Source organism: Euleptes europaea, chromosome 3 (assembly GCF_029931775.1).
Source record: "Euleptes europaea isolate rEulEur1 chromosome 3, rEulEur1.hap1, whole genome shotgun sequence".
Taxonomy (NCBI): Eukaryota; Metazoa; Chordata; class Lepidosauria; order Squamata; family Sphaerodactylidae; genus Euleptes; species Euleptes europaea.
This window is the reverse complement of record NC_079314.1, coordinates 13,155,746-13,227,590: the sequence shown is the minus strand read 5'-3', so window position 1 is coordinate 13,227,590 and position 71,845 is coordinate 13,155,746. Positions and strand designations below refer to the sequence as shown.

At 46.8% G+C, this 71,845-nt stretch overlaps 1 protein-coding gene across 1 annotated transcript; it reads right to left on the bottom strand.

The window, feature by feature from the left end:
- Positions 1 to 42,454: 42,454 nt before the first annotated feature.
- On the bottom strand, positions 42,455 to 62,507 carry LOC130474479 (sialic acid-binding Ig-like lectin 14). The gene is made up of 9 exons (XM_056846109.1): positions 62,426 to 62,507; positions 60,638 to 61,069; positions 57,307 to 57,609; positions 57,135 to 57,188; positions 53,456 to 53,704; positions 48,414 to 48,722; positions 44,961 to 45,045; positions 44,688 to 44,802; positions 42,455 to 42,676 (listed from the first exon to the last, which is right to left on the bottom strand). The coding sequence occupies exons 1-9, from the start codon at positions 62,505 to 62,507 to the stop codon at positions 42,455 to 42,457; spliced, it is 1,851 nt and encodes a 616-aa protein (XP_056702087.1).
- Positions 62,508 to 71,845: the final 9,338 nt, after the last annotated feature.

Below are 71,845 nucleotides of genomic sequence, written 5' to 3'. Positions count from 1 at the left end.
AGCAAAACTGTGATTCTGTTAGACAGCCGCTATCGGTGTCTGTGAAGCTGGTCCGTGCCAGATTGACCCATCCTATGAAACACTGGATGAGGGGTCCCCAATGTGGTCACCATGGGCGCCATAGTGACCGCTGACTCCTTTCCTGGTGCTTGCCAAGTAGGGTTGCCAGCTCCAGGTTGGGAAATAGCTGGAGATTTTGGGGGTGGAGCCTGAGGAGAAAGGGGTTTGGGGAGGGGAGGGACTTCAATGCCATAGAGTCCAATTGCCAAAGTGGCCATCTTTCATGATACTCTGAGAATGAGCATATATAATTGAAGAGGAACTGATGAAGACATAAAAACAGAAACGGCCATCTTCTTCTTCAACCTGACATGTGTTGAAAACAAGGAATGATGTTCCTGTAAAAAGACAAAATATAGTACATTAGTATTAGAACTTTTGATTGGATGTGTAATTATGCACCTACATCTTTACTCCTAACTTACCTTTGTTGATATGCATGATTGTAACACTACTGTGTAACACCTTTCTTGGAGAATTGACGTTGATTATATATGGTACTTTTGTATTCTGATTCCCATTATTTATTGGATTATTTCATGTTCCTGATTGTCTGTGTGTATTTGGGTTTAACCTCCAGGTACTAGCTGGAGATCTCCCACTATTACAACTGATCTCCAGCCAATAGAGATGAGTTCACCTGGAGAAAATGGCCGCTTTGGCAATTGGACTCTATGGCATTGGCTCCACCCCAGAAACCTCCCTTCGGTGGCAAAGAGGGACCTGGCAACTCTAGCCAACAACAACTACCCAGCCAGATGCCACACTGAAGGCTGCCCCTCCTAAGGTACAAATGAACAACTCAAAATGCTGTGTTGAATCTATCTATCTATCTATCTATCTATCTATCTATCTATCTATCTATCTATCTATCTATCTATCTAGTCATGAGCCTTTTAATGAAGCTATTCTAATCTAATCATGTCTAATCTAGCGCTCTCGCTTTCCCTTTATCTCTTCTAACTAATTGATAGCTTGGTGGATTGTCATTGCCGGAGACAGAGAATGAGATGGAAGAAGGACTCTGCGAATATAAAATTGCAAAAATAAGCCAGCAGGCCTGTGGTGTCTTCCTGGCAACCCCGACCCTACGGGCTGGCCCGAGTCTGGAAACGGTGATGTGTGGGGAGGGGGAGACGGATGATTAACAAGCGCCGAATGGCCCGGAATGATGGAATCAGCTTGCTGTGAAATTGGTGTCGAAGGTTGAAAAATAAAGGGAGGCCGGCTGATGGGTTGGTGGTAAGTGGGGGGACTGAGAAAGAAGATGCCCACCATCACCAGGCACAGTTTGCATTGAGAAGAAGAAGAAGAAGAAGAAGAAGAAGAAGAAGAAGAAGAAGAAGAAGAAGAAGAAGGAGGAGGAGGAGGAGGAGGAGGAGGAGGAGGAGGAGGAGGAGTTGATTTTTATATGCTGACTTTCTCTACCGCTTAAGGAAGAATCAAACTGGCTTACAATCACCTTCCCTTCCCCTCCCCTCAACAGACACCCTGTGAGGTGTGGTGTGGTGGCAACACCTACAGACTTCCCCACTCCCCCCATGGCCTCTTACCTCCCTCATGGAGACATTCCTTTAAAACTGCTGCAGAAAGCTTCTTTACCAAGAAGGAAGCCTCGTCAGACTCCAGGGGATGGTTTCCTTTTCAGACACCCTCTGCATTCCTCGTGGAGCTAGGATTGAAGGGTGTAAGTGCTGGCATCAGAGGAGGTGCGTGAGTCAGCAGCAGTGGCCCCCACCAGAATTCGTGGGCCTGGCACCTGCCCCACCTCGGGTTGAGAACCAGCATTGCCTAGTGGTTTGGAGTGGCAGACTCCAATCTGGAGAACCGGGTTGGATTCCCCACTCTTCCACACGAAGCCTGTTCTCTCTGAACTCTCTCGGCTCCACCTACCTCGCAAGGTGTCTGTTGTGGGGAGAGGAAGGGAAGGTGATCGTAAGCCGCTTTGAGACTCCTGAAAAGGTAGAGAAAGTGGGCACATAAAAACCAACTCTTCTTCTTGAACACATGAAGCTGCCTTGTACAGAATCAGACCCTTGGTCCATCAAAGTCAGTATTGTCTACTCAGACTGGCAGCAGCTCTCCAAGGTCTCAGGCGGGGTTTTTGCACATCACCTACTTGCCTAGTCCCTTTAACTGGAGGTGCCGTGGATTGAACCTGGGACCTTCTGCATGCCAAGCAGTTGCTCTACCACTGAGCCACGGCCCCTCCCCAGTAAGTACAAGCAGAAGCGGCTTTTGGCAAGGCTCTTTACTCCCAACTGGCTGATCTGGACATCTGTGTAAGGGTTAAATAATAACACCACTGTAAGATTTCAGTTGGCTACTCTATCGGAGCCAGCCAACCCTCCTTCGATGGCTACGGCTCCCCCGAGGGCAATTCAGGGGACTCCACGGAGGGCTAATAAATTTGCCGGTGGCTCGTTTCTGATTTTGTTTGGGCGATGGAGGAGGGCTTCCCAAGCGAGCCATCCGTCAGCCCTTAACGCCTGCGTGAATAAATGATCAAATAAAAAGGGGAGAAAAGAACCGCCATTAGAACTTTAGTCGCCATCGGATAAATCTGTTTCTCCGTCTCCCCCGAGAGCGGTATTCCCTCCGGAGCAGCTAGAAGGAAGACGAATTGGGGCGCTAGAGAACGGGGACAGGAAACCTCCGGGGACTTGCGGCAGCGTTTGCACTGAAGTGTAAAAGTGGCCAAGTGTGGATTAAAAGTTTGGAACAGATCTGTCAACCCTCCAGGTGGGGCCTGGAGATCTCTTGGAATTACAGCTGATCTCCAGATGACAGAGACCAGTTCCCCCGGAGAAAAGGGCAGCTTTGGAGGGTGGATGCTATGGTTTTATAGCCTGCTGAGGTCCCTCCCCTCCCCAAACCCCTCCCTTCCCAGGCTCCACCCCCCAAATCTCCAGGAATATCCCAACCCTTGTTTGGAATCCATGATGCAGAAGCCGTTCACATATCGGGGATGGATAGGGTTGCCAGGTCCCACTTCGCCACCGGCGGGAGGTTTATTGGGCAGAGCCTGAGGAGGTTGAGGGTTTGGGGAGGGGAGGGACTTCAATGCCATAGAGTCCAATTGCCAAAGCGGCCATTTTCTCCAGGTGAACTGAGCTCTATCGGCAGCAGATCAGTTGTAATAGCAGGAGATCTCCAGCTAGTACCTGGAGGTTGGAAACCCTAGGGATTGGGTTGCTAGTCTCCGAAAGGTGGCTGTAGAGATCCTGGAATTACAACTGGCCTTCATGAAGCAGAGAACTGTTCCCCTGGATAAAATTGTTGCTTTGGAAGATGGACTCTATGTAGGGTTGCCAACCTCCAGGTGGCACCTGGAGACTCCCACTATTATAATTGATCTCCAGGCAAGCGAGATCAGTTGCTCTGGAGAAAATGGCTGCTTCGGGGGGTAGATCTTATGACATCATAATCCACTGAGGTTCCTCCCCTCCCCAAAACTCCACCCCCAAAATCTTCAGACATTTCCCAACCCAGTGCTGGCAACCATTGGCCCAGGATCCCATTCACCTCTGAATGAAACATCCTATGAATAGGGTTGCCAACCTCCAGGTACTGGCCGGAGATCTCCCACTATCACAACTGATCTCCAGCCGATAGAGATCAGTTCACCTGGAGAAAATGGCCACCTTGGCAATTGGAGTCTATGGCGTTGAAGCCCCTCCCCTCCCCAAACCCCGCCTTCTTCAGGCTCCACCCCAAAAACCTCCCATCGGTGGCGAAGAGGGACCTGGCAACCCTATTTGTGAACCAAATCCCTGCTTGTTTCTTGTGAGCCATTACAGGCCATGATTTAACCCCTTGGTTGCCAAGGTGGAAAAGGGTTGCCAACTTGCGACCTGGTAACTCCCCCATTAGGGTAAAATGAGCAGCTAAATCAGGAGATGAAGCAACTGCGGGGTCTGCTTCAGGGGTGTCAAACATATGGCCCGCGGGCTGGAACCGGCCCCTTGAGAGCTTTTATCTGGCCTGTGAGCCACCTAAATTCCCCTCCCCATCTCGATCTGGACTGGAGAAGCATGGCCCAGCCCAATCGAGTGACATTTATGTCATCTCCGGCCCTCATAACATATGAGTTTGACAACCCTGGTCTACTTCCATTCTCCCACTCCCCCCCCCCACCAGTACCACCTGCTATGAAGTTAGGGTTGCCAACCGCCAGGGACTAGCTGGAGATCTCCTGCTATTACAACTGATCGCCAGACAGTTCACCTGGAGAAAATGGCCACTTTGGTCAGTGGACTCTATGGCATTGAAACCCCTCCCCTCAACAAACCCAGCCCTCCTCAGGCTCTGCCCCTAAAACCTCCCGTCGGTGACGAAGAGGGACCTGGCAACACTAATGAAGTACATCTGGAGGCCTGTTCAGTGCAGCCATCCCGGAGGGGGCGCAGATGGGCAGGAGAAATGGCAGCTTCTTGGACACGGCAGCAGATTTTAAAGGAAAGTGGGGAAATCTCTGGGTCACAACCTGTCGGCTCTAAGGCAGGGGCCTCTGTCACTCACCAGCATTAAAAAATCAGCATTAAAAAACCAGCAAATCAGCACAACATTTTGCGCTTTCCCCCTCTCCTGGGTTTTTTCAGGCCTTGCTTGGCTACACGCCAAGACTGCATTTTCAATAATCCTCGATATATTTGCCTGGGAGGATATTGAAACATCTTCTAGGAGTGAGGACTGGATGTTTGGTGGCTGGTGCAGGGGGGTGGGTGGGGGCTGCTTTAGTTAAAAAAATAGCCCTTCCTGTTATTTTATTCATCTATTGTCTCAGATCTTTTAATAGCAGGCGGTTTTCAAGAACCATGGCAATCGGATCTAAATAAATCTTCTAGGGTCCTGGTGGTGGTTGAAAGCACTGCCAAGTTGCAGCCGATTTATGGCAACCTCAAAAGTTTTTCAAGGCAAGAGACAAACAGAGGTGGTTTGCCATTGCCTGCCTCTTCTTGGCAGCCCTGGACTTCCTTGGTGGTGATGGCAAGTGCCATCAAGTTGCAGCTGACTTATGGTGACCCTGTAGGGTTTTCAGGGCAAGAGACTTTAAGAGGTGGTTTGCCATTGCCTGCCTCTACATAATGACCCTGGACATCTTCAGTGGCCTCCCATCCAAGTACAAACATGGGCTGACTCTGCTTAGCTTCTGAGATTTGACAAGATCGGGTTAGCCTGGGCCATTCCGGTCAGGGCCAACGGTACTAGCACCACATCACAAACAGGAGGAGGAGGAGGAGAAGAAGAAGAAGACGTAGAAGAAGTAGAAGAGTTGGTTTTTATATGCTGACTTTCTCTACCACTTAAGGAAGAATCAAACTGGCTTACAATCTCCTTCCCTTCCCCTCCCCACAACAGACACCCTGTGAGGTAGGTGAGGCTGAGAGAGCTGTGACTAGCCCAAGGTCACCCAGCTGGCTTCATGTGTAGGAGTGGGGAAACAAATCCAGTTCTCCAGATTAGCATTCGCCGCTCATGTGGAAAAGTGGGGAATCAAACCCGATCCTTCAGATTAAAGTCCACTGCTCCAAACCACTGCTCTTAACCACTACACCACGCTGCTTCTAAAAGGAATGGAATAAGTGTCTGCTGGATTAGACCAGGGGTGCATCTAGTACAACATCTTGCCGCCAGCCAGGGCCAACAAACAGGGAGACAGAGGTAGGGTTACCAACTCCAAGTTGCGGAATTCCTTGAGATTTGGGGGATGGAGCTTGAAGAGGGCATAGCTTGGGGAGGGATCTCAGCCAGGTTGTGATGCCATAAGAGTCCACCTTCTGAAGCTGCCCTTTCCTCCAGGGGAGCTGATCTCTGTAGCCTGGAGATCAGTTGTAATTCTGGAAGATCCCCAGGCCTCACCTGGAAATTGGCAACTGTACATAGAGGTCAAGGCCTTTCCCTAACGTTAGCACTGGGTTTCAGAGATTTACTGCTTCTGGATGTGGAGGCTCTTTTTAGTCATTGTGGCTACTAGCCATGGATGGACCTCCCCCCCATGAATCTGTCTAATCCCTAAATATGTATGTGTGTATGTATGTGTGTGTGCTAAGTGCCATCAAGTCGCTTCCGACTCATGGCGACCCTATGAATCAAAGTCCTCCAAAATGCCCTGTCTTTGACAGCCTTGCTCAGAACTTGCAAATTGAGGGCCCTGGCTTCCTTCATAGAGTCAATCCATCTCTTGTTGGGTCTTCCTCTTTTCCTGCTGCCCTCAACTTTTCCTAGCATGATTGTCTTTTCCAGTGACTCTTGTCTTCTCATAATGTGACAATAGTACAATAGTGTAGTCATTTTAGCTTCTAGGGTCAGTTCAGGCCTGATTTGATCTATAACCCACTGATTTGTTTTTGGGTTTTTTTGGCCGTCCACAGTATCCGTAACACTTTCCTCCAATACCACATTTCAAAGGAATCTACTTTCTTCCTATCAGCTTTCTTCACTGTCCAGCTTTCTTACCCATACGCAGTAATAGGGAATTACGTATATATGTATGTATGTATGTATGTATGTATGTATGTATGTACTGTATGTATGATATGCACCTTTCTCCCAAATGGGGACCAAAAGTGGCATACACCATTCTCCTGTCCTCCATTTTATCCTCCCAACAACCCTGTGAGGTAGGTTAGGCTGAGAGAGTGTGACTGGCCCAAGGTCACTCAGCAAGCTTCCATGCCATGAGTGGAGATTTGAACCCAGGCCTCCCAGGTACTAGTCTGACACTCTAACCACTATTGCTAAGTCCACAGGCAGCGAATCTCCCAACTGAATTACTCATTCCGTAAAGCAGTACCCCCTTTATATAAAAAAGGAGAAATGTATGAGATATAAAGTAACAGAGTTATTTAAAAATTCAAATACAATATATCGCCCATTTGCGTAATCATAAATACTTTGACCCTGGTAATAACTCAGGCAGTCAGTTCATTCCCAGTGTAATGGAGCATCGGGTACCAGCACATTTCTCAGCGTTCAGCTTCTCTGGAATGCTGAAAAACCTGTCAGTTTCACCGTTTCTATCACATCCTGCACTTTGCTCAGCTTTTGCACAGGATTTCCGATATTGTACATCTGTCATTCTAGCAGCAGTCAATATCTTCAACACTATTTCCTGATATGAATGAAGGACCATCACTTTGCCCGCAATTTATTTACTCGACGAGTTAAAAAAGGACTTCTTTTTGTCCGGCCTGAATCTATGGCTCATCAGCAATGCTGATTCTGTGAACTTAGGGAGAACAGGAAGGGTTTGGCACTTGTGGTCCTTTCTTACATGCCCAGGGTAATGCTGATCACCACTTTGGGGTCAGGAAGCAATTTTCCTCCAGGCCAGATTGCCCGGGGATCCTGGAGAGTTTCCCCCCATCTTCTGGGCATGGAGTAGGGGTCACTACGGATGGGGGGTGGGGGTGGGAGGAAGAAGAAGAGTTGGTTTTTATATGCCGACTTTCTCTACCACAAGGAAGAATCAAACCGGCTTGCAATCACCTTCCCTTCCCCTCCCCACAACAGACACCCTGTGAGGTAGGTGGGGCTGAGAGAGCTGTGACTAGCCCAAGATCACCCAGCTGGCTTCATGTGTAGGAGCGGGGAAACCAACACAGTTCACCAGATTAGCCTCCGCCCCTTATGTGGAGGAGTGGGGAATCAAGCTCGGTTCTCCAGATCAGACTCCACCACTCCAAACCACTGCAATTAACCACGACACCACGCTGGAAGGTAGTTGTGAATTCCCTGCATTGTGCAGGGGGTTGGACTAGATGACCCTGGTGGTCCCTTTCAATCTATGATTCTATGATTCATTGGGTGTCCCCAAGTTCTAGTATTTTGGGAGGGGAGAAAATGTTCTAACCACTGGCTTGGATTCAATGATGCACAAGCGGAAAGATAAATGGACTTAGCGAATTTCCACTTGCACAAGATATTTGTCAACACCTAGGACTTAACTCTCTCTATATTATAGCACCCAGAAATTGGTTGCACAAGATCTTGCCCCAGTGCAAACACAAGTGGGAACACAATAAGCCTGACTTAGTGCATGAGGAGGGGCAGTGGCTCAGTTGTAGAGCATCAGCTTGGCATGCAGAAGGTCCCAGGTTCAATCCCCAGCATCTCCAGTTAAAGGGACTAGGCAAGTAGGTGATGTGAAAGACCTCTGCCTGAGACCCTGGAGAGCTGCTGCTGGTCTGAGCAGACAATACTGACTTTGATGGGCTGAGGGTCTGATTCAGTGTAAGGCAGCTTCATGTATTCATGGAGCCAATGTGGTCCATTTCTTGTGCCTCCACAAGAGCTCTAGCCCAAGCAGAAATTTTGCACTGGATCCAACCCACTTTCTCCACCTCATTTGTGATTTTATAAAGCTCTTTCACCCAACCCCTTTTCTTAGCTCACAAGTCCCAATACTCTTCAGCCTTTCCTCACAAAACGGGAGCTCTTGTTTATCTTGGCTGCTCTTTTCTCCACCTTCTCCTGCTCTGCACAATCTTTTTTGAAATTCGGCAACCAGAAATCTAAAATCCGGGGCAAATAGGTGAGGCTTTTGAACCCAGCATATTCAGCCAGGCACTCAGCATCTAGCAATGAGGAGAGAGCTCCAGACTTGGGGTGCCACTACAGATAGGGTTGCCAGGTCCCTCTTCACCACCGGCAGGAGGTTTTGGGGGTGGAGCCTGAGGAGGGCATGGTTTGGGGAGGGGTGGGACTTGTTCTCCGGGGGAACTGATCTCTATCGGCTGGAGATCAGTTGTAATAGCAGGAGATCTCCAGCTAGTACCTGGAGGTTGAGAAAACCAGTACAGGAGCAATGCTGCTAACAATGCCAATATATTACAGCTACATATACACTTTACAGTATGTGGTAATGAAACCACCAACAACACAAACATTCAGTACAACAGTGGACGTACAAAATTTCCACAGCTCATTTGAATTCCATCTGGTAAGTATCAAATAAGTCCTTTGAAGTAATTATCTTAGTCTTTTCTCAAAACAGATGCTGCAAGATGAACAGTCAAGGAGAATACGATCGTTTCGGAGCACAAGGGCTCAGTTCTTCATCAGTTCTTCAAAAGATGCAATGCATGCAATCCTATATCAACATCCATGATATCAGGTTTCAAAGAATAACCTTTTCCAGAATAAAGTGCATAATACTTCCCCAGAGGGGTAAGATGCTGAGTGCCTTCCACTCCTGGTAAGGACTCAAGTCCACTTGACTGTTCATCTAGCTATAATATATTGGCATTGTTAGCAGCATTGCTCCTGTACTGGTTTTCTCATCCTCCTGATAATAGTACAGAGGTGTCTTTTTTCTCCTTCACTTTAGTACCTGGAGGTTGGCAACCCTAACTACAGAGGGCTGTATGCACAGCAGGGCCTCACTGGAAGATCCTGATGGTCAGGCAGGGTCATAGGGGAGCAAAAGGTCCATTCAGGATCCTTTAGACATCTTTTGTGCCTTTGGTGGAAAGGGCTGTCAAGCAGCAGCTGTAGGGCAAGGGTCCCCAAGATGGCGCCCAAGGATACCAGGTGCCTAAGGACACCTTTTCTGCACCCTCTAAGTGTTTTTAGAAAGGGGGAAAGTAGGGCTTTTGCCTGGCTGGATTTCTGATTGGCTGCTGGAGATTTATTTTCTGTTGCCTCTAAAGGTCGTACCAGAATCAATGGGTTGCGATTAATCAAAAGAGTTTCCATCTAGAAATCAGGAAGAATTTTCTAACAGTCAGAGTGGATTCCTCAGTGGAACAGACTTCCTCGAGAGTTGGTGAGCTCTCCTTCCCTGGAGGTTTTTAAGGATAGGCTAGATGGCCATCTGTCAGCAATGCTGATTCTGTGCCCTTAGGGGGGTCATCTTGGCCATCTTCTGGGCATGGAGGTGTGGGGTCACTGGGGGTGTGGGGAAAGCAGTTGTGAATTTCCTGCATTGTGCAGGGGGTTGGACTAGATGACCCTGGTGGTCCCTTCCAACTCTATCATTCTGCGATTCTATGATTTTTTAAAATGTTACTTTATTAGCAGGCATCGTTCCAATGTGACTGACGATCAGCTGCAGCGGCCGTTTTGTGGCGATGCCCACCACAACATATCGGAATACCCAAGGTGCCCGCAGGGTTGTCAAGGCTGGAGAGCCCGCTGCAGGGTTTCCAGGGCAAGAGACAAACAGAGGTGGTTTGCCCTTGCCTGCCTCTGCGTTGCAACCCTGGACTTCCTTGGTGGTCTCCCATACCAAATATTAACCAAGGCTGATTTGATGGTCTATGACTGAAAATAAATTATTGATTGAACCAAAGCCGAAGCTGCTTAGCTTCCAAAAGACAAGAAAATCCAGCCAGCCTGGCCTTTTCAGGTCAGGGCCTTGTACCATTAACAGCATGGAAATTAATGCCAAGCTTGTCCTGCGACTTCAGTGAAAACTTCACCCGCTGAATCTCCGTGAGTCAAGCAGCTGTCAAGACGCAGGAGCAGAGCGCTTTTTTAGGACGTCGGAAGTGCCGAGAGCGCCGAGGGAACTGCACTCTACGGAGGTTCAGAGGCAATCTTCTTTATTAACGTTTCCCATCTGCCACGGCATGGCTGGTGTGCAAATTGGAGCAAGTTGGATCCACGTTGACAGAGGGGCGAGCATGAAACGTCCGCGCCGCCTTGACATCGAGTCAGGCCCCGGGGCGTGCTGCGCGTGTCCGGAACGCGGATCCTCGGGCACCTTCTGACACCCCCGTCGAATGGATTCCCTCATGCTTTTTATTTTATTATATTATTATTATTATTATTTGCAGGGGCAAGGATGCTCCAGGCATTTCCAGAGGCCAGGAAAGGATGGGTATATCTGACTGAAACCAGATTCGGGGCTCTATAAGCTTGTGCCTGGCGCCACCTGCTGGGTCTGACTGGACTTGCATCAATTAAATTCAGAGGAGGCAAATGACCATCCTGGCCCATTGGCTAAAGGGACATCTTTTTTGGGGGGGGGGGGAGAATAAGAAGAGGAGGAGGAGGAGGTTTTTATATGCCAACTTTCTCTACCACTTAAGGCCGAATCAAACTGGCGTACAATCATCTTCCCTTCCTCTCCCACAACAGGCACCCTGTGAGGTAGGCAGGGCTGAGAGAGCTCTAAGAGAGCTGTGGCTAGCCCAAGGTCACCCAGCTGGCTTCATGTGGAGGAGTGGGGAAACCAACCCGGTTCTGCAGATCAGAGTCCACCGCTCCAAACCACTGCTCTTAACCACTACACCACGCTGGACCCAGCACAAAAGCCTGGCTCATTGTCAAATCTCTTCATCATGATGAAGGGCTGTCTCCTCCACTACTGGTCGTTCCGCCAAGTCCTACTCTTTGTGCCCCCCACGTATGGTTGCCAACCTCCAAGAACTAGCTGGATATCCCCTACTATTACAACTGATCTCCTGCCGATAGAGATCAGTTCACCTGAAGAAAATGGCCGCTTTGGCAATTGGACTCTATGGCATTGAAGTCCCTCCCCTCCCCAAACTCCACCCCCTCCTCAGGCTCCACCCCAAAAACTTCCCGCCCATGGTGAAGAGGGACTTGGCAACCCTACCCCACCCACTGAAGTATAATTTTCTGCTGGGCAAAAAAGACGTAGCCTGAGTCTGTCCCTTAAAGAAAGGTTGGAACTACAGCAATTAGGCAGGTGACTCTACTGGCAGGGATGCCAATCTCCAGGCGGTGGCTGGAAATCTTCCACTATTACAACTGATCTCCAGGCAACAGTGATCGGTTTACCTGGAGAAAAGGGCCACCATGGAAGGTGGACTCTATGGCATTATACCCCTTCCCTCCACAAATCCAGCTGTCCTCAAGCTCCACATCCAAAATTTCCAGGTGTTTTGCAACCTGGGGCTGGCAACCCTATTTACTGAGAGCTTGGAGCTAAGCTTGGAGCAGGGTTACCTGCTCATTGGTGTGGATCAAATGGCTCCATAAGGAACAGCTAGGGTTGCCAACCTTCCGGTGGTGGCTGGAGGTCTCCTGGGATTACATCTGATCTACAGGCGACAGAGATTAGTTCAACTGGAGAAAACGGCTGCTTTGGAAGGTGGACTCTATGGCATTATACTCTATCGATATCCCTCCCCTCTCCAAACCCTGCCCTCCTCAGGCTCCACCCCAAAACCTCCAGGTATTTCCCAACCCAGAGCTGGCAACCCTAAGGACAGCCGCGGGGCCCCCAGTTGCTAGGGCTGCGATCTCCAACAGAGAAATTCCTGGAGATTTCAGGGTGATTGTCTGTGGAGGGGGAATTTGGGGAGGGATTTAACCTGGAATTTATGCTATACCATAGAGATCATTCTCTGAAGCTGCCATTTCCCTCACGGGTCAAGCTGCCATTTTCTCTAGACTGCTCTATAGTCTGGAGATCAGTTGTAATTCTGGGAGATCTCCAGGTCCCACCTGGAGGCTGGCAACCCTATGTAAGCCAGCCACCCCCCCCCTTCCCCTCTTCCCCACCCCATCTCTATAGCCCTGATGCTTTGGGACACAATTATCTTCTGAGCATGGTTTTGCAACCACATCAAGACCTCAGAAGACGGTTTACTTATTTATTAGCAATATCTTTTTTTCCAGATGGATTGTTCAAAAAGTGGCTGACATTAGAAATTTTTTTCAAGAAAAGCATGCAATAAAATCAATAGTTTCATTAAAGCCAGCTAAACAGCAAAATGGAAATTTCAAAACATCAGCAAACAACCCGTTGAGCAGCCAAAAAAGAACAGTCCAGAAACGGGAGAGAGTAGATGAAATTTTAAAAAGCAACCACAGAGCCAGGGTTGCCAATTCTGGCCTGGGAAATTCCTGGAGGTTTGTGGTCAGTGCCTAGGGAAGGGAGGGAGCTTGGCAGAGTGGCGAAACTGTCATTTCCTCCAGGAGAACCGGTCACTGTAGCCTGCAGATCAGTTGCAATTCAGGAAGAACTCCAGGCCCCACCTGGAGGCTGGCAACCCTAACAGAAGCACAACTCTGCCCCAGCTGTTTTTCTTGCAGTACAGTGACCCCTGGTGGTACCCTGAGGCATTGAAGAGCATCAGTAAACCATGTCTATTCATGGAAGAACAGCAACAGACACTAAAGCTTTGCTTCCTCTGGAAGATCTGTGGCTGATTTTTAAAAAAATCATTTTCTCTATTAGTGACATGTTGCCATTGAGATGGGGGGCTGTCAATTTGTCTGGAGGTAGTGGGATGCTTAATCCTTTAGCTGTACTTTCCCCCCAACAGGCAGTTTGGAAGGGCTACTTTGACCTGGAAAACAAAATGGGTAGAAAGCATAGAGTGGCCAATTCTGGGTCAGGAACTTCCTTGAGATTTTTTTTTTTAGGGGGGTCGAGCCCGGAATAGGCAAGGATTGGGAAGGGGAGAGACCTCAGCAGGTATAATGCCATATAGGCTACCTTCCAAAGCTGCCGTTTCCTCTAGGCGAAACTGATCTCTTTGGTCTGGAGATAAGTTGTGATTTCGGCAGACCTCTAGGCCCCACCTGGAGGTTGGCGACAGTATGGGCCCGACACTTCCGCTCTGATCAAATGGGTAGCAAGCAATCTCCTCCCCTGCAGCCACATTCCATTAAAGGAGAAAACAGTCAGGGGAGATCCATTAATGGATCTCTCCCGTGGAGCGTGTATTTCTGCCTTCCATTTGGGTCATTTGCATTGCAAATAACCTTCAGACCATTTCTGCCCAGTCCCTTCTCCGATGGCTGATGCCGATGGCTGATGCATGTCGTGGTTGCCCTGCGGTTTCCTGCTCTTGAGTCATCCTCCTCTGCTGAAAGCCTCAACACTCTTGTCAGTAACGGGACTGTGTTGGTTTTGCACACACATTCTCAATGAGGGTGAGCAGCTTTTGCTCTTGAGCCTGGGCCCCACCATGCGCATGGCCCGCAGCGGTGCTGAAACCATTCCTCATGCTGATAAAAAAAAAAAACAGCACTACCTCACACCTTCTCGGTGGCTTAGTTCTAGGGTTGCCTGGTCCCTCTTTGCCACCGTTGGGAGATTTTGGGGGCAGAGCCTGAGGAGGGAAGGGTTTGGGGAGGGGAGGGACTTCACTGCCATAGAGTCCAATTGCCAGAGCAGCCATTTTCTCCAGGTGAACCACTCTCTATCGGCTGGAGATCAGTTGTAATAGCAGGAGATCTCCAGCTAGTACCTGGAGGTTAGAAAAACTGCAACGGAGTCTCCAAATACAAAGATATATACAGTATATACAACTTAAATTTAAGTGCAGTCTCTATGCACCAACTGCCATGCTCTTCAAAGTATATATTTCTCTTTCTTCAATGAGTCCAATAACAGGTACAGTCCCAAAAGAGCCACTTTTTGGGAAAAAAGAGCATGGCAGTTGGTGTATAGAGACTGCACTTAAATTTAAGTTGTATATACTGTATAGATCCGTGTTGGCGAACCTATGGCACACGTGCCGGACTTGGCACACTGAGCCCTCTCTGTGGGCACGCGCAGGTAAGTTGAGCAGCTGTCGCGTCTGCCTTCCCTGGACTCCCTGCCGCCCAGCTGTTCAAAAGCATGCCAAATGCAAACTTTTACCTTTCTATAAAAAGTTGTTTGTATCATTGAAAGCTCTTATTGTGTTTTTCTTTTAAGGCAAAAGATGTTAATGTATGTGTTGTTTTTTCTAAACTAAAACCTCAGTATTCAGGTTAAATTGCCGTGTTGGCACTTTGCGATAAATAAGTGGGTTTTGGGTTGCAGTTTGGGCACTCAGTCTCTAAAAGGTTCGCCATCACTGGTATAGATCTTCGGGAGTTCTTATGTGTAATTCACTCTGTTCTGTTGTTGTCATTCATGTGTAAGCACCAATAAGAATTGTTTGCTACTTTTGTATTTGGAGACTCCGTTGCAGTTTTTCTAACCATTTGGTATTGGCACAGAGGTGCCTATTTTGGATAGTACCTGGAGGTTGGCAACCCTATTCAGAAGACCCCATGGAGATGATCTCTAAGCATCTGCAGGGCTTGTTAGATCGTATGGCTAAATTGGTTCTTGTAGGTTATCCGGGCTGTGTATGGCTAAAGTTTGGACCAACATTGATTAGAGCGCATCTCTGGAAACCCTTCCTCTCTTTGTATTTGTATTTGTATCCATTAATGTATTTCTGTAAATGTGTGCAGGTTTAACAAAGGGTTTTACTTAACCACTGGTGAAGGCCCCATAGGTGGAAACGCGTTTGGTATGTGGTTACAGTTATCAACCTCCGGAAATGCCAGTGTGCTATTTTAATGCTTTTAAATAATTTTAACTTTTATATAGCGCTTCTAATAAATTATACTTTCAGTATTTATACAAAGACTTATATATATTTTCTTTTCACCCAACCTTGGGTACCCAGCTTTTGTTTTGAGGTTGGGTTTTATTCCCCTCCTTTTTTTGTCTTCCACCCTTCCTCTCCCTCAGTTTTGTTGTCCACACTTTTCCTGACGGCATCTGGAATGACAACTGCTGTTCCTGTTTGTTCACCTGGATGTGGGAGCAGGAGCTGAAGGTTTAGAGGAAAGGAGTCCCTGAATTTTGTAGTGAATCCCACACCATAAGAGAGCATGGTAGATACAGCAGTTGTGGGTTCCAACTATTTGACCATGGATTGTGGGTTCTGACCATTTGATTATTTTGACTGTGTGTTCACACGAGCTCTGGAAGTGCTATGGTTCATCGGCATAGACAGGTTTGCCTGTCTCCCCCACCCCACCCCACCCCGGGGCCAGAGCCGAATTGTTTGGATTTTCTTTTCTTTTTTTAATATAAATTTTTATTATTTTTTGTTAAAGTAAAAAACAACAAAAAAAATTATATAGAACATAAATCATAAAAAAACAAAAATGCAAAGATACAAACAGAGCACTTATACAACCATTATAATTACAGTGTATAGTATAAGTTTTAAAATATATAGTGCTCTAATATCCCCCACCCACCATAACAGTGTACCCCATCACCACTGGACTTCCGGAGAAGTGTTTTGACAGTATTTAACATGGCTATTATTGTTTTTGTTTTAAGAAAAAAAAAGATTATCTTTAATTCATTAACTATATTTGTAAAATTCATTTTCGCCAGTTTTATCCCAGAATGTGGCGGCCTTTGACTATGTTTCTTTAAAATTCTTCCATATCTTTACCATGTAAAGAATCTGTAAGTTTAGCCATCCCCAAATACATCCACAATTTCGCTCTCCAATCCTTAATTGTTTGGATTTTCTAACCATAAACTCAGTTGCAGTGTCTGGCTGGTGTAGGGCTCCTGCCCTCTTAGTTGTTTTCTTTTTCTTTTCCTGTTGCTGTAGGCTTAGTTTTGTGTGTTTTTGCTGCAACTTCCATTGTTATTTGATTTTGTTGTTTGCTGTTTTATAGTATTTTGAAATGAAGCCTGCTTGCCCTTTGTTTAACTATAGATTGGTAAATAAACAGCTTAAAAAAAAAAAGACCCCATTTCTCCCTAATGGGGACCCAAACCAGCGTACAGCACATTCTCCCCTTCTCTATCCTCACGACAGCCCTGTGAGGATGGCAAACCTAGAGGTGGGGGGCATGCAGGTTGTAGCAGGTGGAAAGGAAGGCGTCGGGGTAGTGTTGCCAGCTCCAGGTTGGGAAACACCTGGAGATTTTAGGGGCAGAGTTTGAGGAGGGCGGGGTTTGGAGAGGGGAAGGACTTCAGTGCCATAGAGTAAGGGTTGCCAGGTCCCTCTTTGCCACCGGCAGGAGGTTTTGGGATGGAGCCTGAGGAGGGCAGGGTTTGGGGAGAAGAGGAACTGCAATGTCATAGAGTCCAATTGCCAAAGCGGCCATTTTCTCCAGGGGAACTGATCTCTATCGGCTGGAGATCAGTTGTAATAGCAGGAGATCTCCAGCTAGTACCCGGAGGTTGGCAACCTTATTTAATTCTGATATAAAATCCAAATATAATGGCATCTTAATTACCAACATTTATTTCAGCGTGAGCTTTCGTGAGTCGGAGCTCACTTCTTCAGATAGGTGAGGAGAAAACCATTTTGGGAATTCTTGGAGGGAAAATTACAGAAGCCAGGAGAGAAGGAGCTGAGGAGGGTTGGGGTGAATCCCTTCAGTACACCAGAACACATGAAGTTGCCCTATACTGAATCAGACCTTTGGTCCATCAAAGTCAGTATTGACTACTAAGACCGGCAGCGGCTCTCCAGGGTCTCAGGCAGGGGTCTTTCACATCACCTACTTGCCTAGTGCCTTTAAGTGGAGATGCCAAGGATTGAACCTGGGACCTTCTGCATGCCAAGCAGATGCTCTACCACTGAGCCACGGTCCCTCCCTAGTAAGTACAGACAGAAAGAGCTTTTGGAATTAAGAGCATAGATGTCTGCAAGCATAATGTATGTAAGGACAGGATGTCTCTATTGTAAAGGGGGTATATCCCTGAAGGAAACTAATGCTTGTGTGTCTTTATTCTCCAAATAATGAATGGAAAGATTTGGGGTTTGGGGTGGAAGGAGATGGACGTTACCAGATCTTAATTCTTTACAGATCAGACGGAATTTGTTTTACAATAGCACACATTTATGCTCCGAATGCTGCCAAAGAAACTTTTTATGAAACATTGTTCAAGAATCTTGCAGAATGCCATCAAGGAGAAATTATAATTTTAGGAGATTTTAACGCAGTTGTAAACCCAACGATTGATAAGACTCACAATAGTACCTCTGGAAAGCTGCCGAAGAATGTTTTCAAATTAATGAAAGAATTTAACTTAATAGATATATGGAGATTGAAAAACCCAAGAACAAAAGATTTTACTTTTTACTCAAATCGTCATGGAACACACTCAAGAATTGATATGTGTTGGACTTCCAGATCCAGGAGAAGTGCTGTTTTTATAGGTAAAGGTAATGTTGTGGATAGTTTATCTTGACAAATCAGGTCTGAATCATGTTTAAATGTATCTGTTTTCAAATGCTTACTAAAGGCATACAGTGTTTTCAGCTGTGATCCATGGAGATGTCAGAATACAACCTGACAAATTATACTTGATTTTTTTCCCAGTGTACATAAAAAATGCTCAAGAATCAATGTCTTCCTGATCTCTTTCCCACTTAAGATTTTTTTTTTCTGCAGACTTCCGAATATGGCTCTCAGTATAAATCGATTGCAACACAACATAAATATTACTTGATCAATTACACCTAAGCACAAATTTTGCTCTTGGAAATTAAACAGTTTGTTATTGTCAGGGGTTGTGAAAAAATGTACAGTTGAATTAAGAATTTTTTTTCAGGATTAACAATATTGTGGAGAAGGACAAACTATACGAGAAACTTACATGAAAGGACGTGAGCATTTCTTTTTCATTTTTGAAAATAAATATTAGCAGCAGCCAGGGAACGGTATACATTAGAGCAAACAGAAGGTTACGTAAAACAAACAGGAATGGGTTTCAACATTAATTATGTAAAACACTCTAAGAGGTGTGTTTTAGTTAATTTTTTCTTAGAGAGAGACAAAAAATGGAATGGAAATTCATAATGGCACCAGGAAATAAGGCAAAGACTACAGATTCACATATTAATGAAATCACATGAAAGTCCTAAGCAGTAGGCATGATTTTTGGAGGAATAAAAATCCCCAACAATCATAATTAGCAGCCTGCCATGCCATCCTAAATAGAGTCACACCCTTCTGAGACCATTGACTTCAATGGACTTAGAAGGGTGAAACTCTGAATAGGGAGACACTGCTGGTTAAGAGCAATTTACCAACAACAGCTGTGCACACTGGATTACATTTTCTCGGTGTGTCCATCCATGCAGGAGAAGACGAGTGTCTAGAAAGACCTAAAGGAAGGTCAGCTTATGTCTGCAAGAGCTTCTGCATCTCCTTTAAGCCCTATGCAAGGAGATCCTATGCAAAGAAGGGCTTGGGAGCGTCTGACATCCACATAGGGTTGCCAACTGATCTCCGGACTACAGAGATCAGTTCCCCTGGGGAAAATACCTTCTTTGGAGGGCGGAGGCAATGACATCCCTTCCTCAACCCTCACCTTTTTCAGGCTCCACCCCCCAAATCTCCAGGAATTTCCCAACCCAGAGTTGGCAACCCTAAATCCACACAAGCCACCACCATCATCATCACCAGTTTCACCGCTCAGAACCTTCTTGATGGATTCGCACTCCATTGCTCAAGAGGATGGGATCCTCCTTCCCTTTTCATTTCACTTCTCTGCAAGGCACGTCCTTATGTGGGTAGCACAACACCGCACAGTCTGTAGCACCCACAACCCAGAAGGAAAAATGCTCTGTCGTTTGACTTACTTTGGGCAAACCAGGATGATGATGATGAACACAACAACCAAAAACATGAGGAGTAGGGTTGCCAACCTCCAGGTACTAGCTGGGGATCTCCTACTATTACAACTGATCTCCATCCAATAGAGAAAATGGCCACTTTGGCAATTGGACTCTATGGCATTTAAGTCCCTCCCCAAACCCCTCCCTCCTCAGGCTCCACCCCAAAAACCTCTCGCCGGTGGCAAAGACAGACCTGGCAACCGTAATGAGGAGGGCCCCGACCACACCACTAATTAGACTTAGATCTGTGGGTTCAAAGAATCGGGTGTATTTTATTATTTATCTATTAAAGTACATTTTTTAAAAAATCACACCCTTCCTTTAAGGAACTCAGGGTGGTACACGTCGGTCTCCCATCCTCCATTTTACTCTCACAACAATTGGCTCTGTTAAATGTACAAATTGGGCTGCAGCAGTTCTTCGAACAGCCTTGTAAGACTAGGATTGCCAACTCCTGGCTGGGAAATGCCTGGAGATTTGAGGGCAGGAGGTGAGGAAGGTGGGATTTGGGAAGGGGAGGAACCTTAGTGGGGTATAATGCCATAGAATCCACCTTTCAAAGCAGCCATTTTCTCTAGGCAAACTGATCTCTCTAGCCGGCGGCTCAGTTGCAATTCGGGGAGATCTCCAGGCCCCACCTGGAGGTTGGCAACCCTACCAGATTATAAGTTGAATTGGGGGGCTTCCGGGCTCACTCACATAGCTGCTAACCTGGACCAGCCATCCTATCTACCATGCCTAGGGTTGCCAGGTCCCCCTTCGCCACCGGGAGTAGGATTTTGGGGCGGAGGGTGGGGTTTGGGGAGGGGCTTCAATGCCATAGAGTCCAATTGCCAAAGCGGCCATTTTCTCCAGGGGAACTGATCTCTATCAGCTGGAGGTCAGTTGTAATAACAGGAGATCTCCAGCTAGTAACTGGCGGTTGGCAACCCTAACCACTCTCTTGACTGCGTGTCCTTTTTTCTGAGGTCTTCCTAGCAGGAAATGAGTGGTAATTGCTGATATTAGCTACAGTTGAAACTGCACCTGAAATCATGGTCATCGTTTTAGAAAAATGAATGCATTATCTCTACAATTAAAAATAAATATGCGGAAGTGCTGGTGCTAATCAGATTTTTTTTTCCCGGCGAAGCAATTAGAAGAAAATAATAAACTTTTAAACAGTTCAGCACTAAATTATTCTAATGGCAATCATTTATCTCTAAAATTAAACTTATTAATGCAGCTACACTTAATAAAATCTCACTGATGCTTGCCTTCAGGCCAGATGCTGAAAGCTCTTTAGAGAATTGAGGAAGGCTCATAAAACCCTCGTTTTAAACACATGAAGACACAGTGTCCGGGTTTCATTTCAGCTCCAGATCAGCTCCAGAATGTGCTTTCGATCCCAGGGCTCAAGTAGAGATGGGGTAGTAGAGAGCCTCTGAACATGTGCAGAGCGCTCCCCACCCCTAGCTAGTACATCCTCACCGTCTACTACATGGCAGGGGACTGGGGCCATTTATGCATGGCTGTTTCCTCATGGTCTCCCCGCCAACTACTTTGATTATGCTTGCATTTTCCGACCATCAGAGGTCGCCTCGTGCATTTCCGCACATTTTGCCCGGGTTTTCTGGATTCGTGTTTAGCCAAGCATCCAGAAAATGCAGGGGGAACACGCGGAAACTTGCAGGGGGAGAGTGAGGTGACCCCTGATGGACAGAAAATGCAAGCATAATCAAAGCAAAGCCCCAAAGTAATCAGTGGGGTGACCGGTGAGGAAACAGCCATGCATAAAGGGCCTGGGATTCCAGGTCAGATTTTATAGCTGTAGAGAAGTCCCAAGGTCTCTCTTCCTAAAAATTTATGCAGGTCAGTGCGGAGGAGTCCTGACCCGACTTGTATTGCATGTATTGACTAGATTGACCCGAAGGGCGAAAACGCATGGTCGCTTTAGCCTCCTTTCTTCCCTGTTTCAGCCAGGATTCCTCCAGGATCGAGCGCATGCGTTTCGCTGAATGTGCGTTCGATCCTGGCTGAATCCTGGCTGAAACAGGGAATAAAGGAAGCTAAAGCGACCGTGCGTTTTCGCCCTTAGTCTTTAAGATGCCTCTGAACCCCTGGTTCAGAATCCCTGTCCGAATCCCAAGTTATTTACTTAAGATATTTCCCCCTTCACTCTCAGCTTAAAAACTCCATAGGAAACTTAGCACAGTTAAAATATAGAAATGACCCAGTATGGAGCAAAACGGTACACAAATTTCCAGCATAATCAGTTATCAAAAATCTGGAGTGATTAAGCCATAACTGGATAAAACATAGGCCAAATCAGAAGCAGCAAAATGCAAAGGCCAGGTAAAATAATGCATATTTCCCTCTCACGCTTAAAGCTCAACAAACTTGGTACCACATAGATAGCTGTGGGGAGAGAGCTCCAGAGATAAGGTGCCACTACCGAAAAGGCCCCATCTTCCTTAGTCACTCACTTTACCTCCTAAGGTGTGAGTATGTGGAATAGGATCTCAAACTGAAGGGCAGGTTCATATAGCCAATCCTGGTCCCAGACCATTTAAAGGTATGGACCAGCGTGTTGAACGGTGCCCAGAAACAAACTGGCAACTGGTGTTGCTCTTTAAGCAGCGGATCCTATCATCTGTGTCAGCTAACCGTCTTGCAGACACATATTTAATGAGTTGGAGCTCCCAAACAGTCTTCAAAGGCAGCCCCACGAAAAGCACACTGCAGCGGTCTAACTCGCAGGTAATGAGAGCCTAACACTGGCCAGGTAACGCTTTTCGAAGAAAGGCCACTGCCAGGCATACCAGTCGAAGCTAACTAAAGAGCAGACCTAAGCATCCCTCTCTAGAGAGAGAGAGTTGGAAAAAGCAGTCCCTAAGTTATGAACTCTCTCCTTTAGGGAGATGCCAGATATATCTAGGGGAAGACTGACTCTATCCCTTGGCAGGCCACAACGGAAGCCGTTTCTGCACCCGTAACTCGTGGTCATTCCTCAAGGCTTGGAGACACATTCCTTTTGTTTTTTGTACCCACACCTCCTCTTTGAGAACATTTCACTCTGTCGGCACTTGCCCCGATTTGTTTTCCTGGGGTGCGTGGGGTGATTCCTGACACACACTGTTTTTCACTTTCACAAATAGCTTTTCCTCCGCAGCGGGATGCCCACTCACCCTCTTGTGAACGCCTCCGCCTCGGAGGGCGTCCACCTGCTCAACGCCGCAAGCCCAGCCAGGGCTCGGACGTGCACCCTGGGGCTGTGGCGCCTGCCTCCTTCCGGCCATGCTCCTCCTCTGAGCTGAGAGCCGCCTTGCGCATGTCAACATGGAGGGTTATTCAAACGCTCCTACATTGCTTTGTTAGTCTCTAGGGTTGTCAACCTCCAGGTGCTAGCTGGAGATCTTCTGCTATTACAGCTGATCTCCAGCTGATAGAGATCAGTTCCCCTGGAGAAAAATGGCCACTTTGGCCATTGGACTCTATGGCATTGAAGTCCCTCCCCTCCTAAACCCCACCCTCCTCAGGCTCCGCTCCCAAAACCTCCCGCCGGTGGTGAAGTGGGACCTGGCAACCCTATTAGTCCCCAAAAAAACGACACTGGGAAATGGCTGCCAGGAGGAGAGGAGAGGGGAAGGAGAGGGGCTGCCCGGTGGGTGGAGACGTGAATAGTGTCTCCAGCATGTCCACACCTCAGGGGGAGTCTTCTCAGAAACGGAGAAAAGGGATACAGCGTTATATGCGGTTGCACAAAACATGGAGGTAAAACGTTTGGAAACCATCTCCGATCCGAAACGGAGGGAAAATCGTGCGGACACAAAAAGATAAAAACGTTTCATTGAGAAGGGCCATGGCTCAGTGGTAGAGCATCTGCTAGGCATGCAGAAGGTCCCAGGTTCAATCCCCGGCATCTCCAGTTAATGGGACTAGGCAAGTGGGTGATGTGAAAGACCCCTGCCTGAGACCCTGGAGAGCTGCTGCCGGTCTGAGTAGTCAATACTGACTTTGATGGACCAAGTATAAGGCAGCTTCATGTGTTCATTAAACGTTACAAATAATGAGTGCCGAAATGGCCTGACATGCACTTAACGTAATCTCCAGTCGTGACTGCTGAGTCATTTCTCCTTGTAAAAGGAGCTAATCTTAGTTCTGCGTCTCTCAATTAAACTAAATTAAGCTCATAGAGCAATGGCAGAGAGAGCAGGTGTTGCATGCAGAAGATGCAGGAATCAATTCCTGACATTTCCAAGGGATGAGGCTGGGGAGGAGACCTCTGCCCGAGACCCTCGGCAGCTGTTGTCCATCACAGTAGACCATACTAAGCAAGCTCGAACAGGGGCCTCACCATTTGGTATGCTCGAATACTAGGGTTGCCAACCTCCATGTGGTCACCTCAAACAGAAGAACCTAGGTTGTTAGAATGATAGTGTTCTAGCAAAAACAACCCATTATAATGTAAATCAAGTTGCAAAAGTTCAATTTTTATTACCCTCCTTGACAAACCTGAGAAGGAAAAAACTCAGTTCCCAACCTCCACGGCTGGCCTGGAGAAAAAAACATTTGTTGCCACCCTCCAGGAATGACCTGGAGAAAAGAGTGTTTGTCAATCTCAAGGGCTTCTCTAGACTGAAAATCAGTGGTTGCCAACCTCCAGGGCTTGTATTTTAAAAAAAACAACCTATTGTAATTTTTACCAGGTTTTCATATCAAAGTTGCACATTTAATGATATTTCTACGCTATGTATTCTTACTACAACTATAATGCTAAACGTAAACCAACTCAATGTTGTACGTACAAAATCTCCCACATGCATGCAATACAAATACCATATAATAGATCAGTCAACATACAAAATCTCAAGGTCAGAGGGTACAGTCTCCATATGTGACAAGTGAAGTCCATGAACTATAATTTCTCAAGGTAAGTGTTCATGTCTACTGTTGTTTTTTGCAGACATGTCCATGTGTAAAGTTATTTTCTTTTCTTTTCTTTACAGGTTACCGGTTGGTTGTTCCTGTTTCGAAGATTTCTTCCTCAGAAGATGCACACGGATTCTTAATGTAAGCTCGAGTTTTACTCCCAGTTTGCCCAGAGCTTTTTTCTTTCCTTACTGGCGGAACGTGTCTGTGTTCTACACTTACACTTACCTTGGGAAGTTTGAATCTGGGCCCTCCACACTGTGACAAACTATTTGTTTCGACTTCGATAAAACCCGGACCGGCCTTGGCCTTAAATGCCTCAGAGACCACCTTCACTGCGGTACATTTTTACAATTGTTAGGATCAAGGGAGAGAAAGACTGTTTATGCACCAAGTTCAAACACGCGAGAGCTTGAGAAGGGGGGCACTGGGTGGCCATCCAGCCACTGGGGAACTCCTTGGGCATTTGTCGGAACCCGAGCTGTGTGCTTTCCCAAGGAGCTATGCAAGTTTCCTCTTTGAGCTGGCCAGGATTAAGCAAGGGTCGGGGTGGGGGGAGCTTTAATTGAATTTGTTTTGCTTTATTAAAAAAAAAGCTGTACATTTTACTAGGTAGCGCTCTGCACCTGCAGATAGTTTACTATCCACTAGGTAGCGCTCTGCACCTGCAAGCAAAGGCCCAGAACCAAACGGTGGCTGAACAGTCTGCAAAACCAGCCCGTCTACCGCAGGTTGTACCAGGTCTACTAACTTTGCCACTGTCAGGGTGTTATTGCACCCCAACAGCATGCAAAGGATTTCACTGACCCTGGAGGGGAAGCAGTCCCTGCCCCAGAGGGTTTACAGTCTACCTGCGACACCTAAACCCAGTTTAGGGAAAGGACTAGGGATCTGACAGCAAAGAGGGGGAACGTTTTTTTTCTCTGCATACTGACAACCGTACAATTTAGCATGTCGGTCATCGGGTCACTTTGGGTAAGTGAACTGGCAGGGGATGACCCCACACAGCCCCTCCTGCACAATCACTGGAGAAGATACGTTCAGGCGGTGCCCATGGTCATCGCGTTGCACGCCTGCAGAGAAAAGGAGGCAAGAAACTCGCCCCCCTCCCCCAGCTAGCGAACACCATTTCCCACCCCAGTCCTGGACGAGAGGAGATCGAACAACCATCCAGGGAGGGCCCAGCTGCAGAGCCTTACAGCTTCCCAAGTCAGCCGCTTCCTTACCCTCCTGAAACACGAGTGCTGAAATCACTGCAGCAGACAAGACTTCAAGAAGAAGATGCCCCATCTTCTCTTCTCTCTAGGGTTACCAGGTCCAATCAGCAGGAGGTTTTGGGGGTGGAGCCTGAGGGCGGAGTTTGGGGAGGGGAGGGACTTCAATGCCATAGAGTCCAATGGCCAAAGTGGCTATTTTCTCCGGGGGAACTGATCTCTATTGGCTGGAGGTCAGTTGTAATAGCAGGAGATCTTCTGCTGTTACCTGGAGGATGGCAACCCTACTTCTCTCCCTCCTTGAACTTCAATCCCTTTGTACCTTGACCTGTTTGCTGCAGGATCCTATGATACTGCAAAAAATGAGAAGGGGAAATACTGGTCTCCCTTTGGAGGAATGCGTTTGGGAGCAAGCAGGGTTGCCAGCTCCAGACTGGGAAATTCCTGGAGATCTGGGGGTTGGAGCCTGGGAAGGGTGGAGTTTGGGGAGGGGCGGGATCTCAGCAGGGTATAATGTCACAGAATCGAGCTTCCCAAACAGCCATTTTCTCCCGGGAAACTGTTGACTATAGACTGCAGATCAGTCAGAATTCTGGGAGATCTCCAGCGATCACCTGGAGGTTGGCAACCCGAGGAGAAAGTGCTCAGTCAGACGGCTGATATTTGGGACAAGGTATGAAAGAAACGCCCACCAATGGTTATTAATGGGGATTGTGTGTGCGTGCGCACGCACACCATCAAGTCACATCTGACTTATGGCGACCTAGGGTTGCCAGGTCCCTCTTCGCCACAGGCGGGAGGTTTTTGCGACGGAGCCTGAGGAGGGTGGGATTTGGGGAGGTGAGGGGCTTCTATGCCATAGATTCTGTCAAAGCTGCCATTTTCTCCAGGGGAACAGATCTCTATTGGCTGGAGATCAGTTGTAGTAGCAGGAGATCTCCAGCTAGTACCTAGAGGTTAACTAAGCAAAACTCACACCAGTTGGCGATTCCGGGTGGAGTTTTAAAGACAAGGGACATTCAGGGGGTGGTTTGCCATTGCCTGCTTCCACATGAGGACCCTGGTATTCCTTGGAAGTCTCCCATCCAAATTCTAACCAGGGCCAATCCTGCTTAGCTTCTGAGATCTGACAAGATCAAGCTAGCCTGGGACTATCAATGTCACAGCTGGATGGGAATTAATAGCTGCCAACTAAATAAGGAACTTTTCTTTACTGCTGCTTGACTTTTTAATTACAATGCCCCCCCCCCCCCCTACAGAGTTTTGTTGCTAGTTGCTGGAGAGAAAGCATGGTGTAGTGGTTAAGAGCCGTGGTTTGGAGCGGTGGAGTCTGATCTGGTGAACTGGATTTGTTTCCCCACTTCTTCATACGAAGTCATCTGGATGACCTTGGGCTAGTCACACTCTCTCAGCCTCACCTACCTGACAGGGTGTCTGTTGTGGGGAGGGGAAGGTGATTGTAAGCCAGTTTGCTTCTTCCTTAAGTGGTAGAGAAAGGCGGCATATAAAAACCAACTCTTCTTCTTAATTCTGAGTTTGCTTGTTTTGAGTTATTCCTGTGCTTTTTCAGACAATCTGAAGGGAAAAAAATGAGGAAAACTCAAAGAAACACCAGGAGAGCAACCACCGGCAAATGATACTGTGAGTAAAGAAAGGGAAGAACTGAAGCAGTTGAGCTATAGAAAGAACTTGGTGTGGAGAAGCTCAAGGGGGGGGGAAGTTTTGGGAAGTTCTCTGCCAGCTGAGTGAGATATCTATACAGACATACTATGACGTGGGGTTATACTAAAGCAAACCATTGGTCCATCAAGGTCAGTATTGTCTACTCAGACTGGCAGTGGCTCTCCAGGGTCTTGGGTGGAGGTCTTTCACATCACCTATTGCATTTTGAGAAAAGGCACCGAAAGTAAACGCAGGTTGCAAATACGTTGCCGAAGACTGTCATGCTCCAAGATGTCACGTGGCCAGGAACAAGCAGAACACTGGAGGCTCGTGGTCAAACAGCTGAAGAATTGGCAATAAGGAACAAACTAGCCGATGCCAGCTTTAAAGTCATTTGGATTTTGGAAGTCAACGGTAGGCCAAAAGGCTTCATTTCGACTGGATCATGCCTCTGTAATAAGAATCATCATATCTTTGGCAGGAGTGTTTGCTTGTATGGCAGGTGACATGGTTAAAGAGTAGTGGACTCTATCCTGGAGAACCAGGTTTGATTTCTCACTTCTCCACATGAGTGGCGGACTCTAATCTGGAGAACCGGGTTTGATTTCCCCACTCCTCCGCATGAAGCCAGCTGGGTGACCTTGGGCCAGTCACAGTTCTCTCAGAACCCTCTCAGCCCCACCTACCTCACAAGGTGTCTGTTGTGGGGAGAGGAAGGGAAGGATGGCTGCCAACCTGGAAGGCTTTAAGAGGGGAGTGGACATGTTCATGGAGGAAAGGGGTATTCATGGCTACTAGTTAAAATGGATACTAGTCATGATGCATACCTATTCTCTCCAGGATCAGAGGAGCAGGCCTGTTATATTTAGGTGCTGTAGAACGCAGGCAGGATGGTGCTGCTGCAGTCGTCTTATTTGGGGGCTTCCTAGAGGCACCCGGTTGGCCACTGTGTGAACAGACTGCTGGCCTTGATGGGCCTTGGTCTGATCCAGCAGGGCCCTTCTTATGTTCTTAAAGAGATTGTAAGCTGCTTTGAGACTCCTTATGGTAGAGAAAAGCAGGGTATAAAAACCAACTCTTCTGCTGCTGCTGCTCTCATTCAGAGAATGAATAAGGGGGAAGGAATTCTCTCAGAGAAGCAAAAGTGATTCTGCCATTATTATGAGCTTGCTGATTGTCACCCACAGATTGCAACATCCGTTAACCAAGAAAAGTGAGGGCGTCACAGTTGACTTGCCGCATGAAGAGGTACTGGGAAGAACAGATTCTGGATCAGATAATTTTGAACTTCAAACGTAGCCCGAGTTTAATCTGCCAATAAACTCCTTTTTACATTAGTCAGTGGTTTTAAGGGTGCTTGTGTTGGCTTGTGGCCAACGAGGTGGTTCCAGATGGCTATAAAATGCAAAGAGCACAGGGCTGCCGCTGAAAATGGCAGCTCCGTGTCAAATGTCCACCTTCCCCTCCGTAGAATGGAATGCCATTTACCCCCCAGTCCTGATGCCATTAGGAGCCCCGTGGTGCAGAGTGGTAAGCTGCAGTACTGCAGACAAAGCTCTGCTCACGACCTGAGTTCTATTCCGATGGAAGTCGGGTTCAGGTAGCCGGCTCAAGGTTGACTCAGCCTTCCATCTTTCTGAGGTCGGTAAAATGAGTGTCCAGTTTGCTGGGGGTAAAGTGTAGACAACTGGGGAAGGCACTGGCAAACCACCCCGTAAACGCAGTCTGCCTAGTAAACTTCAGGATGTGACATCACCCCTTGGGTCAGTAATGTCCCGGTGCTTGCACAGGGGACTACCTTTACCTTTTACCTGATGTCATTTTAGTTGGCACAATGGAGCGATTAGCATGCAGGACAAGGGCTGGGGAAATGCTCAAACTGGCTCAAATTGCCACCATGCCAGGAAGTCCATTGGGCACTTTGGGGCCAATCACATCTCTTAGCCTAGCCTACTTGATAAGGTCTTGCAGTCTAGTTTAAACAATATGGGACACTAAAACTAAAGTGCCCCCCCAATGCCTTTGCCTCAGCCAGCATCAGATTTCAATCAGGTCTGAGGTAAATGAGGTAAATTTGCGGGGAGGTAGTTGTAGATTTCCTGCATTGTGCAGGGGGTTGGACTAGATGACCTAGGTGACCCCTTCCAACTCTATGATTCTATGGGCACTTTCACACAGCCCAAATAATGCACTTTCAATGCACTTTGAAGGTGGATTTTACTGTGTGAACTGGCAAAATCTACTTGCCAATGATTGTTAAGGTGCACTGAAAGTGGATTGAAACATTTGCAAGTGGATTGAAACAATTTGGGCTGTGTGAGGCAGTGGAATGCCTGCTGTAGGATCTTTGGCACATTTTCCCTTCATAAGGAGCAGCCATAGGTGGCCACGGTTTGGATGAGGCTCATGGCATGGGGGAGGATGGCTTTTTAACCTATTCCTTGTCGTTTCCCCAAGCTTAAACAGTTCCCTAGAGGTCTTATTTGACCTGAAGTTTTCCCACGAGGGGGGAAATAGCAACCATTTGCTATTGGGAACTCGTGAGAAGGCAAACCTCCTTTTCCGCTCACTGTGGTTCCAGTCTGATGTACTTTCCAAGTGCAAAACTGCCAACTTCTGTTTTCTCACAGCTCTGTTCTCTAAGCCCTGCTATTGGAGGTGAATGGCTCATTCCAGAAATATCTACAGCTGTTAAAGAAAGTCAGGAACAAGAACAGATCAAGAGTTCCAGTGTGGTGTAGCAGATAAGAACATAAGAAAGGCCATGTTGGATCAGACCAAGGCCCATAAAGTCCAGCAGTCTGCTCACACAGTGGCCAACCAGGGGCCTCTAGGAAGCCCCCAAACAAGACGACTGAAGCCCCCAAACAAGACGACTGCACCATCCTGCCTGTGTTCCACAGCACCTCTGATACTGGAGAGAGTAGGTATGCATCATGACTAGTATTCATTTTGACTAGTAACCATGAATAGGCCTATCCTCCATGAACATGTCCACTCCCCTCTTAAAGCTTTCCAAGTTGGCAGCCATCAGAGTAGGGTTTGAATCCTAGTGGTCGTGTTGAGACACTTTGTCAGCTCTAGGTTGGGAAATCCCTGGAGATTTGGGGGGAGAGTAAGGTTTGGAGAAAGGAAGGACCTCAGCAAAGTATAACCATAGAGTGCACCCTTCGAAGCAGCCTTCCCCTGCCCCAAGGGAAACTGATGTCTGTCGTCTGGAGGTCAGTTGTAATTCCAGGAGATCGCCAGGCCCCACTTAGAGGTCAGCAATCCTATTCCCAATACTGAGAGTGTAAATTTCATAATTTAAAAAATGCAAATGCTTGTATTGAGGCAGGTGAGAATTTATTTTAAAATTTGCAAGAACAACTTCATAGAATGTTAGATTCCAGTCCAGTGGCACCTTAGGGTATACGCTTTCAAGAGCCACAGCTCCCTTAGTCAGATACAAGTATCTTGTTGGTCTCTGAGGTGCTACTGGACTCAAATCTAACTCATGGACTGAAGATAGGGTTGCTAACTCTGGGTTGGGAAATACCTGGAGGTTTTGGTGGTGGTGCCTGAGGAGGGCGGGGTTTGGGGAGGGGAGGGACTTCAATGCCATAGAGTCCAGTGGCCAAAGTGGCCATTTTCTCCATGGGAACTGATCTCTATCACCTGGACATTGTAATAGCAGGAGATCTCCAGCCACCACCTGAAGGTTGGCAACTCTAACTGCAGTCCAACTGCAGACCTCTGAAACCACAGTCTATCTGCATAGACTGTGGGAATGGACTGCAGGGCCTCGTTATACCTTCTGAATTTCCATGCAAAGTTCATTCCTTTCCAAAGATACTCGATTAAAGATGAAGCTCAGTCTAGGATGGTCATAACTATCCATTTACCCCATTTCCTATTAATTGGAAAGTGGTCGGAGTGGATCGATTGAGCTCCATTCCGAGCTAGGGTTGCCATTCCCCAATCTGAGCTCCCTGTAGGGTTGCCAGGTGCAAACCCCTGGCAATTCACCCCTCTGCCCACCGATCACCAGAGGGTCAGGGGGCAAACGTGCACGCGCGCGTACACACAGTGCACACATCACTTGCGGTTTACAACTTATACCACTCAAACCAGAGTTTGACTGGTATAAGGCTCCTCGCGAGGAATTGATGCGCATGCGCGTCAGCATGTGCACGCACATGTGCATGTTCCCCTGTACTCTGCCCCAAAAGTTCCCACTGGAGGAGAAGGGGGACCTGGCAGCCCTACCCCCCTCCCCCCAGTGCCATTCAACCGGCAGCTCAGGGGACTTCCTAGCTGCAAAGGGAGACCGGCGCTGATGCACCGCCATCACTTCCAGAAGTGACATCACCCCGTCGCCGACAATCGCAGGGACGTTTTGGTGTCTGGGCAAAACTCTATGGTAAAAACTGCTTCTACCACAGAGTTTTTGCCCAAATACCAGAGCATCCCCACGACTGTCAGTGACATGACAATGTCACTTCTGGAAATGATGTTGGCGTGTCGGCGCCAGCCTCCCTCCGGCCTCTCTTGGCAGCTAGAAAGTCCCGCCCCACCCCACCCTGTGCTGGTTGCCAGGGGGTACCATCCCACCAACTTTGAAATAGTCTCCCCTCAGGCCCACCAGCCCTTAACTAGGAAAAAATAGGACAACTTTCTCAGATGAGAGATTAAGGATGTGGACTTGATTCACACTTCAGAAGAAGACAAAGGATTTAATGCCACACAACGACTTATTTCACTTGCATCACAGGGTCTGAATAAGCATTGGCTTGTTATGATCCATATTATGGATTATCAGGCTAGGCTAGTGGCTGGAGAACAAAAGGAAAAGTTGTCTGGAGACATGCCTACAGGTGTGCCCTGCCCACCCAGCCATTCTCTCTGCCTTTGAATCCAAATTTCAGTTTCAACCCAGTATCTGGTATCTTCCATGATCTCCAGACTTCACTGTTGTTTACATTCTCGTCTCCCTCCAGCATCTTGGAGTTGTAACAAGGAAAGCTTTTCAAGGAAACAGGAATGTCTTTCTTGAGAAAAAGTTGCGGGCAAATATGTCCCCCTTTGCACTGTTGTTGTTGTGTGTTTTTTTTGTGAAGTTCAAAAAGGAGAGCCCTATTGGGCCTATGCCACCCGTTCCTTCCTGCACTTGTTCCATGGCTTATTTATTTATTTATTTGAAACATGTTTCTGCCGCCGTCACACTGGCTCTCATATTATATTAAACAGTGAGCCGTTTTGTTTTCAAATCCGCTGCCCGACTGAGCAATGAATTATTCAACCAAATGGCTTTTATTCAGTTCATGTAATCAATTAAACACTGCTGCCCTAATGCGTATAGAACATTCCCAGTGCACAGAACATACAAGCATGGCCTAAGAAACCTTATAGGAATCGATCTTCTTTGTCTATCAGAATGTAACACTGGTATGCAATATAAACAAGTCAGCCCACATTAGGGACATTTATGCTTTGAAGGGTTTGCCGTTCTGCCGACGCATGGTTTTCTAATCTGAATCTTAAAAGCCCTATGCATGGGGGCTTATTGCCCCAATGAAATCCCAGGAGTACATTACATCAATGAAGAAACCCAGTGAAAATGCGGGCTGTCAGAGTCCCTCCCCGCTGTATATGCTACTCTTTTTAAAATATATAATTATTTTTATTACCTAATAGTGAATACAAAGAAAGCAGAAAAAAGCACAAAAGTATCTATAATACATAACTGTCCGTACAATTTGTTACATGGTACTTTAAAAGACAATCCAATATAATATATCAAACTAAGATTGAGACCATATACACTATTATTCCAACATGCTACTGGAATTGCTGCTAAACATATAATTATAGGCTACTCTTTTTAATTGGCTGCCAAGGGGCACGGACGGACTGCCAGAAGGTTGTGAGCCGTGGTGCTGGGTCACCCAACGCCCCTTGTCTACCCAATGGACACCAGAGATGACACCAATGAGGTGGGGGGAAGGGACAGGCAATGGTGGTGGCCATGAAGCAGGAAGTTTCCAGTGGGTAGCCGCAGCATTTTTCTGTTTTACATGGCTGTTTTAATGATATAACACCAGGATATGGTGATGGCTGCCAGCTTGGAAGGCTTTAAGAGGGGAGTGGACATGTTCATGGGGGAGAGGGTCTATCCATGGCCACTAGTCAAAATGCATACTAGTCATGATGCATACCTATTCTCTCCAGGATCAGAGGAGCATGCCTGTTATATTTAGGTGCTGTGGAACACAGTCAGGAGGGTGCTGCTTCAGTCGTCTTGTTTGTGGGCTTCCTAGAAGTAACTGGTTGGCCACTGTGTGAACAGACTGCTGGGCTTGACGGGCCTTAAAACAGCACTGTAAAACAAAACAAAACAAAAAACACTGCGGCTCCCCGCCGGAGACTTCCCACCCCATGACTGCCAAATTGTCCCACCAGCCCAGCAGCCTGCCCACACCTTACCAGCCCCCTGCCAGCCCAGCAACGGGATTCTTTAATTTGATCATTTGGGGTGGGAGCCGGCTCCTTTACAGAGATCTTTACACCAGTGGCAAAAATGGCTTTACTGGGAGAGCTTGGATGAGGGCAGGACAAGCGAGAATGAGCGGGGGAAGAGAAAACCCGAAGTTGAGACTATTCATGGAAATTGCCTTGATTAGCTTCACTTTGGGATCAAGGCAAAATTTAAATTCGTGATAAAAGAGTTTCCTGAAATTGAGGGACAAGTGCGGGGCAGCTGCATGGTGACCCCTGAATAACTCAAAAGAAGACCCAGGGCAGTTCTGCCAGGATCGCGCGGCTAATAACTAAATGCATAAATGGCCTAGGAGATGGTTTCCGTACACAGTGAATAATAAGTCAGATGATGCCAGAAAATGGGGAAAGCCACAGGGTACATGCTGGTAAGTCTAGCATCTGCTGCCAAAATTCATCATTCATTGGCAAAATCCTGCTTTAACTCACTTGAGTGCCATGCCAACTCAATGCGATGGCTGTCGCAAACCCCATTTTGTCTTGGGGCCTAATTCCCAGAGCATCTGATCAGTTTAGCACCGAGTGAAGCACTAGATGTGACAAGACCGACATGTGTCACCATCTCTGGGTGCCAAACTCACATGAACAACATCCCATTATAACAGCTTCCTTAACTTCTGCTTCTGTCAAACAACAGTGCAATCTTAAAACAGTCACATGCTTCTAAATCCAGCAAAGTCCAAAGGGCTTCACTTTGCTGAAGAAGCCACCATTGAACGATTTTATGTGGAACCCCTTGCAAAATGCATGGGTGGATTTGGGCTGGTAATCCCCCGCCCCGGGTTTCTGTTCCATATTTTAACTCCTGTTTACACTGTTCTTTTTCTCTCTTACACGCACACACAGCTCCTACTCCATTCTGAAATAGCACTCTCAAACACATGATTCATTCATTGAGCCTAAGGGCTTTGTCTTGTTATGGGGTGGCAAACTGCCGGTTGGGAAACTCCTGGAGATTTGAGGATGGATAGGGTTGCCAGCTCCGGGCTGGAAAATACCTGGATATTTTGGGGGTGGAGTCTGGATTTAGAGAGGGGAAGGACTTCAATGCCATAGAGTCCAATTGCCAAAGTGCCCATTTTCTCCAGGGGAACTGATTTCTATCACCTGGAGATCAGTTGTAATAGCAGGAGATCTCCAGCCAGCACCTGGAGGTTGGCAAACCTGGAGCCTGGGGAGGTTGGGATTTGAAGAGGAGACAGACCTTGGTGGGATATGAGGTCTTAGAGTCCATCCTCTAAACCAGTTACTTTTCTCCAGAGGAACTGGTGTCCATTGTAATTCCAGGAAATCGTAGAATTATAGAATCATAGTGTTGGAAGGGGCCATACAGGCCATCTTGATCCACAAAACCTGATAGAGTTGGGACTGAAGAAAGCCAAGTCTGTGGTCCATCAACATCTCACTGATATTGAGTTTCAAAATGACAATGCTCTTCTCCCTAACTACTTTAAAAACCTCAGGTCATGGACAGGCGATTACTCAGCCCTTTATCTAACCTCAATTCCCCAACATTAAGATGGGCCTTTTCTAGGGCCCGATTTGATGTCCTTCCATCTGCTGTATTCTCAGGAAGGTTTTTCCATTGCCCAAGGGAGACATGCAAATATTCTTGTCCCATGGATATGGTGGAGACGCTAGCACATATTTTGCTTCACTGTGAACATTATAATGATGCCAGAAATCGTTTAATCACTCCCCTCCTATCTTGATTTGTACACTCTCACACCTCTGAGGCCTCCTTGACAGAGTATCTACTGGAAGATAGGTTGAGCTATATCTCATATTCTGCAACAAAATTTTGCTCCTATGTTTGCTGGAAATAGAAGACATTTATGAAGAACAAAGACCGTATGGGTAAACCTTCAGACCAACTGGTATGGATGAGATGCTGTAAGTGGAAGTTGTATAATTTTAATATAGGATGCATATTTTATGTATATTTTATATTTTATGATGGCTCTTTGGCTGTAAAGAGTTCCGCAGGGCCTGCAAGACAGAGCTTTTCCGCTAGACCTACAGATGAGGACAGCTGCATTTATCATCTGCTAGCCTCCCTATCCCCCCTTGTTCTATGTTACTCTCATTGGGGAGGGGGGGGCAACCTACTGCCTATTCCAGGCACTATGGACCAAATTAAGCGCCATCTGGAGTTTTTAATGGTTTTTAATTGGATTTTATTGTTTGATTTTAGAATTATTACTTTTACTGTTTTTTTTAATTTGTAGTTTTTTATTTTTTTTAACTCGCACATACAAACAAATACAATACAACTATTCAACATCACACATTATGATCAATTGGATCAAGAGGTAATGACTTTAAGAATAGTAGGTTAAACCTTGACCCATTGGAACGTATTGAGTAGTTAAAACAGGTATTTAAAATCGGGAAAAGCCAACATATCAAATTTTTCTAGGATTGGAAACCATGTTTCTAATAAAAGTGACTCGTGGTTGGGGTTTTCCATTTGCTGTACTTTTTCTGATATTTTTTCCATAATCAGGAAGTCTTTAATATGATTCAGCCACAGAGAAACTGTGGGAGGATTTTTGTTTCTCCATTGTGATGCTATTATTATTTTTGCTATAGAAATAAGAATTTGTATGAGCTGGATTCTAATCTTGGGAATTTTGGGATCATATCCTTGATTTAGTAATATGAGTTCTGATTGTTTTGGTATGGAATAACCTGTGAATAAAAGGATTTCTCTTAGAATATTGTCCCAAAAAGAATTATTGTGTTTGCATGACCACCACCAACGTAGATAGGTACCCAGACTACCACAATTTTTCCAACACTTTGGAGAGAAGAAGTTATTAATATGGTTTAATTTCACAGGAGTTAGATACCACCTTGTCAACAGTTTCACCATTTGCATCTTGACAAAAACTATTCTTGATGTATAGCTGTATGATTTCCAAGTTTGTGACCAAAGTTTGTCTAAAATTATTTTTCCACAATCTTTGTTCCACTTAGTTAAGTAGGTAATAACTCCTTTTTCTAATGTTTTCCCCAGTAAAATATGATAAAGTTTTAGTGTGTAATTTAACCAGAGTTTCAAAATCAGTTAGGGTTTTTTAAAAAGCTTGTAAAAATTGTTTATTATTACATAAATGTTTTAATTGGAAATATTGAAACCAGGGTAACTTAGAGCTAGTACCAGCTTCAATCCTAGATTTATCTCTTTTACTGTTAATATTATATGTGTGATGTTTCCCGCCCTGAGCCTGGTCTTGGCCTGGGAGGGCGGGTTATAAATTGAATTAAATAAATAAATAAATAAATAAATAAATAAATAAATAAATAAATAAATAAATAAATAATGGAAAAATGAAATGAAATCAACAAAAATGAAGCTCAAAAACATTTGCCAGTGGTGCACAGACCAATTCTGCTGTGCGTACAGTAATAAACAGTACAGCAGCTAGTGAAGCGGAACTCTGCTGTTTATTCCAGTAATAAACAGAACAGCAAATTAGAAAAGCGAGAGGGGTTTCCGGTAAAGTCCCATTTCGCCACGATTTCTTCAGTCGCAAACTCTTCTATTCAGATCACATATGAGACGTCTGTCAAATGGATCAGGATCACAGTGTTAGCCTTTTCAAATGGATGGCATATCCGTCTGTCTTCTGTATTTTGGCACAAGGCTTTTCTTTGAATATCTACCTGGAGGCTGGCAACCCTATTCAGTGATAACCTAGCATCCATAGGACAAGGAAGGCAATTGCCCCAAGGGCCCGGGGCTCCATTTTGTGTGTGTTATTAAAGGCATTGTAGAAGCATTTAATTACATGTGTCGATTTTTGTAATATGCAATTTGTTCTTCATGTTGCATATTATAGAATGCTATTATTCAACATCTGGCATCCCTTGGCCAAAAAGAAAATGGGAGAAGGATGAAGGGAGCAGAGCGGGAAGGGAAAGGAAAGTGGGCATACAGTCAATAACTGAGAGAAGTTTTGAAATGATGTATTTGTTTTCTCAGTACAAAGAGGGGAAGGGAGAACAGAAAATGGTGCCTGGTCCCCCAGCTCAAAAATCCCTAGCTATACCACTGATAGGGTGGCCAACCTCCAGGTACTAGCTGGCGATCTCCTGCTATTACAACTGATCTCCAGCCGACAGATATCAGTTCCCCTGGAGAAAATGGTCACTTTGGCAATTGGGCTCTACGGCATTGAAGTCCCTCCCCTCCCCAGACCCCGCCCTCCTCAGGCTCCGCCTCCAAAACCTCCCTCCGGAGGTGAAGAGGGACCTGGCAACCCTAACCGCTGAACTTGACTTCCCTGATGGACAAAAGGCTGGACATGAATAAGAAATGCACTTGTCTTTCTTTAAACCACTGGTTCCCAACCAGGGGTCCGTGGACCCCCAGGGGTCCGCGAGAACTGAATTAAGGTCCGCGAAACAAAGTTATAAACCCATAATAAATTAATATTTTCAATTAAAAGTTCTCTATTATAAAAATATATATATTCAAATATTATTCTAAGTTTAATGTTGAACTAACACTTATGATTAAAGTTTATTTTCAAATTCTCGGAATTTTTATTTTGAACCTTGGGGTCCCTGCGCCGAACAAAAAAGTCCTAGTGGTCCCTGGTCAAAAAAAGGTTGGGAACCACTGCTTTAAACGAATGAAGAAACAGCACAGTGTCTCGGACTTTTGAGTCTCGGCCACACATTCAGGGGCCTCCATGCAAAGTTTGGTTATTTTGCTCAGCCCCAGGAAAGCCTGCATGCAGTTGGTGGCAGACTTTCGATCCGCGACGGTGTGTTTCAGAGCAGCCCTTTGCATCCGGTCCTGTTTCTGTTATCAGCCCTGTGGGTTTCTCTTGAGCAAGGGCCTTGCCTCACCCTCTTAAACGTCCCTCAGGCTCTTCGAGCAAGAACCAGACCCTGCACCAGTGCAACTCTCACCAGGAAACAAAAATGTGCATACCACAAAGCCCTTGGGCCGCGAGCGAAAGCCACAGGGTTGCCAGGAACAGGCAGGGAAACACCTGGAGATTTGGGGGGGTTGAGCCTGAGGAGGGCGGGGTTTGGAGAGGGGAGGGACTTCAATGCCATAGAGTCCAATTGCCAAAGTGGCCCTTTTCTCCAGGGGAACTGATCTCTATCGGTTGGGGATCAGTTGTAATAGCGGGAGATCTCACTACCTGGAGGTTGGCAACCCTAGAGAGCAAATGGGTTACGATTAACTACATGCCTTGTTGATGTCAATGAGACTGAAAGGTGGCCAGTCTTCTTTGGATTGGGGCCTGCATAATGTTTAGGGTTGCCAACCTCCAGGTAGTATTGAATTCAAAGTATGGCACAAGACAATTATTTCCAAAATAGGGGAACAAAAATGCAAAACTTGCTTTTAGGGAAATATATTGAGAACAATTTTCATACAGACAGACTTCTTGAACAGAAAAATATATAACACAATTGGTCTAAACAAGACCCCAAAGCATGGCACAAAACGTTACAATGTGAAAATATTTAGGCACAAATGCTCAGTTCCAATATTGGAACGGACTGAATAAGAATTGAGCATTTGTGCCTAAATATTTTCACATTGTAACGTTTTGTGCCATGGTTTGGGGTCTTGTTTAGACCAATTGTGTTATATATTTTTCTGTTCAAGGTGTGTCTGTATGAAAATTGTTCTCAATATATTTCCCTAAAAGCAAGTTTTGCATTTTTGTTTTCCTATTTTGGAAATAATTGTCTTGTGCCATACTTTGAATTCTATACTCCTGAATAGCACTTGCAGGCCGTTGTTTGATTACAACCTCCAGGTAGTGGCTGGAGACCTCCTGCCACAACTGATCTCCAGGTGACAGAAATAAGTCCAGGTGACAGAAAATAAGTTTTGGAAGGTACACTCTATGGCATTATACCCCACTGAAGTCCCTCCACGCACCAAACCATGCCCTCCTCAGGCTCCACCCACAAAATCTCCAGGTGTTTCCCAACCCGGACCTGGAAACGCTACATCAAACCCCAAGGTCCCCCCCGCCACTATGCCCTCCCCAGGCTCCACTCCTAAATCTCCAGGTATTTCCCAACCAAGAGCTGGTGACCCTAATAATGTTCCTCGCATATAGGGTTGCCAGGTCCCTCTTTGCCACTGGCAGGAGGTTTTTGGGGCAGAGCCTAAGGAGGGCAGGGTTTGGGGAAGGGAGGGATTTCGATGCCATAGAGTCCAATTGCCAAAGCGACCATTTTCTCCAGGGGAACTGATCTCTGTCGGCTGGAGATCAGTTGTAATAGCAGGAGATCTCCAGCTAGTACCTGGAAGATTTATCAAGATAGCAGCCCGTCAGGGAGCTCCACTTTAATCCTAGGAATAGTAATATTAAGCCTTTTGGCTGATGAAGCTACTTTTGTAGTGAAAACGCTGGAATACGTCCGGAGCCGCGTTACCATCTGTATCTCCGTTGCCTGAAGACACATGACATTGAAATTGACTATAATATGACTCTATGTCTTATATGAACCTTTTTGCACTCATTATCAGCAACTCCAGCTGATTTTTTTTCTTGACATTGTTATTTCCTTGCTTTGTAACCCTCGTTGCTTAGCTTTATTTGGATATTCATTTCTTTGTAATATAGTTACAGCCTTGGCTGTTTTGCTGCCTGCTATCCATTGCCTATTGCCTCATTCAATTTTGCCTACTACTGTTTTATTTGCATCAGTACCTGGAAGTTGGCAACCCTACTCGCATAGAGGCTTCCTGTCTTACAATTCTTCAGAAGTACTTCCATGCTCCAACCCCAACCCCCCTTTTGAGTGATCCATGAGGAGGGATCAAGTAAAGCAGGTGACTTTCCCATTGATGTTTTGCAAAACAGACAGACGTATAAAGTACTAGTGCTGCAGAAAAGGGTATCAGGAATTAAGTCATGGAGAGCTGCCAGATTCCAGGTGGGACCTGGAGATCTCCCACAGTTACAACTGATTTCCAGATGACACAGATCAGTTCCCTGCAGAAAATAGCTGCTTTGGAGGGCGGGCTCTAAGACACTGTACCCCATTGAGCCCCCCCCCTCTCCAACCCCCCCTCCCCCAAGCTGTACTCCCAGCTCCCCAGGAATTTCCAAACAGTTGTTAAATATAGGAGTTGTTAAATATCGCCTCCTAAATTAGATGAGCCCCTTGGCGCAGGGTGGTAAGCTGCAGTACTGCAGTCCAAGCTCTGCTCACGACCTGAGTTCGATCCCGACGGAAGTTGGTTGCAGGTAGGCGGCTCAAGGTCGACTCAGCCTTCCATCCTTCCGCGGTCGGTCAAATGAGTGTCCAGCTTGCTGGGGGTAAAGGGAAGATGCCTGGGGAAGGCAATGGGAAACCACCCCGTGAACGAAGTCTGCCTAGGAAACGTCAGGATGGGACCCGGTGCTTGCACAGGGGACTACCTTCACCCTTTTAAGCAGAAAATTACCCCACAGAGTCAGAGAGATTGAACTTGTTTTATTTTTAAAAAAATAGTGTACAAAATATTTCTTTTTTTAAAACCCTCAAATTTTCTAGCCTAGTGGTGATCCCTCGATTGCCACCTCTTTCCCTTTTAGCAGTGACCATTCCATGACATCACAGGAGCTTGGCCAATGGCTTGCTTCACAGACAAGCAGGCGGGCAGCAGACAGGTAGTTTTCCACCTACTATCTACAACTTTATTTCGTTATTTGGATATTTATACCCCCTTTTCTCCCCAATGGGGACCCAAAGTGGCTTACAGCTTCAGCCTCTCCTCCATTTTAACCTTACAACAACCGCCTGTGAAGTAGGTTAGACTGAGAGTGTGCGACTGCTCCAAGGTTACCCAGTGAGCTTCCATGGCAGAGTCGGGTCTCCCAGAATCTGCATCTTCAGATTCTCGTCTGACACTAACTCACTGGTTCCCAACCGGGGGTCCATGGACCCCCAGGGGTCCACGAGAACTAAATTAAGGTCCGCGAAACAAAGTTATAAACCCATAATAAATTAATATTTTCAATTAAAAGTTCTCTATTATAAAAATATATATTCAAATATTATTCTAAGTTTAATGTTTAACTAACAGTTATGATGAAAGTTTATTTTCAAATTCTCAGAATTTTTATTTTGAACCTTGGGGTCCCTGCACCGAACAAAAAAGTCCTAGTGGTCCCTGGTCAAAAAAAGGTTGGGAACCACTGCTCTAACTAGTACACCACGCTAGGAAATGAACAGAAGACTAAACATGGAACTGGACTAAGCAAAGGGAAGTGGGTCACTGAAGCATACCAGAAGTAAAGAAAAGGTTCAGGCCCGCTTAAAATCCAAACGGTTAGGTGTTCATGGTTAGGATTCCTCTTCTCAGCTAACAGGCTCAAGAAAATCCATTTGACAAAGCCAGAAATGTTGCAATGAAATTCTCTTTTCATATTGTACGGCTCCAAACATGTCTTAAGGCAGGGGTGTCAAACGAAAGGCCCGAGGGCCGGATCCGGCCCCTTGAGAGCTCTTATCCGGCCCGCGAGCCAGCCGAGGCAGCCATCCCTCCCTACTCTCAATCTGGGCTCGCGAGGCATGGCCCGGCCTGACCAAATGGCATTTATGGCATATATGCCCCCCCCCCCGTAACAATTGAGTTCGACACCCCTGTCTTAAGGGTTCTCTTTTCTTGTCCACTGGGAGGGGTGCAGAGGCAGTAAAGTTACTTTGGAAAACTGTGCTCAGAAACTGACACTTATTTCTGCTTGACACTTATTTCTGCTTGACGGCTGTATATTCCACAAACTCCTCTGGAACTGTTGCTTGTTTGGCTTTCAGCTTGGAGAACTCCAGGGTGGCATAATGCAGCTCTTCCGGCTCAGCGATGCTTAAACTGGGAACTCGGGGGAAGGATGTAGAAATTCTCTCTCTGGCTGCTTTGGATTGGTCGACACGGGGTGATTTTTGACCCTGGAAGAAAAGGAGTGGGGGGAACTTAGAAAAAGTTATATTTCCCCACCGCCACCTGTCTAAGTGGAGAATTCCCAACGAGATGCTGATAATGCGAAGAGTGTATCAGATCTTTGAACAGAGTGCCACCTTGTCCCAATGCTACATGCTTCCTGTGGGTGGGGCAATTAAGATACACTTTGGTGATATCCACATGGGGACAGGCTTGTGTGGTTTCCCATCACTGCTGTGGCTTTTGATACAGCACAGCAACAACAGGGCTTCCACATGGCAGGTTTCCCCACAGTTTCTCTGCCCCAGTTCATCAGCAATGGCTATTTCCCTGGGCCACTGAATTTCCACCTTTCATTTTAAAAAGTCTGTAGTCGCATTCATTGTCCCTTTCCTATTATAACTCCACAACAAAAAATTTTTTTTAAAGAAAAGCTGGGAATTCAGAGATCCTGGTGCACAGAATTTTATAAAATTATATCACTACAAATGGAGACCCGTGATACTCAAGGGGAAATCTCTTGCCCCTCTTAGCTTTCTCCCCATCCACCAATGGTGACATTGCCAGAACTGCAGCGGTTCCCAGCTACTCCACACATACCAAGGGCAACACTGCTGGGACCACCGCAGCTCCAAGCCTCCCCACTAACCAAGAGCCATGGCTCTCAGAGTCTCCCACATGCCAGGGATGCTGCTGCTGGGACTGCCATGGCTCCTGGCCTCTCCCCTCCAAGGGCTATGCTGCCAGGATTGTGGCAGCTCCTGGCCTCCTCCGCAAACCCAAGGCAACACTACTGGGACCACGGTGGCTCCTGGCCTCCCCCACACATCCAGGGAGACACTTCCTGGACCACTCTGGCTTCCGGACACCCCCCTCCCACTGCAGAAAGAGGGGAAGTAGGTGCATTGTCTATCCATATACAGACAGTGCTTTTGTTTTTAGGGGGGATATAAACCTCCCAATGTGGTTTTTTTTAAGTGTTCAGATTTTTCTGCAAGACTGGGGGTTCTCCAAATTTAAGTTTTGTGCCAGTGTGGCCCCAATGTGTGGATTTAGACATCCACAGCGGGCCACACTTGTCTATTACAATATAAGATAACTATATTCAGGGGCTGATTTAAAAACAAAAAAGCCCCCAGTGGTGGAGGGGAGGAAATGGCCTCTGTGGAGAATAGGCAGGGAATTTTCCCATTACACGATGGCCGTCCAGGCTTTACTGCGATCTTTCCCAAAACTTTGCAGCAAAACAGATTGTAGAACGGTCGTAGAAAAGCCAGGGGAACCCCAAGATGTGTATAAATTCACCATAATTCCACAGGGGAAGCATCAAGGCCAGGGCAAATAACCCATGTGGAAATGGTCTCTGAAAGACCTTACTTAACCAGAGCTTCTCAGATGAGCACCTTTGCAAAGTGAATCAAGATAAGCTTGGTGTATGGGCAACTGCTGATCCATTATGATTAGGGTTGCCAGGTCTCTCTTTGCCACCAGCGGGAGGTTTTTTGGGGGTGGAGCCTGAGGAGGGCAGGGTTTGGAGGGGGAGGGACTTCAATACCATAGAGTCCAATTGCCAAAGTGGCCATTTTCTCCCGGTGAACTGATCTCTATTGGTTGGAGATCAGTTGTAACAGCAGGAGATCTCCAGCTAGTACTCGGAGGTTGACAACCCTAATTATGATATGGCGGGAATTAAATTTACTTCTCGGCCTTCCAACATGCCCAAAGGCAGGTTTTCAATTTCTGTTTAGCCATAGGCTAATCAAAATTGCACATATTTAAAGAAGTGGCCCATTAATTATCTTCTTTTTTTACTCACAAGAATGTCTTGCAAGAATGGTTGTTGATTTTCAGCCCATATTTATCAACTGAGTAGTGATTTTAAGACATGCTTGTGATTTGGAGCACAAAACCAGAAGCTGGAACTTAATCAGGTTTATGTAATCTCAAAATCAAGATGCGATCCTGCCTGTCCGAGTGTCCGAAGAGCTATTTGCTTTCACTCTGTGGTCCAACAGGATCCAGGGCAGCAATGCTTACCGAAACATTGCAATAGATCAGGCTGCCGTCATTGGCTCTCTGGTGCCCCCCGTTGGCAGAATTCAGAACTTCCACATCACCAGGTTTCGAAGATGCTTTCGCTTTCCTCTGCTTATAAAACCTGAGAGCAGATGAGTGAGAAGAAAAGAACGGTAGTCTGGTGACACCTTGACGCTTAACAAACATTCTATTCCAACATAAAGAAAGGAGGGTTGGCAACCCAGATGGAGGAAGGGATCCAACAAGACACGCGTGGAAATCACAAGGAGAGCCACTCACTTCATCAGGACGAGGCCAAGTATGCAAAGGATGATAGCCACCAAAGCTCCACAAAGCCCAGCAATGACAAAACTTGCATGGTTCCCTGCTAGACGAAAACAAGATCTCAGGGTCAAATCGAAGAAGAGTCTTGCGGAGCTTAAAAGGTTACCCGACTGATTGTAGCATAAGCTTTTTGAGGGCTTGGACCCGCTTTGGAAAACTGGCAATTGGGTAATGCTGGCACCGCTGCGCTCACCAGTCAGCTAAGGCACCTGCTCTCTCAGAACCACCTTTCTGGCAATAGGCAGGCTTTCCAAATGCATCTGTCAATCATTACATTATGCATTTAGAATATGTACACTCTCAGCACCATGGCCCCTAAGGAGGAGGCATAAGAACAATGAAAGGAACAGAGAAAATCATTTACTAATATATCATATTTTTATTCCACCCTTCCTCCAAGGAACTCAGGGACATGTTTAAGATTCTCCCTTTTTTCTATTTTATCCTCACACTGGGGCAGATCCAACCATCCTCTAAGTGGTTCTTCTTCCAGCTTAATTTATTCATCTGTTTATTATTCATATTTATAGCCCGCCCTGATTCTTGGCGAACCGGGCTCGGAGCGGGTCACAACATTCAAGCATAAAAACGTGTCAAAACACACTGTAAAATTACAGTCTCCATGCAATACAATAAAACAAGGTGGCATTCATAAATCACAAAATAGTAGCCACTAGAGAACCACACCAGGCAGTGAAACCCCCCAAAGCCAAGTTGGGGGGGGGGGAGGATGGGGAGGCCAGCAAGCAATGGTATTAGGAAAGAACATGTGGCTGCCCTCAGGTATAAGCCTGGTGGAACAGTTCATTTTCCAGGCCCTGGGGAACTCATTTAGGTCCTGCAGGGCCCTGATGTTGCCAGGGAGAGTGTTCCACCAGGCCGGGGCCAGGACTGAAAAAGCCCTGCCCCTCGTGAAGGACAGCCACACACTCCTCGGGACGGGGACCACCAGTAGATTGTTATTCAGTGAGCATAAAGCTCTCAGGGGGGACATACCACGAGCGGTGGTCCCGTAGGTACAAAGGTCCCAGGCCGTGTAAGGCTTTAAAGATCAAAACCTGATCCGATACTCCAGCTGGAGTCAGTGCAGCTGTTACAGCACTGGATTTATATGCTCTCACTAGGGTTGCCAACCTCCAGGTACTAGCTGGAGATGTCCTGCTATTATAGCTGAACTCCAGCCAATAGAGATCAGTTTACCTGGAGAAAATGGCAGCTTTGGCAATTGGTCTCTATGGCATTGAAGTCCCTCCCCTCCCCAAACCCCACCCTCCTCAGGCTCCGCCCCCAAAACCTCCCACCAGTGGTGAAGAGGGACCTGGCAACCCTAGCTCTCGCAGCAAGGCCCCAGTAAGGAGTCTTGCTGCAGCATTTTGCACCAGCTGGAGCCTTCTGATCAGTCCCAAGGGCATCCCTATGTACAGTGAGTTACAGTAGTCTAGCCTAGAGGTGACCGTAGCATGGATCACTGTGGCTAGGTTGGGGTGGGAGAAGAAAGGCAGCAGCTGCCTGGCCCAGCAGAGGTGGAAAAAGACTGCCTTGACCACGGCTGTGCCCTGGGCCTCCATCTATAAGGAGGCATCCAGGATCACACCCAGGGTTCTTCAACCATGGAAGAGGCACTTAAGCTGGAGAAAGACTCCTTAGTCTGGAGGAAGAATTCAAACTTGAGCCTAAAGGAAAGGTGGGGTATAAATAGATGGATGGATGGATGGATGGATGGATGGATGGATGGATGGATGGATGGATGGATGGATGGACAGATGGATGGACGGATGGACAGATGGACAAACGAATGAACGAACAAATGAACGAATGAATGAATGAACAAATGAATGAACTTTACTCAGTGAAGTGGTAGGAGCCACCCCAATAACCATCATGGGGCCCAGTGGTAAAACATCCACTTGGCATGCAGAAGGTTCCAGGTTCAATCCCCAGCTGAAAGGATCAAATAGTGGGAACTTAATTCTAATTTAACAGGATTTGATTGAGGCGTTCATCTCTGCCCCTTTGAGATTTTCCAGTATCACCATGTGCGCACATTAATCTAGAATCTGGGGAACTCTTACAGTGGGGGAGAGGGCAAAGTCCATCCTCTTTTTGCCCTCATCAGCCAATTTCCTTTTCACCCTGTTGGTGCAGCGGAGAAGCCTAAAACGCCAATAAAGGAACTCTGAACTATCAGGGGGAGAGGTTTAGGGGATATGGTGGAAGAAAAAGAGAGATCATGAATTGTGATTCTCCTCAGACAGGGTCTAGATATTCTGACAGGTAGGCTAGAAGTAGCCCTATATCGTAGTCCATCTTCAGGAAGAAAAAGGCTGGGTCTAGTATAGTGGTCTTGAGGGGCACACACTGATTTATAAGCTCCCAAATTTAGTATTCCTGGGTAGAGGGAATCTAAGGACAGATTGAGGTTTGTGTGGTAAAAGCTCCAAAAATCTTGAACGGGGTTGGAAAATCTGCGGGAATCTTGTCTGTTTTGCCCTCACACTGTAGATTGGCAGCTTCCAGTTGACTAACTTTGTGACAACTTATCCTTAAGCAAACTATTTCTCCAAGTGAAGTCTCACCCACCGCTGGGGTTACCAACCTCCAGGGGGTGGCTGGAGACCTCCCGCTATTACATCTGATCTCCAGGCGACGGATATCAGTTCACCTGGATAAAATGGCCACTCTGGAAGATAAACTCTACGGCATTATACCTACAGCTCCAATTGTATATAGTTTATTCCTGAACACCAAACACCTTTTCCCCTACAGGGAAATCAACTTCAGTTTTTGTTTAACCTTGGACTCTTCCTTGGTATATACAAGCCGATATGGTTACAAATGGTTAAATACCAGGATAGGAGAGAGGGGGAATATGTCCCCCCAGCATGCAGGTATAATCGACCTCAGTTATTTACCCCACAAGTGGCTAACAACCAAACACTCAGTTCATAGTCACACCTTTGGCCTCTCTATGTTATTTAAGTTTGCCCAGTGATGGTTGGGGGGGGGGAGTAGGATTGCCAGCTCTGGGTTGGGAAATACCTTGAGATTTTTGGGGCGGAGCCTGAGGAGGGCGGGGTTTGGGGAGGGGAGGGACTTCAATGCCATAGAATCCAATGGTCACAGAGGTCATTTTCTTCAGGCAAACTGATCTCTATTGGCTGGAGATCAGTTGTAATAGCAGGAGATCTCCCGCTGGTACCTGTAGGTTGGCAACCCTAGTGGAAGGTTGCCCTCTCCTATTCACAATCTATCCTGCTAACAACTAGAGGAAAGCGGTGTTTCGTTAATGGTGGGCTCTTCTCGCCAAAACTGAAAAGGCCTCAGGGTTGTGCTCACACATACACCCACCTAAGAAAGACATAATAAGGCCCTCACAAAGCCATGCCCAGTGCAGAATGTCACACTCACATTTTGTGGGGGGAAAGACTAGAAAGTGCAAAGCGTAGGTCCCCAAATTATTTGCCCCACGGCAAATGACATTATGGCTCTCGTCTAGCTTCCCTGTTGCCCAGCTCAGAGAGCTGGTAATCTCATTCTCATGGGACCTGGAAGTGACCTCCGGGGTCCCTGGGCCGCTGTTCTCACTGAGGGTCTGCCCGTCTACTTCCCACTGGATCTGGAGAGGGGGCCAGGAGTTCAGAGAGCAGTTGCAGCGGAGACTATTGTCCTCTTGCCAACACGTGCTCGTGGAGTGGTCGCTGCTGAGCCTGGGACCATCTGGGAAGGAGTAAAAACAACAACGGAAAGGGAATTAAAGAGATCTAGGAGTTGCAGCAGTGGTTGCTAGGCTTCCACTAGAGGCAGCTAGGATTGAGCTGAGGATGGAAGAGGTTGCCTTGCTCCAAGCCACTGCTGGGGGATTTGTTGTGTATGTTCCATTGCACAAAGTACGTTCTATGTGAGAAGACTGGTTAGACCCACTGGCTTCTCCTTCTGGGTTCAGTTTGAAAATACAGGTCAAATTTGCAGACTCAGGTTGGTTCCAGACGACAACCTTTTTGCATGGCTGAAGAATCCCCTTTCACATTCCATTGCGAGAGGAATTGAAATGCGGTTTCCACATGGCACATGGTATAGTGCCACAATCCCCATAACAATCTATTCACACAGGCATGATCCTATCATACAGTGTCCTACACCTGGTTGGCCACTGTGTGATCAGGCTACTGGACTTGATGGGCCTTGGTCTGATCCAGCAGGGTTTTTCTTATGTTCTTATTACATGTGTACTAAGTCCCCTTCAACAAAGGTCTTGCCTCGATTAATGTTCTCCTCCCTTTCAGTTCCTTAATTTTCAGCCTAATTACTTCCTTCCATCGGGCCAGTTTCTGTGGTGATCATGAATAAATGGCTCATTATCAAATGATGGTCAGAAGAGAGGAGGGTTCAATTACTGCTTTTTACTTTGTAGCAAGACAAAGTTACTGCTCATAATTTTTTTTGCTTGTAATCATAATAGCACATTGATGAAATAATCATCAAAAATATCAAAAAGACCAGTGTCTTTGTCCCAAGGAGTACTTAAAGCCTCACCCCAATAAAAACTGATTTGTGAATGCCTGATAGAACTGGCCAGTTTCAAGAGAGAACCAGAAGTAATTTGTTAGACTGAGAGGAGAAAAAAAGAGACAAAATGTTAGTGATGTTGGTGCTGGGAAGCTCATTCACTTTCACTGTCCACACAGGACAGCCTAGTTTTAAAAAATCCTGGCAAATCAGATCTGTTTGCTTTCTTTCTTTTTAAAGAAAAAACATAACAGAGGAAAAATGGAATGCAAAAAGCTGAATATGAGATGATCTGGAATGCCTGATGAAAGTGAGTGAAACAATCATGTCAATTCCAGACTAAACAGCTAGTCTGGAGCTGATGATATATTATACTATTTTAACATCTCTGTGTGGCTGCTCCAGCCCTGGGACTACAGTGGCCTCTTATGCATGGCTGTTTCCCTCACAGTCACCCCAAAACACGGGCAATTCACACAGAAATGTGCAGGGAGAGCGAGACAACCTCTGAAGGTCAGGAAATGCATGCATAACCAAAACAAAGTCCCGAAGTAGTTGGGGTGGTGGTGACCGCGTGGGAAACCGCCATTCATAAAAGGCCAGTGAAAGGAAACTGCAATGGGTGAATTTCTCTCTGCCCTGCAGCTGCTGAAGACCCAGGCACCTGTTTCAAAGACAGTTCAGCCTTCCTAACTATAGTAATTTGTGTGAAAGTTGTCTACAGCAGAGGGGAAGATGTACTGAATTCCTGGAGATCAGTGCCTTTAACATTCCTCCTACAGCATGGGGTCCCAATGGTTAACTCTGGATGGTCCTGACTCACTCACATGCTATGGAGAGCTGGACAATCCCCTGAGCGGAGCCTAGGGAGTTCTTGACCTGGCATGCATAGCGGCCTGCATCCTCAACTGCTAAATTGGTCAGTTCCAGCCAGGATTCTGGAGAGGGGCCGTGATGCTTCAAAGTTCTGCCCCCCTTTACCCAACGCTTTTCAGCAGGAGGGTAGCTTTGGGAGGTGCAGAGTAGCTGTAACGAGTCGCCTTCCTGAGCCGTCAGCTGGGCGCCGTTTTCCACGTGCGTGGGGGGACCTGTAAACACAGCAAAGGGGCCGGTCACCCCCCTGAAAGGGTAACAGCCCCTCGGAGCCAGCGTCCTCCAGCAGAGAAAGGTCCCCGTAGGCCGATCCCTGCACCCTAATGCTCCCGGATACCTTGGATTAGTGCTTGGCCTCTCCTAGAAGCATGGGAGACATTGAACATCATTCTCCTGGGTGGATCTGGAACAGACACATCAACATTGGATGAGAGCAGAGCCTTTTCCACTGATGACTTCCGTGGTGCTCGCTTGCCTGTGAGTGAGGGCATCCTAACACTCCCCTGGGGATTTAGGGTCAGGAACGACTCTCCAAGAGATTCTTCACCCCTGCCTGATGTGTATTTGCTATGCATGCCAAGGTTTTTTAGGGGCATGTTTTGGTGCTCTAACATTGCCTAGCAGTAGTGCTCAGACTGGGTCAAGATTGTGGACATTCGGTACCCACTTTCCAGAAAGAGCCAGATTCTGCTCCCTATGAGCAATAATTCAAAAATGTTTTGCAAGGGAACTCCTGTGCAATTTTTCATAGCTGATGCAGCTTCCCAACGTTATTTAAATGTTGTACATTTTTTTGCAAAAAGTTGTGCATTGTTTGGTAATTTTTTTTGCAGAGAATTGTAACAGGAGAAGAGTGTTGATTGATTTTGCTTTCTTTTTGCATCATGAGGACTAGGAACTTACAGAAGAAGAAGAAGAAGAAGAAGAAGAAGAAGAAGAAGAAGAAGAAGAAGAAGAAGAAGAAGAAGAAGAAGAAGAAGAAGAAGAAGAAGAAGAAGAAGAGGAAGAGGAAGAAGAAGAAGAAGAAGAAGAAGAAGGGGAGGGAGGGAGGGAGGGAGGGAGGGAAGGAAGGAAGGAAGGAAGGAAGGAAGGAAGGAAGGATTCTTGGGATACCAAACTACCTATGAGTCTGTGGTCATCATCTTGAAAACACATGGCCTTCTCTATGTTGCAATAATACAATATCTAGGAGAGAGAGGAAGAATTATTGAACAAAAAGTGAGACAGGACATCCTTTCAGGACACCAAGTAATTCAGGCTTTGGGCTGGATGGGAAAAGAAACTCTCCTGTGTTGCTGGGTAGCTCCTTCTTTCCCCCTGTTTAGGGGGACTCTGGAATAAGTGTTTTCTCAGGAGCCAGGCTGGGAGAAAAGTGTTTGAATCAATGATAGATTGCGGGGAGGAGAGAGGCTTTATTTGTTTATTGAATCTGGATCCTGCTCATCCTCCAAGGAGCTCTGAGCACTTTGCACAGTCCACTCCTTTTCCATTTTAGCTTCGCAACAATCATTTGAGGAAAGTTAGGCTGAGAAAGAGAGAGAGACAGACAAAGAGAGACAGAGAGAGACCGGTCCAAGGTCATCGAGTAAGCTTTAAACGCAACCCTTCCTGATCCAACACTGGCTCTCAGCTCCTCTGGCCTCACCTATGGATACCTTTATTTGTAAAATTTCAGGCTCCCCCTCACATTCTATGTGAGCAGAGGAGAGAATACCCGGGAATAGCGATGGCTGCCCCCAGCCCATCACTGATCTTTTGGCCCTTTGGAAAGAGATCAGAAATCTCCATCAGTCTACTTTGATTCCAGGTTGTGTAAAAGTGCCCTCATGTGAGGAAAGAGAGGAAAAGCCACAGATTTCGCACAGTGTTTTCAAGACCTCAAACTAGGGCTGTGCATCATTTTTTCTGGCATTTTTTGGGTTTGGGTTTAATGAACTTGGAAATTTTGGAAATATCCGGAAAAAGTCCGAATGGCAATATCGGCTTTTCCTAGATATTTGAAAATTTTGGGTTTATTAAACCCAAATCCGAAAAATACGTGGCACCTCCCAAGTCCACGTGGACTTTGAAGGTGGCGTTGGACCCAGGCAGCAGATAAGTGAGGGGGGGAGGGGGGGAAAGGGAGGGAGGGGGATTTTAAACAATGGCAACAGGGCCAAAGCAGGCCCTAATAATGCTGAAGAAAATCAGCATTATTTGGAATCTGCTTTTCGGCTCCCTTTACTTGCCACCATTTTTTTCTGGTAACCCACCCTCCCCCCAAATACCGATAAGGTATTTTTCGGGGTGTGTGTGTTCAGCTTGGCTTTAACCGAATGCACACCCCTACTCATAATTATGCTCTCACCACATGGGGGCACATTTACACTATCGTAAACTAGACTAGCCTGATCTTGTCAGATCTCAGAAGCTAAGCAGGGTCAGCCATGGCTAGTATTTGGAAGGGAAACCTCCATGGAATACCAAGGGTGTGATGTGGAAGCAGGCAATGGCAAACCACCTCCGAAGGTCTCTTGCCTTGAAAACCCTACAAGGTCGCCATAAGTCAGCTGTGACGACAGCAAAACAAACAAACAAATCAGACCCACAGGAAGTTTTTTAAAATATAAAATTATCATGTGATTCCTGAAGTTGTGGTCAGGAGGATGAGTTCTGCATTGTGCACTGAGGTGGGTCCTCCCTCACATTTTCACGAGGGCCCATTTTCACCAGGCCCACCCCTCCCCCCCCCATGGCAAAACTCTGACTCCATCTTAATGCTATTTCGGGAGGATTTTAGGCTTCTCCAGGAGAAAAGAGGTGGAGAAGTTGGGCTACATTGTTGGAAATCCTTCTGTCTGCTGAGATTATCCACAGCATCAAATCTCTCTGTTGCCCTGCTTGGCGATACCATCACAGTTGTGCAGATTTCCAGAAATCCTACCAGTGGCACATGTGCTTGTGATAGCAGGTGTCTCTCACCTATTTTGGAAACCAAGAGGAATGATTGCTGATGCTTCTGCAAGTCAAGGGTCTCAGCCTACGAGGAATGCCCTCAGGTAAAGCCCCACCCCCCGACCCTTGATTCTTACACAGCACACACAAGTAGAGGGTCTTGTTGGCTGAGCCGTGTGGAGTCTCTGCCCGGCACTGATACTTCCCGTCATCCTCCGCTCTGACATCCAACAGCAAGAGAACTTGCTCCTCGCCCTGCCTGCTGCTGTTGAGGGTCTTGCTCCCCTTCGTCCAGCTCAGGGTGGGGTCAGGTCTGCTCTCTGCCTTACAGTGCAGGCTGATGCTTTCGCCTTCTTGGACCACCGTGGAATCTGGTGGGCAAAAAGCTGCAAGAGGAAAGGATTCGGGTTAGAGAGGATTGGCTTGGGGTTTCCATGGCTGTTACAGGGTTGCCAACTCTGGGTTGGGAAATTCTTGGAGATTTGGGGTCCAGCACTTGGAGAAGGTGATGTTTGGATAGGGGTAGGAAGGGTAGGGGAAGGAAGGTCTCACAGGGGTTGTGATGCCATAGGGTTTACCCTCCAAAGCTGCCATTTCCTCCAGGGGAACTGATCTCTTGTCTGGAGAGCCATTGTAATTCTGGGACAACTTCAGGCTCACCTAGAGGTTAATCACCCTATTTGTGTGTGTGTGTCAAGTGCCGTCAAGTCACAAATGACTTATGGCAACTCCTTATTGGGGTTTTCAAGGCAAGAGACTAACAGAGGTGTTTTGCCAGTGCCTTCCTCTGCACAGCAACCCTGGCATTCCTTGGTGGTCTCCCATCCAAATACTAACCAGGGCTGACCCAGCTTAGCTTCTGAGATCTGATGAGATCAGGCAATACCATTCTGCCTTCCCTCCCAATCACCCTATTTACAACCCCTCCAACTCTGTTGACTTCAATGGGCTTAGAAAGGTGTGGCTCTGCTTTAGGACTGCAGTGCACATGGTTTCCTTATTCTAAGGCCTGCTTCATATATGCAGGAGGATGAAGAGGGAAATGAAGTGGTGAAAGACTGATGTGGTAGAATGGGCTGCGGAAGGGAAGGTGGCACGGTATAGCCTGATCTCATCCGACCTTGAAAGCTAGCCAGCACCAGTTCTCAAAAGGGAGACCTGACCGCCAAGGAAGTCTCTGCAGAGGAAAGCAATGGCAAACCACCTCTGCTTCTCACTTGCCTTGAAAGCCCCTTGCTGGGGTCGCCATAAGTCAGCTGTGACTTTTCTGCACTTTACACACAGAGAATGGGCTGCACTATGTCAGACTGAAGGTGGAGGTGCTAGGGATGCCAGCCTCCAGGTGGCACCAGGGGATCCCCCAGAATTACAGCTAATCTCTGGACTACAGAGATCAGTTCCCCTGGAGAAAATGGGTGCTTCGGAAGGTGGACTCTGTGGCATTCTACCCAGCTGAGGTCCCTGAACTCCCCAGGCTCCATCCCCAAATCACTTGGAGTTTCCCAATCTGGATCTGGCAACCCTACTGTGAGCCAGGGGGGACCTGGCAGCCCTAAGAGGAGCACATTTTGGAATCACTCCCTATATTTAAAAATCTCTTCAAGCAGAAAACCAGCAAAGAGAGCAAAGAAAGAGGAGGTGGATTTTCTTCCCTGCTGTATGTTTGGTTGGCATACAGGTTTTCTTTTTCTTTTCTTTTTTAATGCAAAGGAACATCGAAAGGTCGAATCAACCTCCCAAAGTCTGAAGTGGTGCTATGATTCTATCAGGGCTTGCCCACCTCTGTCTCCTACATGTGTGAACCAGGTCTTGAATTTTCTCAATTGAACTTGAAATGTCTCAAAACCCAAAGGTTATGCGTGGGGGTGAATGTCAGCTTTTGTGGATTTGGGATTTTGTGTGCTTGAAACGGCTACAGTAGGGAAAGCCAACATTGAAATAAGCCTAGATCAGGGGTGTCAAACTCATTTGTTAGGAGGGCCGGATTTAACATAATTGTCAACTGGTCGGGCCAGGCCATGTGCGCATAAACAAACAAATAAATACTATATGTAATGCCAGATACTGGAGATACAAACTTTACAAAAGATACAGGCAAAGTCAATTCATGATATTGTTTTTTTACTTAAAACACAAACAAATTTACAACAATAACATTCTTACAGTATTTTCTTTTATTTAAGTCTTATTGTTATTTTGTAAAGTATGTTTGTATTTTAAGTAAAAAATAAAGTAAAAAAATAATGTCATTAATTGATTTTGAAAGTGTCTTCTGTGAAGTTTGTATCTCTAGTTCCTGCCATTAATTCTGTTAAAAAAATCAAACCAGGGGGCTGGCGAACCTGCAGTGGGCTCACCAGCCCAGATCTGGATGGGGGTGGGGGGTGGCATGGCTGTCTTGGCCAGCAAGCCCACAGCAGACTCTTTAGCCCAAATCTAGACTAGGGGAGGACTGGCTGCCTTGACTGGTGGTGAGCCTGCAGCTCTCTCCTAGTCCAGGAAGACGTGGCCAACAAGAAAGAAAGAGAGACATATACAGGGGGAGGGAGAGAGAGAAAGAGAGAAACAGATAGGAGAGAGGGAGAGGGGAGAGGGAGGGAGCAAAAGTAAGGAGAGGGACGGAGGGAAAGAAAGAAAAAAAGAAGGAAAGAAGGCTTCAGGCTGGTGTGCCGGGCCAGATCCTGTCCTGTGCGCACCTGGGGAGGGAAGAGGGAAGGCTTCAGGCTGGCACACATGGCCAGATCTGGCCCCAGGAAGCCCGGAAAAGGTCAAGGGAGGGGGGGCTAGCTGCCTCGGCTCCGCGGGCTGGAGAAAAGTCCTCAGGGGTCTGGATCCAGCCGGGGAGGGGGGGCGCATGTTTGACACCCCCAGCCTAGATGGTCCCTCTTCCTTTTATTTTATTTATTTTCAGATTTATATCCTGCTCTATCCCAGCCAAAGCCAGACTCAGAGCGGCTTCCATCATAAAACATTATATTACATTGTAATTCCTTAATTATACTAATACATCATAAATATAATTAACACTTAAAACCCCACAATCTAAAAACCCATTACACTGACACAAAGGTCAGAAGCCAGCCTGGAGGAGAGGAACACTAGGGAACATCAGGAACACTAGTGTTGCCAGGTCCCCCCTCTCCTCCGGCAGGAGATTTTTGGGGCGACGATCACACACGTGGGGCCATGAGCAATGCGATCCCATCACTTCGGTTTACTTCCACAAGCGCCACAGCACAATAAGATGATTTGCCACTCAAAACCCCATTTGAGAGTTAATTGTCCCATTGCTTCTGGAAGACAATCAGAAAAAGCATCTGCTTGGCATGCAGAAGGTCCCAGGTTCAATCCTTGGCATCTCCACTTAAAGGCACTAGGCAAGTAGGTGATGTGAAAGACCTCTGCCTGACACCCTGGAGAGCCGCTGCCAGTCTGAGTAGACAATACTGACTTTGATGGACCGAGGGTCTGATTCAGTATAAGGCAGCTTCATATGTTCATATGTCATATGTGTATATGAGAAAGGAGCACAGCCAATGAAGTGTTGCCTCCCAAATTCCAAGGTCAGCAAATTCCAATGTAGAAATCCCATCCCTACATAATCTGTCACAAACATCCCTGTCCACTGTACTCTACTAGGCAAATCTAATATGACTTTCCACTGTTCCTCTTGCTGTTCTTAGCTGTCCAATGGAACTTTGTGGCTCCTCTAGTTCATAACTGTGTCCTTGGAAGACCTGGGAATCACAAGTCATTGGCAGGGCTGAGAGAGGGCTAGGCAAGGATAGTCAAACATTTTTAGACTTTGTGTCTTACCAAGATGCTCCTGTTTTGTAGCATTTGTGGAGATTTCGACAGTCTTGGGTGGATCTGAAATAACCAAAGAACATGGTGAGGACATTGAAAGAGGAACCCTGGGCAAAAGGAGTGGGGACATAGTGACAGTTTCTGGGGAAGGAAGTCAATGTAAGCAAAGGGAGCTACTCACCAGCAATGTCAATATGGATGGCGTTCTCAACTTCTTTCCATATATTAGGGTACCAGACCCGGCAGATGAGTGATCGTCCCTGATCTTTTAGGAAGGGTGTAAAGGTGAAGTTGGACCCGTAAGTCCAGCTGCCATTGCTGTGCTGTAGACTCCATACATGTGATCTTTGTCCTTTCAGACTGGTTATCCACGAAAATGAGGGCTCATTCTTAGTGCAGGGCCCTGGCACTGAACAGGTAAAAACGGCTTCCTTCCCAGAAAGTACCGCAGATGAGTTCTGTATCTGTGGTTTCTCTGTAAACTCTGAGCAAAGGAAAGAGAGAAACCCAGACAGGAGTTAAAAGAAAATTACTGGCGAGTGACTGAGAGCAGGATTTGTATGACAAGTCTGATGGTTGGTCTCCTGAGTCTTTGCTATGTTATTATATACCCCACTTTTCTCCTCAGTGTGGACCTAAAGCAGCTGACAATGCTGTTCTCCTCTCCTCCACTTTTTCTTCACTACAGCCCTGTGAGGTAGGTTACCCTCAGGGAGTGTAACTTGCCCTAGGTCAGCCAGAGAGCACCTTACTACCCATTCCTGAAGGGAGGGGTAGATCTGTGGTGGCCAGGAGTGGCGCTGCCATGCAGCCTCCACAGAGGCTTTCCAGTTTCAGAAAAGGATTTTAATTTCTGTAAAATTTAAAGAATAGAAAAATGCCCCCATAAACTTTAATGGGGCTGCGACATCCAAAAAGGTGTTGTAGCTACACTGCTGCGGGAAGGGGCATTCCCAGGGCAAAAGGGGTTAGGACAGGGGTCTCAAAACTGCGGCTCCAGAGCCGCATGCGGCTCTTTGGCCCGTTGAGTGCGGCTCTCCGAACTTGGTTCGGAGCCCCTGCTCTTGCGCCTGCTCGCGCCGGCAGCCGGGCTGCGGAGACGGCGCACCTGAGAGAGAGAGAGAGCGGGCGCGCTGTCTTCCCTCCCCACCATGGAGAATGGCCGGGTCCCCCTTTCCCTTGCCCTCAATGGTTGGGAGGCTAAAGCCTCCCCTCCCCTCTAGCCGCACAATTACTGGGCGGGCAGCTCGGCGGTTCCTGCCCCCCCCCCGCCTATCAGCTGTTGGGCGGGGTGGGCTTCCTTTGGTAGCCCTGGCCTCTGGCTGAGTCCCATTGGGAGGCCATGTCTACCCACTGGCTTTCTTGGCAGTAAACCTGGACTCCGAGGAGGGGAAAAAGTCCCCCTTCAGAGGACAGGTCTACCAATTGGCTTCTATAGGCCTCCGGAGGCCAGGTCTACTGCCAAGAAAGCCAATGGGTAGACCTGGCCTCCCAATGGGACTCAGCCGGAGGCCAGGTCTACCTATAGGCTTTTATGGCGGTAGGCCAGGCCTCCAGACGAGGACTCCAGACGGGGAGGGGAAAATGGCAGGGACTTACAATTTAATTTTTATCAATAAATAAGATCACTATTAAGTATGATATCAAGTTTCATTCAGTGTACCTATAGTTTAATTAAGACTTAAAACTTTAATTAAAGTTTATTAAGTTAATAAACAGTGTACCTACCTATATAGTTTAAGTTTAAGAAATTTGGCTCTCAAAAGTAATCTCAATCGTTGTACTGTTAATATTTGGCTCTTTTGACTAATGAGTTTGCCGACCCCTGGGTTAGGAAGCTGCCTAAAGGAAGCTCCGCCCCCAGGAACGCCTCCCAGGTTGCCAGCGCGGGAACTCGCACCACTAGAATGCTGCCATGAGGCAGTGTCTGTACCCAAGCCCTGCACCGTGGCATCCTGGCACTGGTGGGGATGCCACCCATGTCAGCATAAGTACCCCTTATCACAGATTAAATGGGCGCTTACACCGTTGTGGGGTCCCGCTGGCTCCTAAGGAGCTTTGCCCCCCCCTTCATGATTGCAGCCAATATTGCCTAAGCAAGTCTACTCAGATTCCCACTGAAGTCCATTCAGTTGTGCTTACTCCCAGGAAGGTGTCCTTAGAATGGCACTGCCAGTGAGCTTCCATGGCAGAGTTGGGAACTGAACAGAAATCTGGCATTCTGACCATTAAACGTCTTCTACCTTCACAGCCACCACCCACCTCATTGACTGAGTGTTGTTATTTTTGTTTATTTAACTTTCTAAGCTGCGTCTTTCCAACAAAATCTCCAAGATGGCTAAAAATCTTCAATATGCAATAAAAATACAATAAGTTCACATTCAAAACCAAAGCGAGAGAAAGCAGTTAAACCCTCAGCAAAACACAATAAAGCTGCAACACTGGTTAAAATGTCTTAAAAACATTAACTCATTCCCAAACAGGGTTTCCAGCTCTGGCTTGGGAAACTCCTGGGAATTTTGGGCCAGTGGGGAGCTCAGCGGGGATATGATGCCCTAGAATCCGCTCCCCAAAGCTGCCATTTCCTTTGGAGAAACTGGCCTCTATAGTCTGGAGAGCCGTGGTTAATTCCTGGAGATTTCCCTGCCCCACAGGTACAACAATACTTATGAAGCAGCAAGCCTTTCCAATAGGCTCCAGCACAGAAAGCATGAAGCAGCAGCTAAATGAAACAGAAAAGCCTTTGCTTGGTGCTAGAATGACCATAGGGATTACAATGGGGGAAAGACAGCCAATCTAGGAGTGAAATCCTAATCAGAGTGGCCCCCTTCTAAGAGTTACATCCTTTGACATATATTGAAGGGTATAATTCTGATTAGGATTGCACAGCAGGTATCTGTTCCCCGGTAGGAAGAAAAGCAGCATATGGAAAGCACATTTTCAGAGGGCAAATGGGGGAAGAGGGACCTGGCAACCCCAGCTGGACCCCTCCTCCATTAGGCTTACCAGGTCCCTTTGCTCCACTGGCTGCAGCTCTTCAGCAGTGCGCAATGTGCATGAGCGCTTTGTGCAACGCACACCCCTCACAATGCGCGCACACGTCACACCTGACGTGCCTACGTCACTTCCGGGTTTACTAAGAAGCGACGCGGACGCTCTATCAATCTCTGCCGAAACTCTGGTTTCTATAGAGTTTCTGCGGAGGTTGCTAGAGCGTCAGCGTCGCTTCCGGGTAAACCCGGAAGTGATGTAGGCACATCGCACATGTGTGCATGCATGCGTTGCCCACTGGACCTCAGCTGGTCGGTGGGCAGACCAGTGGATTGGTGGGATTTTACCCGCCACCACCGGGCATTTGGCAACCCTATGACCCTCACTCAAGTGCTGATGCAACAGGAACAGGAAGCACATGTGTTTGACGTAATGTCCGCAGCCATCAAGCTAACATTTCCATCTCGGCAGCATAAAAGACAACCAAATAGTCAGGAAATAAATAAGGAGGAAAGTCTTGCCTGGCACGAGAACTTCGACTGGCCTTTGAGTTCGGTCTGGGTTACTGTCATAGCTGTATCTTAGATCGTTGTCTTCAATTCGAAAGTAGTACTCCCCTGTGTCCTCTGACTTGGCATCAAGGACGCTGAAGGAGCAATCGCCTCCCTCCGGATTGCCTGTTAACTGGAAACGGCCATTCACAGATGGCCTGAGTGTCTGGCTCTTGTCATTTGTGGCCACAAGAATACCTCGAACAGTGTGGTAATCGCTCTTGTAAAATTTGTGTATTTCTCCATAATTTTTCTGAAACCAGTAACCATAGAGTGTCCCGTTACTGGTCCTGTAACGTTGATCATACGTGAAGTTGCAGGGAACGTGGACGCAGAGGCCATGCTGCACAGAGACAGAGGCAGGAACTGTCAGGTTGAATTCCAAATTCTGGCTCCGCAAACCTTCCAGGGAAAGAAGACAGGAGTTAGCTGGCATATGGGTAGAGGGATCGCTAAGCTCTATCTTGCCTTGGCCCTTCCACAGTTCTACCCAGGCCTTCCAGGGCCATTCTGGATGTTGGAAAATACCCAGAGATGCCGGAGCTCATTGCTCGGAGGGGATGCTGCTGCGTATCCAGCCAGAGAGACAGACCCTAAACCCCCAGCTAGGGTTGCCAACCTCCAGTTACTAGCTGGAGATCTCCTGCTATTACAACTGATGTCCAGCCGATAGAGATCAGTTCCCCTGGAGAAAATGGATGCTTTGGCAATTGGACTCTAACCTACCTCGCGGGGTTGTTTTTGAGGATAGAACAGAGGATGGAAGAACTCTTATTCTTCCCTCAGTTCCTTGAAGGGGTTTACAATATTATAGATGAACCATTGAACTAGTATAAATAGGGTTGCTAACTCCAAGTTGGAAGTTTCCTGGATTTGGGAGTACAGCCTAGGGAAGGAAGAGTTCTGTGAGGGGAAGGACCTCAACGAGGTATAATGCCATAGAGTTCCCTCTCCAAACCAGCCATTTTCTCCAAGGGAACTGATCTCTGTCATCTGGAGATGAGCTGTAATTCCAGGAGATCTCCAGGCCCTACCTCATGATTGTCAACCTTAAGTTTAAAATGGATAACAAAATTATAACACCGATAAGCCTGATATGTCTGGCCAATGTAGGTCTTGTGTAAAGGAAACAGGGGCTGCTTTAAACCTCATGAGTGAAAAATGTCCTCTGATGTCCACATTAAAAGTCCAAAAGAGGTTTAAGGTAGGGTTAGGTCCTACTGCTTGGGGAAGGGGGGGAAGGCAAAGGACTTGGAATATTAATTCTGAATTCATCTCCAACAAGCACTCCAAGGATATAATTCCTTTTGATTCCAGAAGTATTGAAAAGTGGTTAAAGGGCTAGATGGCTCCAATTGGGATGGCCGCCACCTGAATCTTTTCTCCAAATGTAAAGTGATTGAAGGGTGTTCCAAGGTCCTTTACACACATTTCGGAGGATGAAGGATCCCTGGCAAACTACCTGCTTGGGCACGTCTGGCAAAACAACCTCCTCCAGTTTCCTGGGTTCTGCTTGCGGGGGTAAGAAAATGTTGAATGCAATGCAATCCAGTCATGTGATTCTCTGACTAGATGCTACAAGGGTTAAAGCTATGAGAGACCCCTGTTGATGGACTCCATCACACCTATTTAGGCCCTCATTGGCCCATGTCAAATCTTTCCCTTGCCATGATTGTTTGTGCCAGTGAGTTGAACCTCATTATAGAAAGGTAGAGATATATTTCCCAGAATGTCCTCATTTCTGTATATCATACTTACCTTTGCACGGGCAAGCAAAGATCAGAACTATTAAAGCTGCTGAGAAGGAGGCAAGATTCATCACCTTCCAGGAGGGATCCATGAGCTGATGGCACCTCCTGTCTCCTGGCATCCTGTTACAAGTTTCTTTCTGGGGAAGAAGGGACTCTGTAGCAGGGGAAGAAGGAAAGTGGGAGAGTCAAGAGTCAAGGATAAACTGGTTGAGGGATATCCCTGGAGCTTCTAGAAGAGGAGTCCCCAGCTTTTTTGAGCCTGTGGGCACCTTTGGAATTAGGGTGGCCAACCTTGATCTCCTGCTATTACAACTGATCTCCATCCAATAGAGTTCAGTTCACCAGGAGAAAATGGCCACTTTGGCAATTGGACTCTATAGCATTGAAGTCCCTTCCCTCCTCAGGCTCCACCCCAAAAACCTCCCACCGATGGAGAAGAGGAGCCTGGCAACCCTATTTGGAATTCTGACATTGGGTGGTGGGTATAGCCATAACATAGCTGCCACAGGAATCAGAGATCTGTACCCATGGAAATGGGTGCTTCCGAGGGGGGACTCAATGGCATTATATTCGGCTGAGGCCTCTTCCCTCCCCAAACTCTGACCTCCTCAGATTCCACCACAAAATCTCCAGGGATTTCCCAACCTGGAGCTGGTAACCCTAGTCAGGCCTGGGCCCCACATGTCCTCCCTCAAAGGCCAAAATAGGCCTGGAATAGGTTTGCCAGCCTCCAGGTGGTGACTGGAGATCTCCCAGGCAAGAGAGATCAGTTCACCTGCAGAAAATGGCCACTTTGGAAGGTGGACCCTATGGCATTCTACCCCATTTAAGTCCCTCCCCTCCCCAAATCCCACCCTCTTCAGGCTCCTCCACTCAAATATCCAGGTATTTCCCAACCCAGATCTGGCAACACTAGCCTGGAAAAGGTTCTGCCCCTTCCCCCTTGTTTTTACTGACTGAACCAAGCCTTGGAAAGCTGTGGCTGCCTAACAAAAAGCATTTAGGTAATCTTATGCTTAAAACTACAGGCGTTCCATTCATCATTTTAAGGTTTTTTAAACCCCTCAATGTTTTGTATTTTTTAGATTTCACATTTTTCTGCAAACCTATGGCCCTTGCCAGTTCACAGTTCCGGTCAACAGATTTAAATATCCTCATATTTGGCCAACTTTGCTGTTAGTACATAGATTGTCCTAAATGTAGGGTTGCCAACTCCAGTAATTTTTGGAGCAATGCTGTGGGGGAGGGGGATTTGGGAAGGGATTTCACCTAGAATATATGGTATACCATAGAGTCCATCCTCCAAAGCTGCCATTTGCTCCAGGGCAACTGATGTCTGTAGTCTGGGGATCAGCTGTGATTCTGGGAGAACTCCAGACCCCACCAAGAGGTTGGCAAACCTAGTTAAATGGTATATTAGATGTTATAGTACTTCAGGCAGCATTCAGCTGTCCAGTTTAATGGTGGTGAAATAAAAATGGTAGTGGAACAAGCCCATCTTGAGATAGGCTCACATATACGGCTGCCTTCCCCACCTCCATGTAGGGTTGCCAGGTCCAGGTTGGGAAATTCCTGGAGATTTGGGAATGAAGCCTTGGGAGGACAGGGACCTTAGTGTGGTACAATGCCATAGAGTACACCCTCCAAAGCATCCATTTTCTCTAGGGGAACTGATCTGTGCAGTCTGGAGATGAGCTGTAATTCCAGGAGATCTCTAGGTCCCACCTGGAGGCTGGCATCCCTACCTCCATATGCTTACTTGCATGGAGTATGGGAGAAGGGAACGGTGGTTTAAGAATAACTCCTTTTACCCACAATGTACAGATGCAGCCAAACACCCTAGGGTAAGGTAAAGGTCCCCTGTGCAAGCACCGGGTCATTCCTGACCCATGGGGTGACGTCACATCCCGACGTTTCCTCGGCAGACTTTGTTTACGGGGTGGTTTGCCAGTGCCGTCCCCAGTCATCTTCCCTTTACCCCCAGCAATCTGGGTCCTCATTTGACCGACCTCGGAAGGATGGAAGGCCGAGTCAACCTTGAGCCTGCTACCTGAAACCGACTTCCTTCGGGATCGAACTCAGGTCATGAGCAGAGCTTTTGACTGCAGTACTGCAGCTTACCACCCTGCGCCACAGGGCTCTTAGCCATACACCCTAGCCATAGTTTATTTCTCTCTCATAAAGAAGGATTCTTACCCAGGGTGGCATGGGATGCCAGGGAATGGAATGAAAACTATCTCCAGTAGAACCATGCACCTGCGTTCATATGTCATGGGTCAGTTTACCTTGAACCACCATTATCTATTTATTTAATTACTTTATTTATATACTGCCCTTCTCCCCAATGGGGACCCAAACTGGCTTACATCCTTCTCTCCCCCTCTGTTTTATCCTCCTCCTAGTATTAGTATTAGTTTGTATTAGTTAGTATTATTTGTTTTCCATATGGATATGGAAAACAAAACAATGGCCCACAGACTGGAAACAATCCATTTACATTCCAATTCCTAAGAAAGGAGACATCAAAGATTGCAGCAACTATCGGACCATCACATTAATTTCTCATGCAAGTAAAGTGATGCTCAAAATCTTACAGCAAAGGCTGTTACCATATATGGAACGAGAAATGCCTGATGTTCAAGCTGGTTTCAGAAAAGGAAGAGGCACTAGAGATCATATTGCAAATATACGCTGGTTACTGAAGCATATGAGAGAATTTCAGAAGAAAATCAGCTTGTGTTTCATAGATTACAGCAAAGCTTTTGACTGTGTGGATCATGAAAAGCTATGGCTGGTTTTAAAGGAAATGGGTGTGCCACTACATCTGATCGTTTTGATGCGCAACCTGTACTCTGGGCAAGAGGCCACAGTTAGAACAGAATATGGAGAAACGGAATGGTTTCCAATTGGCAAAGGTGTCAGACAAGGATCTATTTTATCTCCCTATCTCTTCAATCTATATGCAGAACATATAATTAGGAAAACTGGAATAGATTGAGATGAAGGTGGAATGAAAATTGGAGGGAAGAACTAATAATTTGAGATATGCTGATGACACTACATTATTGGCAGAAAATAGTGAAGATTTGAAACGACTACTGCTGAAAGTTAAAAGAGAAAGTGCCAAAGCAGGACTACAGCTGAACATCAAGAAAACAAAAGTAATGACTACAGGAGAATTACACAACTTTAAGGCTGACAATGAGGAAATTGAAATTGTTCAAGACTTTCTATTCCTTGGCTCCACCATCAACCAAAAGGGAGACTGCAGCCAAGAAATCAGAAGGAGATTGAGACTGGGAAGGGCAGCCATGAAGGAGCTAGAAAAGATTTTGAAGTGTAAGGATGTGTCACTGGCCACCAAGACTAGATTAATTCATGCCATCGTATTCCCTATTACTATGTATGGGTGTGAAAGCTGGACAGTGAAGAAACCTGATAGGAAGAAAATAGATTCCTTTGAAATGTGGTGTTGGAAGAGAGTGTTACGGATTCCGTGGACTGCCAAAAAAACAAACCAGTGGGTTCTAGATCAAATCAAGCCTGAACTGACCCTAGAAGCTAAAATGACTAAACTGAGGCTATCGTATTTTGGTCACGTCATGAGACGACAAGAGTCACTGGAAAAGACAGTCATGCTAGGAAAAGTTGAGGGCAGCAGGAAAAGAGGAAGACCCAACAAGAGATGGATTGACTCCATAAAGGAAGCCACGGCCTTCAATTTGCAGGATCTGAGCAGGGCTGTCAAAGATAGGACATTTTGGAGGACTTTCATTCATAGGGTCGCCATGAGTCGGAAGCGACTTGACGGCACTTAACACACACACAGCAAAGGAAGTATTATCTAAGTTGGCAGTCACCTGTAGTCTTTTTACAGAGTTGAGGGTAGGGGCACCTGATAGGGTGCTGCATTTTGAAAAACGACTTGACGGCACTTAACACACACACATTAGTATTAGTATTAGAAGAAGAAGAGTTGGTTTTTATATGCTGACTTTCTCTACCACTTAAGTGAGACTCAAACCGGCTTACAATCACCTTCCCTTCCCCTCCCCACAACAGACACCATGTGAGGTAGGTGGGGCTGAGAGAGCTGTGACTAGCCCAAGGTCACCCAGCTGGCTTCATGCGTAGGAGTGGGGAAACAAATCCAGTTCACCAGATTAACCTCCACCGCTCATGTGGAGGAGTGGGGGAATCAAACCCAGTTCACCAGATTAGGGTCCACCGCTCCAAGCCACCCCTCTTAACCACTACACCACGCTGACTCCCTGTGAGGTAGGTTAGGTTGAGTGTATGTGACTAGACAAAGGTCACCCAGCAAGCTTCCAAAGCAGAGTGGGGGTTCAAACCTGGGTCTCCCAGATCCTAGTCCGACGCTCTAACCACAATGCCATGCTGGCAGTCTTCATCATGTGCCAAGAAGGGTAGGCAGAGAGAAGAGCCAGGGATATGCCCGAGCCTTTTACTAGCTGGGTTTGTGCACAATTTTATTTTAACCGCACTGAAATTGGGCATCTGAAGGAAGCCTATCTGAGCAGCATAATACCAACTACAATCCCAACTGTTAGGAAGGCAAAAAAGGAACTGGGTACGTTTTTAGCTATCTGGAAAACATGCCCTTGGGACAATTGTTTTCTAGACTGAAATAACATTATAGGGCTGAGACTGGATTTTAGTTTCTGTCAATAAAAGATATCCTAACAACAACAACAAAAACGGAGCATTAGCATCCTATATGTTAACAGCAGCACAAATAGTATACATAGACACAAATAGTATATGTAGAATTCTGGAGATCTGACATTGTTCCAAGTTCGACCAAACTGGACACAAAGCTGGTTGAAAACCAACTTATTTGTAAATAGATTATTTACTCTTATTCCTGGAATGGTAAAACACTATCAGACATCTCTAAGCATATATGAAAGTTTGTTCATTGGTGTTAGGGTTGCCAACCCCCAGGTGAGGCCTGGAGTTCTCCTGGAATTATAACTGACCCCAACTACAGACCAGAGAGCTCAGTTCTGTTGGAGGAAATGGCAGCTTTGGAGGGTGGTCTCTATGACATCACATCCCAAACGAGCTCTCCCCTCCTCAAACTCCCCTCTTATCAAGCGCCGCCCCCAAATCTCCAGGAATTTCCCAAGCTGGAGCTGGCAACCCTAGGTCTAATTTGTTTGGATAGATCTATGCACATTTATTTTCTAATACAATTTAAAAAATGAAAATCAAAAAAGAAATGTGTCTCTAAAAAGCCCAAATTAATTTAACTTGAATGTCTTTGGGTTTTTCATTCAAGAAAAGGAAGTACAATCCAAAGAACACTTTCTTGGGAGTAAGCCCCATGGAATAGACTTGCCTAGGACTGTGAGTAGACCTGCTTAGGCTTGCTTTCAGAATTTGTTCTTAGGGTCAAAGTAAACACAGGTGGCAGGATCCCAGAATCCTTTCTCCTGCCGTGGCCTCATATCTTCTTCTCCAGTGGTGACTTCTGAACAATGGACCCCTCTGGCTTGCATGCCTGTGGTTGGAGAAGATAGAGCTTCCTTCCCATCCTGAAGAATATCTTCCCATCCATGCAGAATGATCCTCTACATGGTGGTGGTGGGAAGTCACAGCCGACTTATGGCCACCCCATAGGGTTTTCAAGGCAAGAGACTTTAAGATGTGTTTTGCCCTTGCCTGCTTCTGCATCGCAACCCTAAACTTCCTTGGTGGTCTCCCATCCACATACTACCCAGGGCTGACCCAGCTTAGCTTCCAAAATCTGACGAGATCGGGCTAGCCTGGGCCATCCGGGTCAGGGTGACCTTCTGTATACTAAACCACATTTTGAACCAGCTACAGTGACTGTGTTTAGAAAGGTTGATTCAGATTCAAGGCAACCAAATAGGTCCAGGATCACTTCCCCATCTCTGGGGGGGAAATCCGTGTAACAAATGCCTTTTTGCTTTGGATTCCCTGGTTACAGAGACTCCAAGACCAGGGCAACAGAAAAATCAAATCAGGAAGTCGGTGAACGGCTTCTTTTAATGGGCCAGTGCACCAGCAGGTGTTTTACATTTCTATCCACCACCACCCCTTGCAGTTCAGCTCCTTTCCCTTTTTGTTCCTAGAATTTCTTGCCCCTTCTTGACTCCGCTTTTCCCCTTCTCTCCACACCTCCGAGTAGACTTACTTCTCCTGCAGCCGGAGAGGAGCCCCTGGTGCGTCGCTGCTTCCTCGCTTCTTGTGGCCTGAAATTCGGGAAGGATTTTGTTAAGAGCCGCAAGAAGGGAAATAGACAGGAACCCAAAAAAGCAGAAGTGGCATCAAACAATTTCTGCAAAGAGGTTTGCAGGGGGGAGGGGGGAGGGAAGGGAAAGACGGCTTTCTCAGACATTCCCCCTAGGTCTATGTGGGTAACCCCTCCTGACCAGCATGTCTGCAATAACTTATTATAGGGTGTAAATTGGGGCCCACAGTTGGTGCAAAATGAAAATTAGGTAAAATGGATGCTCTCACTGAACTTCCTCCGTCTCACTGTTACGATGTTAGGCTTTGTGGGGGGCGGGGGGAGGACATTGAGACAGGGCCTTTTCTTCCTAGGGAGGGGACACAGCCTTCTATGATTTTGGGGGACCAGGTTTGCTTTGAACTATAAACCTTCCTCTCAGATCCCAGGTGTTCTTAGGGAGGTATCAAGCTTATAGGCTTTGGGTTCACTGCTGTGAGGTAAGTTTTGTGGTGCCCAAGTCGAATATGGAGATCACTGAGGCAGGATTACTCCATAAAGAACAAAAATTTATTCATTTATAAGTTTTTAGCACTACAATTTAAGAAAGATGTAGACAAGCTGGAACGTGTCCAGAGGAGGGCAACAGAGATAGTGAGGGGTCTGGAGACCAAGTCCTATGAGGAAAGGCTGAATGAGCTGGGTATATATAGACTAGAGAGGAGACCACTGAGAGGTGATATGATAGCCATCTTCAAGTATTTGAAGGGCTGTCACATAGAGGATGGTGCGGAGTTGTTTTCTGTTGCCCCAGAAAAGTGGACCAGAATCAGTGGGTTGAAATTAAATCAAAAGAGACAAATTTTGTAGGACACTGAGAAATAGCCAGGATTCATCCTTCCACATTATCAATTTTTGCATGGAAGTTTATGGAAGTTTTGCATGGAAGTTTATACCAACTGGATATATAGATTTGGCCCCCTGAAAAGAGCCACCATCACTACAGTTTCTTTGAGGGCAGTTCAGGACATTTGAGGCAGTGCAAGCAGTAGCGTTGTCGTACCCTAAAAGAGCAGTTAAACAGAGAGAGAGAAGGGAAATCCAGTTCTGATGCAACGGGCTTCCTTCTGTTGGCATTTTGTGTGTCACTCACCGGGAGGAACATTGCAAGACCAAGATGCCTACATTCTGTCACACATCTCATTTCATATTTTGTCCTTTTCCTGCAAGCTATCTGTGACAATTAAAACACAGGTATGGGCCAGCCCTCCAGAGCTATTGTAGAGTCATGCATCAGTGCAATGGAGGTAGGGTTGCCAGCTCCGGGTTGAGAAATTCCTGAAGATTTGGAGGTGGCGCCTGAAGATGGCAGGATTTGGGGAAGGGAAGGGCCTCAGCGAAGTATAAAGCCCATCCTCCAAAGCAGCCATTTTCTCCAGGGGAATGGAAATCTAGAGTCTGATGATCAGTTGTAACTATGGGACATATCCAGCCCTCCTCCCTCCCCTGATGTAGGTGATATTTTTGGAATCCCTGGCTGATTCCTCCCCCTTTTTTTGAACCAGACAAAGGAGGACACCTGTGGGAAGAGTGGCAAAGGCTAAAGACTGGTCAAATCAGGGCCGGTGTTGACATACCCTGAGGAGGGCCAGTTGCCAGGGCCCAGGGTTTGGGGCAGGGCCCATTGCCACAGACATGCCAGGGGTATGTAATGGCAGCACTCCTGATGGGCATCATGGTGGTATGCCACATGTCACCCAGTATCATCAAGGGACAGGAGATACGGTCAGTGAGAAGGGAAGCACAGGCAGATGGGGATGTGGGCGGGCTGGCAGGAGTGTCCTGGTGGTAGTTAGAGGAGTAGTGGGGGGCCATGGGCAGTGTGGTGTAGTGGTTAAGAGTGGTGGACTGTAATCTGGAGAACCGGGTTTGATTCCTCACACCTCCACATGAAGCCTGCTGGCTGACCTTCAGTCAGTCGCAGTCCTCTCAGAGCTCTCTCAGCCCCACCTACGAGGTGTCTGTTGTGGGGAGGGGAAGGGAAGGTGATTGTAAGTTGCTTTGAGACTCCTTCAAGGTAGAGAAAAGTGGGGTATAAAAACCAACTCTGCTTTTTGCTCACGATCCCCCAAAACATAGAACCCCCCCCCTGAGTCAATTGACACAGCGCTTTCCAACCTGAGGGTCGTCTCAAGCTGAAAACAGGTTGTGAAAGCCAGCCCCAGGCATTTACAGGTTTACTGATTTGTGTGTTCTTTGTTGTTGTTTTTAAGTGAGTCACCATACCAAGTAAATTTGGATGTGTGGGTCACGGTACTCAACAGGTTGGGATGAGAATCATTGCTCTAAAACACATCCTCACATGGCCATTCAGCTGATGGCCACTAGCCATGGTTTCTTAGTGTGGCTGCTTGTGATAACTAGGGTTGCCAACTCCAGGTTGGAAAACACCCTAGAGATTTTGCGGGTGGAGCTTGAAGGGTGAGGTTTGAAGAAAGGATGGACTGGGATATAATGCCAAAGAGTCCACCTTCCAAAGCAGCCATTTTCTCCAGGAGAACCAAGTCCGACCTCTGTTACCCGGAGATTGGTTGTAATAGTGGGAGATCTCCAGCCACCACCTGGAGGTTGGCAACCCTAGCGATAACTGTATTGTAGCATAGGGCTGTCAAAAAAAAAATTCGGTACAGTTCGGATTCGGCCGAATTTGGCCTTTGTGGGTTCGGTACCTGCCGAAGTCCGAACTCCCCCACTTCGGATCCGTTCAATTCGGCGGGAATTCAAAGTTCGGAAAAAAAATTTGGCTGAATAAAGCCATTAAAAACACAATCGCGCCTTTCTGCGGCTCTGGGGGGGGCATTTTTGGGCTTAGAGGTCCCAAACTTTCAGCAGAGCTTCAAAGGACGTATATTGAAAGACTCCCCAAGTTTTGTAAAGATTGGGTCAGGGGGGGCTGAGATATGGGCCCTGAAAGGGGTCCCCCCCACCCTTAATGTATATCTCTCAGCAGAGCTTGCCGCCCACGCACAAAGCTCCCAGCCCCGACAAACAGCTGATGAGAGCAAGGGCGGGGCAGGTGCTAAGAACTTTGCAAAGCAACACAACTGCAAGCAACCCCTTTGCAAACATGCAAAGGGCGGGGCAGGTGTGAAGAATTTTGCAAAACCATACAACTGCAAAGCAACACAAGCACGCAATGCAACACCTTTG

Excerpts from the sequence above, each read along its gene's own strand:
- LOC130474479 (XM_056846109.1), bottom strand. The coding sequence starts at position 62,507 with ATGGATCCCTCCTGGAAGGTGATGAATCTTGCCTCCTTCTCAGCAGCT. Across the intron at positions 57,610-60,637 it reads AGTCGAAGTTCTCGTGCCAG|AGTTTACAGAGAAACCACAG; the intron begins GCAAGACTTTCC and ends TCCTTTGCTCAG. Across the intron at positions 53,705-57,134 it reads TACAAAACAGGAGCATCTTG|CTTTTTGCCCACCAGATTCC; the intron begins GTAAGACACAAA and ends TTCCTCTTGCAG.